This window comes from Eutrigla gurnardus (genome assembly GCF_963514095.1).
Source record: "Eutrigla gurnardus genome assembly, chromosome: 20".
Taxonomy (NCBI): Eukaryota; Metazoa; Chordata; class Actinopteri; order Perciformes; family Triglidae; genus Eutrigla; species Eutrigla gurnardus.
This window is the reverse complement of record NC_139931.1, coordinates 9,390,865-9,462,953: the sequence shown is the minus strand read 5'-3', so window position 1 is coordinate 9,462,953 and position 72,089 is coordinate 9,390,865. Positions and strand designations below refer to the sequence as shown.

At 46.9% G+C, this 72,089-nt stretch overlaps 1 long non-coding RNA gene across 1 annotated transcript; it reads right to left on the bottom strand.

Annotated features, from left to right (window-relative positions):
- Window positions 1-13,992: 13,992 nt before the first annotated feature.
- LOC311030983 lies at window positions 13,993-60,638 on the bottom strand. The gene is made up of 3 exons (XR_014599028.1): window positions 60,008-60,638; window positions 16,951-17,015; window positions 13,993-15,116 (listed from the first exon to the last, which is right to left on the bottom strand). It is a non-coding gene; the product is annotated as an uncharacterized lncRNA (long non-coding RNA).
- Between the last annotated feature and the right edge of the window lie 11,451 nt (window positions 60,639-72,089).

Sequence of the window (72,089 nt, the reverse complement as noted above, 5' to 3'; positions counted from 1 at the left end):
AAAGACTTGTACAAACAATGCATACCCATAAGCCTCTTATCTATCTCTGATCTGTCCAACCGATCACAACACGGGAGGAAGTTAGAGTCGTATTTGTGCCTGTTCATGGGATTTTTGTGTTCCATCGATATTAGTTTTTCAGGGAGCGAGGGTTGCAGCCTTGCACTCGGCATAAAACATCGTCTTCCCCTCGTGTAACCTGTCACACTTTACATAGCTGCATTTTAATCCGCTTTGACATCTATTTGCATGTCACGGTCACACAAATGGGGAGCCTCTGAGAGATTGGTCATAGTGCAGCTATGTGATTTATGAGCAATTTTCCACCAATGTGAAATCATCACCAGTCTGCTTTTACAAGCGGGGTAATATGATAAACGTGTTGGCACCCCCACCCGACTTCTTTCATCTCCCTTTCTCATTCTCTTCCCCACTTCCCATGATTTTCCTCTTAATTTTTGAAGGCGAGCGGTAATAAAGTAGCAAGAATTTGGAGCGGCTGCGATCCGCTGACAGTTTCACGGTGAATTTAAGGAAGAGACTTTCCTCAAGTGACGCACGGTGAAATTGTTACATTAAGAGGCATGAGTGGAGTTTGGAAAGCTTGCCGTGTCCAATCTGTTAACGAGCCACAACTGTCAAAATACTGGATGGGAAGCAGCGCGTGTTTCGCTGCGCCAACAAATAAAGGCAGGGCAACACACATACACACGTGCACGCACATTATTTCTCTCAATGCTCATGCACACACACCATGCGCAGGGCCATCAGATACAGAGCTGCTGACAGTTACTTTGGCTGATACTCTCCAGCTACAGTGACAGGCCAAACAAGTCTGAGCGGTGTGTATTCGTATACTTTTCATTGGCCTGAGGCCTTCAACACAGTAGGCAGTCCGACAGGGTGGGGCTCACGTACCTTTCTTCTACTGTGGCACCAGACCTGGCAAGGCGGCGCAAAACTCTCACTGCTGGGCGGTAAGTAGTGGAGAGTTAGCACACATACAATAAACATTTTAACAGCTTTGTATTTCTTTTTTTGTGTGTGCATGACTTGAATCGCAAATCCTTTGAAAGACATTGCGAGACATTTTGAGGAGCTGCGGCCATTCCCTCGCACTGCCATACATGACATCCCATAATTTGAATTCTGACTCATTCTACAAGTGGTTGCGTATCGCCAAGACAGCATCTAAAAAGGCCTGTCCTCCCGGTGAACCGCGCCTCTGTGCCCTGACGAAGCGAAGGGGAACAACAGCCCTCATGGCTATGGGACAGGTAAATTGCACTGCGAGACAAGGGGCTGTTTGTGTGAGACAGAACATGACACGTTCTGATGCAGGAAGTTCTTTTTTTCTTTTTTCTTTTTACCACTGTAAAATAAAGAATTAAACCATGGGGAGAAGGAGCATTGTAGAAACAATACTGGCACCTTTGTGTCTGTGAAGGTGTTAGAACAAGGTAATATATGACTGACAAGCAAGCTGTGCATGTCCCATCATGCGCTGTATAAAAGTGCAGCACAGTTTGTGGAACAGAGGGATATTACCATTCAACGCTGTACGGGACCAACGAAATTGCCCCTTGGAGCTTGCCCAGGGCGTAATCGAGCTGCGTAAGTGTTGCAGTCCTCCGTGTGCAAGTCGCTGCAGAGCAGACATGGGAGGACATCTAAAGTTCTCCTCTTTCCTATTTACAATTGCTTGGCGTATGTTGTTGCACCGAGACAGATGAACACTAGAAAGCAGGATTCAGCATGCGCCCAATTCCCAGGATTCAGCCATTTTATCGTAACCCCCTTTGCCACTCATCGGCTCCCTCCTGTCCCCAGAGAGAAGTCCCTGTGTCTCCGAACACTTAAACCGACACCCTTCGCCAGCCACAGTAAATCTCTGTGTCTTTATGCCTGTCTCATAAAAAAATACTTCATGTCCAGTTTAACAAGACAGCAATTAAGAAAATGTAAGGAATACGTCGCCTTCTGAGAAAGCTGGGGCGTTTTGGCTCGGGGAGTTGATACCCTTGTGTGGCATGTAACAGTATCTGAATATGAAATCCTGTCTGCCTTACCATGCAGCCCTGTTTTTGGCAGTGCTGCCGCTGTGTTAACATATCACGTCATAGAACCATTTTTTGTAACGCGGAGACGTTAATGATTTGTGCCGTGTGGGAACGCCGGTGCAGCGTTCGTGGATGGGATCTTGAGAGATCCGAAGATGAGTAATATATGGCCATGATATAGATACCATATGTCTGTGTGTTGAAGGATGATGAGGTGCTAGGACGTCAGATCCTTGACGCTCAGAAAAACTGGGGTTGGAGAGGGGCAGGAAAGGGAAAGAGATGGAGGAGAAAATGAGGAGGGGATAGGAGGTTCGGGTGCTGAGAGAGATTCAAAGACAGTTCCCATGCATCATGCCAAGCATTAGGCTGGGGCATACAGTCTATGACCTCACTGCTCTGTGGCTGGGTAGAGCTGCTCAGCAACTCTGCTGCATTACTCCCTCCACTTTTGTGGTTTTGTTTGGGACGGATCAAGAAAGCCCAAATGGAGCACAGAACATGGAGGTGGGCCATCGGCCCAAAAAACGAGCCGGAGCCAGCCAAATGCTTGTGGTCGTCTAGTCGGGTCAACCCCGGCCAGGGGCAGAACATCGCCCCATCCATCCAGTCAAAGAGGCATACCCTGGCCTCTGTAACGACCGCGTCACAAGAGAGAAGCCCCCTCTCTCTGACCCAGGCCCCTTTGGTCTGTGCAACCCTTTTGGACTAGCTGCCACTAGCTGCTGTACTGGTGCAGATGCTGGAGCCGGAACGAAGACCTCAGCCAACTGGCAACGGAGTTGGAACCACTGCTCTAACCCTGCACTAATGTGAAAAGTAAGGCTGCATGTGAGAGCAAGGGGGAAGGACCGTTCTGGGATTAGGGCACAGTACCCTCAGTGGATAAATTGAAACGGTGATCAAATACATCCTGCTGAGAGACGCCTGGAAAAAAAGAAAAAGGTTGAGAGGTAAATGTCAGAGAATTGAGTATATACTCGGCAGCAAATAAGGTGCTTTAACTTTACACATATTATGAATACAAATTTTATCATTAGGGGCAGATATCAGGGACAATCAGTGCAAAGTTGAGCTAAAGCCAAGCAATATGCAAAAAATGACATGAGATTAAGTGGATTAGCATTGTTTGCCTTATTTAAAGACCCTGTCAATTACAGAACAGTGATGTTGTACTTCTCGTTTTCTCTCCCATTTGTTTCATATTATTTGCACACCCTGCACAGCTGTATGCAATGGACCTGCCTTCGCTAAAAATGTGGTTTTGACTGTGATCCACGCCTACTGTATGTGACGTATAGAAACGGAGAGATTAGGCTGTGCAAGTGTGAATTGATTTGTTGGTTTGAGAACGCGCACGGGACGTGTGGACGGGCGTTCATGTCATGCTCGTATGAGAAAGCTCTCGCTCTCTCCCTCCTTTTGTAACTTTTATTCCTCTCCCACAGAGCTGAACTTTGTCCAGCAGCTCTATCTACTTCTAGCCAGGAGGCTAACCAGTCCCAGGTGCTGTCAGAGCTAGGCTAACACAGTAGGCCCACCTAGACTGCGAGGGCCTTGGGTTTCACCTCAAACCACAGGCAGCCCTCGCTCAAAGATCCAAACCATACCATAAAAGTGCTGCGGCTAAATCGGGCTAGCCCCTCCGCTAGCACAATCCATGATTTCAATCACATTTCTAAGCAATAGGGACTAAGGTTGTTTACTCTCGTTAAGACCTCTGTAAACTTTGAACAAAAGGGGATTGCTCAATGCTACCCGCCAACCAAACAGGCTCTTTTATACCTACATGTGTGTTGTCCTTAGTTAATCCTGATCTTGCCGCGCCAGCACAGAGCTAAGGTCTTTGTCTGAACTTCCTGTATTACCCGCAATACATCCTGTTTCTTTTTTAGGTGTGCTGCATGTGTCTGGTTGATAAAAGAAGAAAAAATTAGGAGACAGAAGTTTGTGATTCCCTACCACCATTGTACGTTAACAGGCTGTCAGGTGTGGGTTTTCGGGCCATGCAGGCAAATGTGGTGTGCACATCGCCTCCCTGGCCTTTTGCCAGCAGTGTGTGAGGATAATGCGGTTAGAGACGGGCAGGTGAAGGGCGGGGTGCAGTGGCTACGTGCCTGCAGAATGTTTTACCGAGGACGGGGGGAGGGAAGAGGAGGAGGAGAGGATGCACTAGGATGAATCTATACAGTACACAAGGCTCCGCCACCATGCTCTGCGTACAGATATGCTAAAGTGCATACTGAGAACAAGCTAAATAACACGTAATCCCTTCCATATCTGATCCACCGCAGCCCTCCCCGTGTGCACACTCCTGTAAACTCCCCTCCGTCTCACCTCCATCCTTCATGAGCCCCTTCCAACTCTTATCTCCCCCATTCCGTCTCCTCCTCGAGTTAAAGCTGCCACCTCCCATGCAACCAGTGGTTCAAGATAGTGTCCAACATGGCCGGATGACATCATTTTTTCCACAGCTATCGGCCCCCATCACCCAAAATCCTGTTCGCCAGTGTCATTATCTCACCTGGCATCGGGCCCATGATTTGTCGCTTGTTCTCCCCGTCATCCCCCCCCCCCCCCCCCCCACTAACATACACATGCGCATTGCCACCTCTGCCCTGCATTCTGAGCCAAAGCCTGCAGCAGGCAGCGCCGTGAGAACATGTCCCCACACATCCACTTTCTCGGAGGCCATTTTAGATTGTTCGGTTTGTGTAAGCCTGAGCAGGGGGGGGGGGGGAGGCGGTGCAAAGCCGCAATACGTTTGTCAGCCAATGCACAGGCAACGGCGTGCATCTTGCCGACAGCTGTAACGCAAAAATGATGTCACCGCGCCAAGCAGATCCCGCTCCACAGCTGCAAAGCACATCGATGGTGCACCCCCCCCCTTAAAGAATATAAGTGAGTCATTGCAAGAGACGCATCTCCAACATAATGAGGTAATTCGCTCAATCTTTATGTGCCTCACTCTCAGCCGAATCACTTCATCTTAAATCCGCTGTTTTATTTTATCTCGCCGTGCCTTTTGTTGCAGGGTCAGCCGCGGGCCGGCTGATGTCATCCGATTTCTTCTTTTTTTATTTGTTTCTCCTTGGTTGTTGTTGTTGTAGCGTTTCTATCAGTAGTCATCTCATTCAGCTACTGTTTGCCTTACAACCCACGCGGAGATTCTTGTCGACTCTCGCACATGACATCATGAGCGCGAGGCAGCTCGTTAGGGCGCAAGCTAGTTGTGTCTGTGTGTCGGACAGAAAGAAAGGCAGAGATACGGAGTGAAAGAAGGAGGGGAGAGATAGAGCGCACAGTAGGCTGTGAGTTATGGGGAAATGAAACACAAGATGCCTTTACAGATAGAGCAAGGCAGAGGCCTTCAATGCCTTCTGTCATCTCTTCCATAATAGGGATCCATCCTTATCCCTAAACAAACACAAAGATCTGTCTAGTCATGCAAACCACATTAAAAGGCTGCGCCGCTATTCTCACAACAACTTAATTAAAGTTATTTTAATGCAACCCCAACATGAATTAAGTGTTTCCACATGCAGGTACAGAACTTGTTTGAGGCAATCAATTCAAATGTAGAATATGCCACAGGTTCAGTCCCAGGTTATGGATATAACAAAATAAATACTTAAAAAAAAGCTCTCGACATGTCAATCATACGATATATGCCTCATTGCAAATGCTTTCTCAGTGATGACGGACTGCGTGGGCGAGGAACAGAGGAGGAAGAACATGAAAAACAAGTAGTGTTGCTTGTCAGCCACTGGTGACTTTTACACTGGAAGAACAGTCAATAATTTCCTTCCGTGCACCTTTGGCAAACAGCCATTTTTTTTGCCACGGAAAGTGTTTTGACTACTGAGGCATTCCCGTGATCAGGTGATGCGTGCGTGTCACAAAAGAGGCAGCGAAGAATCAAACGAACAACCAGCAGAAAAGAGAACGAATCAGTCCTGTAGATAGAATGTCTTGCAGGTGCAGGGCAGAAATTAGGGAGGGAGGAGCTTAAGCAGGGTGTTGCGTTGCGTGGGTGGTAGGGGTGGAAGTGCAGTGGAGATAATCCCCAGCTTTTGCCCTAAGTCCTGTGCACGCTGGGCAGATCAGGGACTGAGGGAGGAGTGGTGCTACCCCGTGGCAGTCACCCAGCCCCGAGCCTTCCACCTGACCGGCCTGGCAGCCCTGCAGGCCAGCAGGCCCCGGAGACTCAGCCTTCTACTTCGATCAGCTCCGGCTATCTTGCCTGAACAGACTTTGAGTGCTGGCGTGTCCTAAACTGCCCCATGCACATTCAGCATTTCCTGATCACATTATCATATCTTGCATATTAAGTTTCACACTTGCAGATGAGATATCATAGCTATTGTTGCTACTGAGTGAGGATGAAGGGGGGGGGGGGGGTCCAGAGGGTTAATGCGTTCAGTATGGCTATGTGTTTGGCCCTGGGGAGAGATGAAATCGAGAGGTTAACCCTGGGGTCAAAGGGTCAGGCAACCCGGAGCACTACTCCAGGCCGAGCCCAGATTCAGCTGGACACCCTGAGGAGAGACCCCTTCAACCCACACATCACCCTGCATGCAGTCGGGAGCGCCAGCTGTGGAGAGGAGCGACGAAGGGAAGGAGGGAGGGAGGGAGAGCTCAGCTGACAGGATGTGCTCCAGTCCCGAGACACTCTTTCACCCCCATCCATCCATCCATCCATCCATCCATCCCACACTCTGTATTTTTATCAATCATACTAAGCACTTTCTATGTTCATTTCAAACTATTTCCCCCACGTTTTATATAGTCTTGCAAAACAGCTGTAAATAATGCCATTAAATCCTTTAAATGACACCAATTTCTGGACGCGAAAGCTGATAAAACTCTGCGGTGTCACAGTTAATTGGTCCCACCCCCGGCGGCAATAAAACCACGGCTCTTCCAGCCGGTCATAACCTCTCTGTAACCCCGCGGCCGCCACTGTCATTATGGCCGTCACGAGAGCTCTAATCATGTGATGTGTGAAACTGTGGCTCCAGCTGCGGAGCCACAGCTTCTCACCCACGTCCGTCGGCTCGCCGAGCGACTCCAGCGCCGCCACGGTTGTAAACACATAAAAAAAAGAAGCCGAGGACATTGCTGTGCTGGAGGGATTCTTCAGATAGCTGAGCTGAATATTTCCCTATTCTGCAGCACCACAAAATGCATGTAATTTCCCTCCGTCGAATATGCTCTCTTGCTTTCCCTCACTGTGGGTAGTTCCCAGGTGATTGCAGGGGGATAAACTGAAGGACATCTTGATTTGAGTAAGGTAGCACCGTGTGATCAGATTTTTAGCTACATCTCTTCCTCTGAAATATATAGCTGCTTTCTCACGCACGGAAAAGCAGAAAATGAAAGGGAGTACGTTCATACACTGATTCTGATTTCTAATTAGACCAGAATATAGTTGCATTACATCCCATGAGAAACGGGGCCTGAGAGGTGCCAGATTACACTCACCTGACCATGACATTGTCATCTTTGCAGGTGAGCGAGGCGCTCGAAGCATCGATGGGACTATTTGCTCACGCCTGTTCTCAAGTGGCTCCAACGTGGGAATGCTTTTCATCCACTGGTGAGAACAATGACACATTTGCATGCATGGAAGGAGCCCGGATCATTACATGCAGGCATTTAGTAAGACTTTATATGAGAACACACCTGACAACGGCAGATAAACAAAGCAAAAAATTCACAATAAGATTCCTGCATTTTGCATTGTTTTGGCTTAAGGGTCGCACAACCAGATTATGGGCGTGTCAAACAAAAGTCCATATTCCTGGTGTGAAAAAAAAAAATAGTGCTTCACTTCCTGATCGTGGTCATACAGTATGTTCCCACTGACAGACGCCGCCGCTTCACTCCAGAAACTCTCACTGACTGGATAAAGTTTCTCCATTCCAACGTGATCGGCTTAAAATGAATGAATTCCTGTTTGTTTCTGAGCACACGAGAGTAAACACTAGGGAGCAGCGCCTCGGCTCCATTTCTGTGTTGTTTTAGCAAATGGACTCGCTGAGTCCCGTCCAGACACTTTGAGCTTAAATCCGAGAAACGCTCGACAGAAGTTTTAAAATTGTGTTGACTCACGACTTGATTTGCCTTTGAAATTAGCATCACCGTTTGGAGGACATTAAAGTGTCACTATTGAAGTTTTTTTTCAATTTCACTATATACTGCACTGTACTATGGCCACTATTGCTATAAAGCAATGATTCAACAAGTGGGTCCTTTGCACGCCAACACAGGCAGGGGAGAAGAAGACGGCTCTCACGTAAACGTGGAATGAAAATGAAAATGAATTAACCAAAATAAAAGGAAGGGGATTCATTGTGTTTGTTGAACACAAAGGGCACATTATCATGGGCTCTGATGAGTAACACTGAATGTAAACAGGAACTTTGTTTACAAGAAAACTCCACAGGGCACCTTTAACGATAAAAAGATAGGAAGCCAAGATATACGTATGCTGCTTATCACGTTCACCTACATTGTGCCAGTACGATGAACTCCATGAACTTAAGTCAGTCCTTTTGGTAGCTTTTAATCAGATACAAGTGTATTATCATCTCAGATTTTTATTAAACTAAGAAGCAGAAAATTAAGCTTTCTTTGGGGATTTCAAAATGGATCAATTGTGATCGTTGAAAAACAGACATACGTGAATGTGATAATTACATAACATGCGACTCAAATCAGTGCACCCAAAATGGATAAAAAAAAAAAAAAATGGTATTGTGAATGGTGTTGACCGCAGAGCTTTCAATGAAGTAGGAAGGAGTTTCGAATTTCTGGTGAAAACATTCTGGGACTCGCTGATAAGATCGCACGTCAACTTTCTGGGCTGGGATTCAAGCAGGATGGACAGGAAGACAAAGCTGCCTTTGAAATACAAACACAAGTGGAGAAAAAAACCCAGAGTTTGCAGTATTTTGATCATCCTCCGTTTCAAGATGAAAAGCAGACCCTAATTCTGTCTTGGATTCCTCCGATTTCTGCCTAAAGGATATATATATATAAACTCATTAAAATCGAGAGTCATAGCAGCGGTTTGTGTGGAATTTGGCTCATTCACTTTTCGGCATATTGAATGAACGCCGCTGTGCCGCGGTCCCTGACAGGAGGTGGGAAAGGCGTAGATGGTGTCGATTTTGTCCGTATCTTTGTTATGTCCTTGACTGTGTGCAAATATGGGACGGTTATCCCGGTGGGTGTACATGTGCGACGGGGGGGAAGCAATTGAATCAGAAGTGTGTGTGTGTGTGTGAGTGTGAGTGTTGGGGCTGAGGGCCCCACTGGCTGTGTAAACAGGGCCCGACTACCCTGAGAGCTGATGGCTATCGACCATCCCAGACCCAGGGATGACAGGTCTTATCTAGAACGGGGTTTGGCTATGTGAGATCCATGTCTATGTGTGCGATTGTGTGTGTTTGTGTGTGTGTGTATGCAATACCTTGTGTGTGTTTATTTACGCATTTGCTTCAGACACGGAAGAAATGTCCACGTTTCCCACAATGCCGGCGGGTGAGTGACACGCCGCCACCACCTTTTTCCTCATCGTGATAGATGGCCGTGCGAGTTCTCGTTGTTCCTCACCCGTCTGCCAGCTCCGCGCATCGGGGAACGAAATTCAAGTGCTGCGTGTAAAAAGGAACTTTGTGTGCGCGGGGGTCAAGGGGTCGCTGCTTTCTCTGACCAGAGGATTCCTGCAGTGTGGGAGGCAGGAAACTGCGATGTCAAAACTTGGTGAATTCACAGCGTTATAACTCTCATACAAAAGGCAGATAATAACAAATTCAGCTCAGAATTTAGGCTTAAAATATCAGAAAAGTTTAAATATAAGTGGCGATTAGGTGAATTGGTACTGGAGGGAGCATCGCCAGTAATGTGGCCGACTTATTGTAAGGTTTCTTTTAAACGGCTTCACATGAAGACATCAGCTGACAGGTTGACACCCTCCGTCTAAATTCTCGAAAAGCACAATGTGACATCTCTATCTGAGCGTGTTTCCCGAGGTAAACTCCAGAGTATAACCAGGCTTTCTAACGAAGAAGACAAGTGCTGACCTGACCTCCGACATGACCTTCTCTCTCACACTCTGAAAGTGTTAGTGTTCCATTTAAACGTGAACTTTCCTTTTTGCCAATCACTAAAAGGTCAGACCACAAAAAAAAAACAAAAAAAAACTGCTTTGCTGAATTACCCGCAACTGGAAAATGAAAGTGAAAAAAAAAGAGAAAATAAGAAATCATTTGTCATAATTTCCCCCCGAGTCTGGCTCGGCAGCCAGTCGGCAAAAGTTCAAACGTGGTGCTGGGCGGGCTGGGAGTGACGTTCTCGCCAAGCGGGGACGACCCGAAGCGTTTGAGGTGGTCTCTCGGCTGGAATTCAGAATCCAGGAGTGAAATGACCCGTCAGGGGTGATGTATGATGTAGAGGGGACATCACAGGAAGCACACGCGCACATGAATTATTTTACCGGCGTACACATCTGCATGAAAAATGAGGATTTACTTGCATGATGAACGTGTGATAACATTTAACTATGAATGCTATGAATTGGATGGGGACTTGCTGCTAGTCTGCTCTGACTGTCTTTCATTAGAAAACACCTAGTTACTTAAAACCTGAAAACCAAATGTTCATGACGGCTTGATTTGACATTTGATAATGTAGAGTATAGTCCCTGTGTCTATAAATATTTATTTTCTTGTAATCACTTCTCTAGAAACCAGACAGGAAGAAAACAGAAATGCTGCTCACATCATCTACTGTATGTCTAAAGTGAAAGTAACCCTGCGTCACTCTCCACCTCTCACACTCTCCTTACAACCTCTTGGCTCTTCTGGTGATTGATTTCCATCTTGGACTGACACCCCCTCCCTCCCTTCCCCCTCATCCCGCCCCAACCCCACCCCCAAAACTCTCTCACACTCCCTTGCCCCCGCCCCTCGCCTTGCCACTGCCTCCCTGCATTGATGCTAATAATTACGAGTGAATGGCTCTGCAGATTCCCATGGATGTCAGCGGAGCCTTTGGCCTGTTCCGTTGCTCCCCTCCTCCTCTTCATCCTCTCCTGCTCTCCCCGAGTCGCTCCTTCCCCTTTCTCTCAATGGGGATTAAGAGAAAGCGAGAGAGACGCGGGATGGAGAGGGTGAGAGAGGGTGCTTGCCCAGACCGAAGGGACAGTTTCCCATGCGACCGCCTCATCTGTGTCACCTTGCCAATCAACGGCGTCACCGCCAATAAACCAGAAACCACTGCTGCTTCAGGACTTTAGGGGAAGTGCTTAACCTTAATGTCACTGTCAATTTGCATTTGCTGTATTGATAAAGTTCTTACTTGGGGGAAAATATGCTCATAATAAGGTAAGGTAAATCCCATGACACATTAGAAAGTGAAAACCTGTTGGAAAAATAGGTTAGCGCTATAAAGAACAATTGTGGAAAAAAAGGGGGAAAGAAGTGGATTCCCACCGTTTCTCCTTTGCAAGCGGAGCCGAGTGGATCGACGTCATAGTCGCCGGGAGCCCACGCACCCTCGGCATGCCAGAGGTAACCGATACCCAGTCAGAGCTCATCCAAACTCGAAAAAAAACACTCACCAAAGCGATGCTTTTCTTCCAACGGAGTCCAAGGAGAGGCCAACCCCCGGCACACCACAGTTAATCACATCACACCACAAGTAACGGCAAGAAAAGGGAAATCGTGAAAAACTGTAAAGGGGGTGCACTTTAAAGTGGATAAGAGACTTGGCACGACGGGCGAAACAAAGGCAGGAAGCTGCAAAAAGATGAAATTATCGTTTTTCTTTTGCATTAAAAGCGTCGTGTACCAGCACTACCATGCGTCACACATGACACTTTAAATGCAACATGTAAACGGTCGACATGAAACGTGGATGTCTTCCAAGGCCAAGTAGTAATTGTGTCATTTTTTTTCCCCCTTCGGATGCAGTTCCAATTTGAGGAAATGGTTTGGAGTGCGTTTAAAGGCCCTCTCAGCGGCAGGAGTGTTTGGAACCAATAAGGTTTGGCTCTGGGCCGCACGTCAACCTCACTTCAAATTATCCTCATTAACGACATTTCCAAAAGGGGGGGAAACGGCCATTTGTATGTGCGCGATAGTCCTGGATGCACACCAGCATGAAAGAGTGGCATTTATTAGTCCGGGGTCACAGGTTACACCGAGCTAGGCGGCCAATAGCAGCTCTGATATCGTGGGAGAACCCCGGGATTTGTTACTTGACGTCAGAGACCGACGATGGAGGAACACCCCGATTACTGCATTATGCATACATAGAGGAAGGGGTAGGAAAAAGATCCCACGTCATGCATCGTTCTCATTTTAAAACTTGGAATACAGAAATCAGAGTAGACATAATATACGAAAGAAAAGATGGATGACAATACAACTGAACTCAGGGCAGATTGAGCAGACGTGAACTTCATCAGTTAAAGAAAATTAATCAGGATTTGTGTGCAGTGCAGGAGCCCACATCCCTCTTCAAATACCCCCTCCTCCTCCTCCTCCTCCATCCCACAAACGCACGCCCTCCCTCCTTGAACCTCATGAGAGAGAAAGTGAGATACAATGAAACTCGGCCAAAAACTTGGCGGAGCTTCAAGTGAGAGCTCCGGCGGCCGACACAAAGCTTGCGCTCGGCGTTAAAAAGTTTAACACTTCTTGCTGGAATCGGTTCTTTTTGCAGAGAGCTACATCAGACACGCAAGGAAGAAGGAAGCCGCCATTATATCCAAGACAGTGTTCCTCATCCCCCCCCCCAACCCCCGTCTTCGTCTATCATTTCCCAAGACTGTTTACCTCAAACACAAGAGCAACGCCGCCTGAGCTCATTATGGACAGCCAAGCCGCAATATACTGCCAAGCCCTGCCCCACAGCCTCCGTTGTCTTGGGAACCCAGCATCCAAGAACATGGAGGGGAGGGATGGTGCTGGATGTGATGTGTTGAGAAGGTGTGTGGGAGGGGAGGGGGGGCATGATGTCATCCTGTGGCATGGAGGGGGCCAATCAAACCCTGAGAAAATTATGTCACCTTTTGTTGAGCCGGTCCATTCAGGGCTATAGAAGTGCAGTGAATTGAGAGCTGCGGAGAGGTCATTTTTCCCCCCTGAGCTGCGTATGTGTGTGAGAAAAAGCGGGGGAGAAAAATAAAAAAAAAAGGGGGGGAGGGGGGGCAGGCAAGTAGGGAAATCTATTGTGGACATGCTAATGTTGTTGACCATAAGTAGGGCCATAAAGATGTCATGAAGCTCAACTTCCAAAAAACATCAGCGCCGGGGCCTTCCCACCCCCTTTTTCTTTTACAGACGGTGATGACCTCTTACCCCCCCCCCCCCACACACACACACACACGCACACACACTCACACACACTCACACACACACAGGCAAATTTGATTCTTAATATGATCCCTATGACGCTTTGAACAACTTGTCAGAACATCGTCAAGCGGTAGAATAAAAGCCCCAAGCACACCGCAATGGAGTCCAACCCCGGTCCCCTTTGTTTTATTGCGCGGAGAAAGGCAACAATAAGCAACCCCTCGAGGAATAATTACCCCCTTAGCAACTCTGCACCCCCCCACCCCCCCACATACCCCCCACCCCCCCCGCCCACAAGGCCAAACCTTATTGAATCCCAGCTGAAATTGACAGTGAACGACAGTTGAATGGCGGAAGTCACTGCTGAATTGTTGAACTCACTTCAAGCTAATTACAACCAATAAAAAGCATTTGTAGCAAACACTGGAATGTAGGAGCTGCGGGAATTTTTTATTTTTTTTTTATCCACAAAATGGCAAGAAACTCCCTGCAGTTTCACTCGCGTTGACCTGGACCGTGACATTAAGCACTTCTCCGTCAACATCACACACACACACACACACACACACACACGGTTTACAGAAACTACATTCGGCAACAAACACATTTTCCATGATGTCATCCCTTTCTACAAAAAAAGTAAACGTTCTTTTGTGCAGTAAAATTTCTTTTTTTTTTATATACCACTTGAAAAGTGACCTATTATTCACAAAATAAAACCCTGTGATTTCCAACAGCGATTCAGTGCATAAACCTTTAAATGTCACATTTTCACTGTAAACTTCACCTTCACTCTTGCAGGACAGAAAAAAAAAAGAACAGAGTGTTACAACGACTGATAAACCTCCCCCAGATTGGCACATACTGGCCCAACTGGTAATGAAGCCAGTATGACTAATGACACAAACACACAAACACACACACACACACACACACTCACACACACACACACACTCACACACACACAAAACCAACTTATTGGTTATTAATCTCATAGATCTGCAAACAAGGTAGCATCTTACAGTTTTATTAGTTAGGGTTTCACAAACACACAAAAGTTATGAGGCTGTAAATCATCATCGGAACAAACATCTTGACAGGATTATTAACTTGTAATAACAAGGCTGCTGTTGAAATGTAGCATCGCATTCATGAAGCGCCCGTGATTACAATGGCTTCTTTGTGACCTCAATTAGAAGATGTCAAATGACAAAAGGTACATTTGGAATACATTTCCTGTTCTCTTCACAAGATATACTTTGGTGTAAGTGCTGCTTTCAGTCAGTAAAAAAAAAAAAAAAAAAAAAAAAAACTGATTATATTCCATTTACAGTTCCAGCACACAGTCGATGTCACAACTGCAGCGTGCGAGTAACAGCGCGAATAAACACTGAATATCGAAAGCAGATGTATATAAGGGAAAATATTAATCCGGGGGTTCGATTTAGGAAAAAAGTCGAAAACAATGTTGTGGCAACTACGGCAAACGTACATTCACGGAGATGACGTTCCTATGGAGAAGCCTCTCCAGACGGTGAATGCACTCCGCCGTCCCGCTGAGTTCGAGTCCCGGCTTCTCCGAGTCTGAGCTGCAGGACGCTTGGATCCTGAGAGCGGGACGCCAGGAGCAAAACATCTGCTGCAGGGGATGCTGGTCCGCAGTCCAAACCAGGGATTTAGAATGATCCTAGAAACATAATACAGAAAACTAATGATTGACTTAGGCCAAAAAAACACTTGAGCACTCACACGTGTTTCTCATGCCCACACTGACGAAAAGGAGAGGTTTTAATCGTTCCTGAAAAGCAACTGTTATTCCAAAGAAGCCAGAATTGATCAACGTGCGAGGTTCTCCTCCTCTGATGCCTTAAAAAGATTTGGCTGCTCGCACAAACTTTCCACATGCACACAAAAAAAAAGGGGCTTGTAGAAGAAATTATCACATTAAGAGCGGTGGCAAAGCCTGAGCCCAGCGGTTTTGCTTCCAGCAGCGTGGATCCGATGAATCCCTGAGCCCCTTTTTCACATCACATCATCTCAAGTCAAACGCCACGATTGAGACGGCGAGGCTAGTATCGCCTTAGGCACGGAAAAATATGATTTAAAAGAGTTTCCTCTTTAAAGAAATAAAACAGCACTTTTATCTCAAGTGTAAGTGTGTTGGTGGATGAATGTGTCTTATGAGAGCGGTGTTGATGAGGGTACAACATCTGCTTTTTTTTTTTTTTAAGACGACGTCAGAGCGCTCCGAGGTGAGGTAATGCAGGTAGGTGGCCTCTCCACAACCCTAAAGCAGGCTGCTTTACCTGTGCTTGTGCATACAGCCTCCCACAATATGACATTACGTCGTCGCCTCGTCCCCCCCCCTCACACACACACACACCCCATCCACTCAGCCAAAGTGGCGGGACCGGCCCATCCCGCTTTGCTCGAGGAAAGAACAACGTGTCAGATGAGAAGTAGTCATCCATCAGTGATTCTCATCTTCTTTCTGCACCTCTGAGCTGGTTTACCTGAGAGGAGTCACGTTCCACCGTGCACACAGGAAGTGGCCTCACTCTTCTTCCCCCCGGGTCTCACACATCATCACGTCTCTCCGACTCTCCTCCCTCACCTTTGGTTGTGCGCTCCGCCACTCAACGAGCATCCTCTCGCCTGATTTTTTCCCCTCTATCGCCCCTTTTTTGCCCTCTATTCTGTATTTTCCCTTCCCACGTTTCCCTCCTGTGCCTCGCCTTGGACCCGAGCCAGCGGAGGAGCATCAGCACACAGAACCAGGTCCCAACCTGCCTCCGAGTTTCAGCCTGCCCGTGTACGCCTGTCTGTGCCTGGGGCCTGCGACTGGAGGCCGGCCCCCTATCGCCCTTCCGCATCAGCACATCTACAGTACCTGTCTGCTGGCTCCCTGCCATCCACACACACACACACACACACACACAGTTCCCCTTCATTTACCTGGAGGGAGGAAAAAAAAGATAACCCGAGCCTTAAATCTACAGAAAAAGACGACTCATGTTGAGGTCAAGCATGATTGACCTCCGTGGAGAACACCGACGACGACCCCGAGAGGCGCACGTATACAGTACCACTCATTCAGCCCCGCGCACACAAGCCCATCAACAGGTTTCTTTGAAGGGCCCTGACTCCGTGGTGGGCCATCAAAGCATATCTTCATTCAGTGCCACTGAAAGGATCTGAGGCTCCTGAGAGACGCCGTGTTTGAAGTGATATCTCTGTGCCACTGCATTCTTTACCATGCTGTCATGACTTCAGTTACACAATACTTTTTTTTTTTTTAAAAAGAAAGAACACGGGGCATAAAGCCAGTAGCACCACCCTGATCACGTCTCGCATGTATATGAACCACCGCTAACTTTGTTTGATGGGTGGATGTGCCACACTGTTGTTTATAGCAACTGTCAGCTCATAATAAGGCCGCACTGTGTGCGATCACATATTCCACTTGAATGAAGATCAAATAACAGATAGGCAGCAAAAAAAAAAGACAGAGTCATCCTTACCTGTCGAATCTCTTGGGCTCGTGTTTCCATGACTCAGCCTCCTTTCGGCGCTCACCTCAGACCATCTGAAAGAGATAAAGGACGGGGGAATGAGATGATTCAGAGAGGAGCTCACTCAGAGTAAACATACGAGTCGACAGAGGGACCAGATGTAATTGCTCTGCCCAAACTTGCATTAACACTCTGGCAAATATTTATTTTTCTACTTTGCAGCGAGAGAGCAATCAGTTCCTTCCTCTGCTTTCACAGAAACCAGGAAGGGGTTTTTATTGCCAAGTGTCTTTGCACCTACGAGGGATTTGATGTGGTGATTGATGCATAGCAATAAACACAGTGCAGTACCAACAAGACGTCATTAAACAAATAGAAAGGGTAGAATACAGTAGAATATGAAATACAGGAGCACGTTTAAGTATGTAGGTAATTAAAGTGTGTGTAATTAAAGGATTTAGAATGTGAGAGACCGAGGTATGAGGTGAGTCTTAAAAGTAAATATGAGTGAAAATGCATAAGCGAGCTGGCAATCGTACTATTTGAAAGCGACGTGCTACAAGTTACGTTTTAAAAAGTGGAATCTTCTCTTGATCGAGGACCGAGGACGGAGACCGACGCTGTGCTTTCTGGACCGGCGACAGCTCGCCGGTCCCCTCTTGGTCCATTCGCGGACAAAAGGTGCTCTCTGCTTCTGAGTTTCGCCGTCCCAGACCTGTTACCTTGGCAACAAATGCACTGTTTCCAAGTGACACAAAGCCCCCTGAACTTAAGAACCTCCTTTCAGGTTGAAGGCTCCAAGAGTTGAGGGGGGAAAACAGCAATAACAGGACGGCGGGGAGAGAAACTGAATACCGGCAAATTGCTTCCCAGAGTTTCTGGAGGACATGGTAAAATGATTCTCTCTTTCCTCTCCCCCCCCTTTTAAAAATACCTTTCCCTGGCACCAGGCGCCGTAGGTGGCTGTGTGCCGCGTCGGTCCCCGTTTCTTTTATACCCCTTCTTGTATTTCCCTCTTTTGCGAGCTATCGCAACGAGCTAAGTGAGTTATCATGTAGACCGGGGCAGCATGTGGCTAGGCTAAGCCTCCAGATGAGGTCATGTTTAGAGGGTTGCTCAGGTCTTGATTAGCTCAGGGGTACGGGGCTCTCTCTAATATTGGACACCCCTTTGTGTGGCGAGATTACTACCTTATGAAAAGCCGCCCCTGCTGACACGCCTGATGGGATCAGAGCTTCCTGCCTGCTGCATCGTCCGACTTATGAGCTCTCCTCACACACACACACACACACACACGGCCCAAACACCGAGCTCACACACTTGAACCTCTCAGAAAAAGACCATGTAATGACCACAACCGGTGACCCCCAGATGGGAAACAACCCTGCGTTTATTAACGAGGCCAGATGACACACAAACACACGTCTCCTCCAGCCACTCTCCAATGAAAATCACATGATGGACCACGTCCAGCGGAGAATCTCCACCTCCCCCCTTCGAAAAAACATCAACAAACAACGTTTAAAAAAAAGAGAGAGGATTCAGAGGCAAAGCTTTCAGGGGATTTAATCCCAGCGGTCCTCTAAAGAGGGCTGAGGCTATAGGATGATTTCAATTATTTGATATAAATTCTGATGGTCCATTAGTTCAAAATAAAGCTCTGATTATAAGAGACGTGTAAACAGAAAGTTTGCAAACAAAAACCTGCGTCAGGGTCCAAAGCAGAGTGCTGCTTTTTTCCAGATGTGTAATGGACTGTTAATTAGCAGCTGCCTTACTTTTCACGTAATTCCTTTTTCCTAAATAAATCTGCTTCGAAAAAACGGAGAACAACGGAAGAAACGCAGCGTTCTGCTTCGCTCGAAACTTTAAACACCTAGTAGTTTTTTTTCTAGTTCTACTGTTGAGGAGCCTGCGCTAACAAAACGCTCACATTTCTGCAGTGGAGTTTGTGAAATCAAATAAACACTTGGGATGTGTACACACACACACACACACACACACACACACACACACACACACACACACACACACACACACACACACACACACACACACACACACACAAGTAAGGGACACTGGCACAACCTTGCGCCAGTGGTCCTTTAAACCAGTCATGTGAAACGACCCGTTCATTTCTGCAAATCAGATTAGATCTCCGAGCTGAGGTCCACACACACACATTTAAAGCTCTCTCTCTCTCTCTCTCTCTCTCTCTCTCTCTCTCTCTCTCTCTCTCTCTCTCTCTCTCTCTCTCTCTCTCTCTCTCTCACACACACACACACACACACACAGCTTAATCAGATTCTGTCCCACAAACTTCTTGAACGTTCGCAAACTGCAAGCGTCGGCTAAGGCCCAGAAATACCGGCTCACATTGGTGCATCTAAACTTCGGATACAGACGACGCACTAAAACGAGCGTAGCTGAGGCCGCAACTTCGACAAAACGATTTCTTTGTCGAGGGGAAAAATCATAGAGGGCCGCGCTAAGCCTCCTTTCAGCGGGCGTTCGACTGCCGTTTGGCAGCTCCGCTGTGGAATGAGCGCATGTGGAAACATGTTTATAGTGTTTTTTGGCAGGAATGCAAATGATAGATGATTCGCAAATGATTCAGGTCCCGTTGGGGTTACGGAGCAGCGATGTGTTAAAGCAGGGAAATCACGCTCGCTTCTTCTTCCTCAAATTAGTGTCAACTTTTCCTGGCTCCATGATGTTTTTTGTTGTGATTTTTTTCGTAATTATTCCCATGAGGGATCGAGTCAGCGGATGAACAAGCACTGTGAGGGTGATAAGACATCGTGAGAATGCAGAGATTTCTGCTTCTACGGCGCCACTTGAAACGTCTCGGCACATTTTACTTTCGGTGATCAGATTTGCAACACAAATGTTAAAAGTAGCTGGTTTGGCTGCTGGTGGACCGGTCGTCTTAATCAAACCCAGACAGTTGGAAGAAGTACAAGTCTCTCTGTCCCTACAGGATCTCCTTTAAGTCTCCACTTTGCTAATCAGAAAGCCCTTCAACTACATCAGCATGTCCCTTTGGCCCAACCACCCTCTGTTTGTCTCCGTGTTCGTCATAATCAACATCCTAAACAGCCGTGCAGCTCATCCTCTGTCCTCCGTTTGCCCTTGGTGGCACGGAGGTCAGAGGGTGGGAAGCTGTGGGTGGCAGGAAGCTGAGACCGTCTACAACGGGGTGTCAGGACTCTGTCAGTCAGCCCGACTCAAGTTCAGCTCGATCGGGTTGATCCTCTCCACCCGGTGGACATCTGAGAAGTTTAGCGACGGAGACCGGCAGCGGAGGAGCGGAGGGAGCGGAGAGGCCGCACCCGGGGGTTAGATTGCACTGGATGCTCGGATAAGAGGACAGGAAAGGGCAGAGTGGGGCGGGGCGACATTGGGGGAGCCGGCTGACGGGGCTACTGTTACACAGGAAGAGCTCACTCATCCCTCAGATTGCTTGCCACACCTGGGAAGGCCAGGACCTGGATCAGTCACGCGGTGCCACTGGCCTGGAGTTGGGACTCGGTCACCAGATCCTCCGATCGGACCCACTGTGACGTGCAGGGTCACTTCTACAGCAAGGGTGGACAATTGACGGTTTTACATGTTTTAGCAAAAAAATAAATTAACCTTGATGGAAACCGTTTTGCAAAGTGTAATAAATCAAAGAGAATTTGGAACATTTCAGTTCACCACTGGTTTTCCATTAATCACAGTGCAGAAACAGAACATGAAGCATGCTTGACAAAGTAATTCATCAAAAATAATCTTTCCAACATTTTTGTCAAAGTTACATTGTTAGCTGCAAAGTCCTTTTTGCGGCCTTCAAGGTCCGACCTTGAGGTTTGAAAAATTGAAAAACATCCTTTTTTGTATGTTCTGTATGTTATAAATGGCAGCTTTTACATAAAAAATACTGAGTCTGTATACAGATGCAATACCATGTGACAGCAGCAATAACTAGACAAGCCAGATTCAAGTCTATTGATTTTAAACCTTACTAAAATCATAGCATTTGCAGGTTACAGAATCTAAAAAATAAAGGGTTGTGGTCTGTTGTTAATAATATATCTTATAGGCTGTTAGTCACACACAATATGGGCTCTCATAATGCTGATATTTGCTCATTATGTTTGACATTTGTATGAGCTACAAGCCATAAATTCAATGATGTAAAAAAACTGTAAAAAGTAACCGGATAAGGAAATGCTGTGATGTAACTGGAGAGACATATGGTCAGTCCTACAACACACATTCCTGACAACACACACACACACACACACACACACACACACACTGGTAAAATAAACCACGCTGTAGTATCTTCATCTGGAGTGCATTTCCTGTCCTTTGGCTTCGGCACATGTCCGCTAGTTGCTGTTTAACACCACCGCATCTTTCTGAGCTCTCTGCCTGCACACAAAGCAACCGTCTCACTGGAAACACAACACAACTTTAGGTACAAGGACCACGACCTTACACGTCGGTCCTGGTGTTGAACATTTTAAACAGTGAAATGCACTCGCCACATCTGGAAAGATCCTACGCGGTGGATTACGTTGGTTTGGGGTCTCGTTTTTAGACGTGCAATCATCAGTGTCATGAAATGACCCGAAACTCACACGGGGAGTGGAAACCTAGACTATAATAAAATTATAATCAATGGGCTTTTCTAATAAGACAGATGTTTGACAGCCCCTTGGTGAACATACCGTGGAGAGAAAAAAAAAACTAATTTGAGCGTCAAATTTTACGAGGTGAGAAGTGAGGAGACAGTGATGATGAAACAAACAAAAAATGCCTTGAAATTATCTTCCAACACCTTCTTAACCCAGCAGAGGCAGTAAGCAGGAGTGGTCACAGGAGCTGTGAAATGTTAGTTTTAGAGTGAAAGTAAACAGGCGCTCCCATGGTGGGCCTGTACCCTACACAGTGTAAGCACATGTTTCCCATTGTGGTTAAAAGGGAAGGGGATTAAAGCGTAGTGCAGCCGGAGCCACAGCCACGCACCCCATGGTGGGATCACAGTACTCTCAGGTCTTTCAGTACTGCTGATGCAGCCCAGTTGGAAGTGGTGTGTCGGGAGATGCCGTGGCCAGATCTGTCCGACGGACAAGTCGCGGGGCCCTCTAGAGCCCGAATATGAGGCCTTTTCTTTGGGGGGTGAGGAGGCGGACACGTTCCCGTGTTGACAGAACCGCCTGGCTGAGGCTGGCAGACACTCGCATAAACACGGGCGAAGGTAAGGATTATGAAGAGGTGTTGAAACCAAACAGAATTTACTTTTCAGAGGCCTGATATTGTCTCTGTGAAAAAAAAAGAGATCACCTTCAAAAGTAAGATTAAAAAGACAGAAACGGAGGTAGAATGGAGGAGGGGGGGGGGATTTAGACTGAAAACAAAAAGCAGGTTTTTGGCTGCCAAATATGAGGTTTTTCACCCCCGGGGCCCCCGGGGGTCAAATAGGCCACATTCAGGTACCACAGGGGACAGTAAAAGCAGGAGACTGTGACTGTGCAGCCAATTAAAGGACACTTTAAAAAAAAAAAGGCAAATAGTGGAAGGGACATTGAAGAAGATACGCATAGTGGAGCATAACTGCACTTACCTAAAAAGAAAAAAAAAAACCTGCCAATTAACCAACACCCCATGAAGCTCAGCTGCGACCGCTTCAGCTGGACGGTTTCCATGTGCAGCGAGTTAAAACACTTTCTGTGCGAGGTAACAAAGGATGTGGAGGGAAGGTCAGACGCTGTTTGAGGGTGTGCTGAGCTTGATTCGTAAAGAAAAAAAGAAAGAAGAAAATCGGACAGAAGTCATAAAAGTTATGAGGAGGTGGAGGTGGCTGCTCTAAAAGCCTAAGCCAAAGCATTACGTCTCGGATGAAAACGCACTAAAAATACACAAGACTCTGTTTTCTCAGGTACGTAAACTGTCACAATGGGTTGGAAATGAAAATGTTCAAATGCGGCAGGAGACACAAAGAAAGCAGACAAACACATGGATGTGGTCGTATTAAATCATCATTTGGTTGACTATTGATGTTTTTTCTAAAGCACATTTATAATTGCCAAATGGGCTTTTCAGTGCCTCCTGGAGCTCAAGAGCTCAAACTGGATGCGTCTCGTACACTCCAGTGAAAAGTGAGATGTAACTCTCAGCCAGACGAGCCGAAGCCAAGTATTCAGGAAAAAAAAAAAGTTATCGAGTGTCATTCTTAACCTCTCGGCCTCGACGCCCACACGCATAAACGCAGATAATTGCATGTCTGTGTCACCAACGTGTCTGTCAGTCTAATGTATCGTCTCCCTGTTTGTGGGAGGGACAGGGGGGAGGAGGGGGGAGAGTACAGCGTGGTCGTGTTTTTAAACTTTATGTGGTGTTAGGGATCAGTTCTTTAAAGGTCACACTGGGCAAGTTAGGTAAACGCTGTTCCCTGTCGGGTCCAGGTGACCGTCGGCCAATAGTTTCGCAACACACACGAGCACCGCTCTGACCACTTCATGACATCAGCCGTTTCCCATTTCCAATGACGCCACGCTGACATTCAGCTCTCCTGTAGGACTTTTTGTGTGTTTCTAAAAAAATGAAATAAAAAAATGAACTAAATGTCAAAAAACACTTTCTGAAGATTTTATTCTTTAAGATCCAAGCACGCCTCTCGCCGCAAGCACAGCCACAGAGCAAGATGGCCTGGCATGGGATGAAGCACCATAATAGAGTTTTCCTATTGACACTGATCACAGTGTTACATGAGATGAAGTTAGAGGGGAGATCTGTCAAACTCCCTTGATTGCAAACATCCTCCGACGCGCATTCGTCCATCGACGCACGCGCCCAGAAGGAACGCCGCCTCGCGTGCGCACGTCAACAGAACACGCACAGCTCCTCATGTTAATGCCACGGGACCGCAGCGGTGGAAAAAGGTGGTCCGAGGAGCACATCGAGGCTAATCCGGCCGGGGGATTAGGAGTGGGCAAATATCGCCAATGACAAACAAATAACTAACATTCCTGGTGTGTGTGGTTACAAGCCCCCCGGGGCCTCCGGCTAGAACCCGGCAGGGTCTGGATCCAATCCCTGCTTTTCGAGTCCACGCTCCAATGTGACACAACTTGCTAATAATCCCAACTTGTTTAACAAACCAGGAACACAGACCACCAACATTAGAGACCTGCAAAGTATGGATTGCATGTAGGCATCGCCGTGGAGATTATTGCAGAGGAATGCCGGACAGATAAAGTAACCATAAATTCCTTCACAGGTTCGGTTGATTAGTGGCGTGTGATGAAACTGAGATCAAAGGTAAAGCAGTGAAAGCAGGTTGTCATTTGGTCAGTGCCCGTTTTCTGTCACCAGGAAAAGAGGAGAAACCACTGGAAAATGCAGACACGGCAGGTTTCCCTCCAATCTGTCCCACCAGCTCTTTTGTCACATGTGACATCAGATGAGACGCTCCACTAAGTCTGAACTTGGTTGGATGCTCGGGGGCCTTAATCTCACTCTGTATGTGCGTGTGTTGAGAAGCATGTCTTCCCTTCGCTCTAATCCGCCTATTTTGTTTCGGTCCACTGTTCAGATTCAAGGTGGAAAAGTGCCGGAGACCGCAACGTGCTTTACCTGCTGAGCCCGGAGACTCACCAAGCCTTGGACTTGGACTTTAACCCTCCCCCCAACACGTCCCCGGCCCTGCACAAAAGCTAGCTTGGGGTGCGGCCGAGAGCTTTAGCAACAAAATAACTCTTTCAGTCTTCACTCCGCATGGTTCTGACTGCAGGGCGCTGAGGTTGCCAATACCGAGAAGTCTCTCACTGGACTTCCTCCCCTCCTCCTCCTCCTCCTCCACCCTTCTAATCCTGGCCTACATGACTGACTCCGACTGAAAGCCCCACACGCCAGAGGTGGGAGCCAAAAGCGCTGTGAGACTCTAAAAAAAAAAAAGAGACCACCTGCTCATCAAACTAAATTGCACTCACCGAAGGCAATGGGGAACAGAGAGAATGAAAAGGGGGGGGGGGGGGGAACAAAACAAATAAGTAAGAATAAAAAGACAAGTCATTGCTCTCCCTCTGTGATCTTGGCAGACAAAAGAACAAATTGCGTTTCTGCGTCATGGCGCTCCAGGGTCAAAAAAAGCGGCGAAGGGTCCCTCTCAGTGCTGTTTGTGTGCGAGCATGTTTAGAGCAGCTCCATCGGTTCCCACACGAGAGCCAGAGAGGTGCGCAGGCCTCCGCTCCAGCCTTTCATCTTGGCTTCCCTTTTGTATTCCCGCTCCACTCTGTTGTCTCTCTCTCTCGCCTCTATTGGGTGGAATTGACTGTTATTATTCCAAACAGCATTATCTTTATTAATGCCACAGGTCTCAGGACTGTGTGCTCCCCGGGAGCCGGGTCCGGACGGAGCTGCAAGCAATCTCCCTAGATAAAAGCTCAGCGGAGAGCTGTATGCAAGCCAGAGCGCTCCAGCAGGCCTTCATCCTCCCTCCTCGTCCTCAGAGAGAGAGGGAGAGAGAGAGAGGTGCAGGCTCCTACAAAGAGAGATATGGCTTTAATCTTCGCACTTTCAGTCGGGTAGAAACGTTTGAGCTGAGAGCGGCTCTCTGGACGGCCATCAGAAGGCACAACAAACAAATTGTGTTATTACCGGAAATGATATCGGAAAAATAAAATATCCATAATGACAAAGTTTTTGAGCTGGATTTCGAGGGAAAGGCTTTGGTTACTGTTCGGGTTATAAGTCGTGAAACTTTATCTTCCGGTGCTACAGTTTATGAGTCCATTTCTGTTGCGGTTTATATATCGACGGCGGCTCGCATGAACCCGCAGCCGAGCCCCCCCCCCCACAATGTCAGCCTTGCGTGACGAGTTATTTTAAAGGCGGTGTGGAGAGCTGACGTGTGGCCGGGCCAGGCCGGGGCAGCGGCCGGGGTCTCGGCTTAGTGCCTCAAGCCCCTCGCTCCAGTGGTCACAAAGCATCAGCTCCCGGCCCGAGCCCGGACACTGATTTATGGGACAGGGGGGGATTACCATCAAACCAGCCGTGAGGACCACCCAGATGGTGGCACAGGACAAACAGCCACACAAACACACACACACACACACACACGCTAAAAATCAAATATGCTTCACAAAAGCAAATCCACATCCGTATGAATGCAAAGACATGTAAGATTTGAAATATTAAGGATTACAACTTTCTGGAGATATAAACCAGCGTGAAAAGCTACACACGCCCATTTCGCAATGCCTCCGTTGACCACTCAAGTGCAGTGGGAGGGATTAGTGCGCCAAGGCTTCCTCATTACCGCGAAGCGAGGGAGCCAACTCTGCTCATCAGGGTTCATGTGTATGTACAGGATGTGCCTGGTTAGAGTAATTCCTCTCGATCACGTCATGCCCTTTCCTTTTCTCTCACTTCGGTTTGCATCATGCATAATTGAAGAGTGACGACTTGTGTAATTGTCTATCTAAACTGACCCAGGTCCAAAACAAGAGCGTTGTGTGCGGTTACAGATGGGGAGCAGAAGCACGAAGGCCGCAAAACTCTGGATTTCATCAAAACCTTTTTTTTTTTTTTTGCAAATCCAACAAAAAGTTGGTGACATTCAACTCGATCGCATCACGTTTAATAATTCGCTTACCGCAGGCCTGGACTCTCGCTTTTCATCCCGAAATGCATCCACCACCCTTTAATACTTTCCCACCAAGTCACATTTTCATCCAAGAACATGAGCAAATATACTGAGAAAAAGCAGGAGGAGCAGGGGGGGGGGGGGAGCACATATTTCTCACTTGCCAGGGCACAGCACAGCTCAACCTCAAGGCACCGGTTGGATGAGCTGAACAATAAGAGTCAATGACAAATCGGACGTGGTGCATTCCTTGAGCAAACACTCACCTCATAAAGGGAGACGGGTAGGCAAACACTCACCTGCCCTGAGCTAATAACTTGTGTGTAGGCAAACACGCAAACACACACACACACACACACAAGTACACACTTGAGCTTGTCGATACGTTGGGACAATGATGGGAATTGAACGGCTTAAAGTGGCACATTTCATGACGGAGAGCCACATTTAGCAGCTTTCGTAAGACCCGGAGAGGAAAGCGGGAGATCTGGGTGTCTTTGTGAAACGTGGAAAACGCCTGGTTACTAAACTATAATGTATACGACGGGCCCACCATGTTTAGGGTTTCTCTTAATCGGCGCGCTGCATAAATAAACAGAAATTGATTGATTCTAACCAAGGCCATCACAATGGCTCCGGGAGGAGGATTTCAGCGGCTTACACGTAATGTATTTGATAATAAGCTGCACATTATAAACCACATGTCTATACGTAGTGTAACGTGTGCGTTTAAAAACTGTCCGCATGCTTGTGTGGCAGGAAAATCCTCAATGTCTACTTTTCTACCAAACAAATCACACACAGTTTCCCCTAAGGCCTTACTTCCCAGCAGAGCAGAGGAAAGCAGTGACAGTCCCTGATCATGTGACTCCCTCCAGCAGCCTTCCGATTGGACGCTCAGTCGTGGGGGGCGGAGAGAAGGGGGGGACGGTGACGGGGAGCTAGTTGGCAGCGGACACACGAGAGAAAACAAATTCCTGCCCCATCGCCATGGTGATGAGTCAACAGCAGGTCGGGGGGGCAGTGAGGGGCGGGGGGGCACAGGCTGACCTGCTGTAGTTAACAATTCATCCCCGTATCCGGCTCCCAAATGATTAGGCAAACACGGAGTGCTGCGGAGTCAAAAGGGCCCCGAGGGGCTCAGAGAGGGGGCATCACCCTGGGGTGACATGCTGACAGGCACACACTGGTTGGTAGAGGGTGGACCAGCTGAATGAGGGCCATAAAGGGATAGGGGGCACCAGTGGGGAGGAGGGGGGGGGGTCGGCCTTGCCTTTAAAAAGGAGCGTCATTAAATGACATGTTCAGGATCAGAACAACCTCTTAAGTAAAACCACAACAAATATCACCCCGTAAATTATGTGTAAATTCTTCACGTTAAGCTGAATAATTAACGTTCGGCTGTGCCAACGCTTAAAGTAGGAGTTGCGTCAGTTTTATAAGCTCAAACCACAGTAACGCTAAAGAGGTCTCTGGCTTTACGTCCGCCGCGTTGCAGAAAAGTGAAAACATGCAGCATACCTGGGCGAGCCACAAGAGCTGCAAAACATACTGGACCAAAATTTAAAAAAAAACATCCCCTTTATGACATCTACGAGCACACAGACCATTTCTTTAGAAATGTTATGCTCACCAGAAAAAAAAATCCCTGGTAGACAATTAAAGGTCAACATCTGATGAGAAGAATTCCCTTCACTGTGAAATCAAAAGAGGAAACTTTCACACATCATGCAGTGTATAGCATCCCACTGCTATATCTGCTTAACTCTCCGTTTGCCCCAGCTGGGTTCATTTAGGTAGAACAGTGTCGGAGCGTGTAATATGAGGTACCGATGGAAAATGGTTCAAAGCCTCAACCCGCAGGACCAGCTTCCAAAACACTGAGAACTTTACAGCGGAGCGGAGAAGTAATAGGGCTGGGGGGGGGGGAATAACAGCCGGGCGATGGCCGGATCCTATCAGTGTCACATCATACAAAAGGAAGAACCCATACGGATTCAAAACTGTACTTATAATGGGCTGGACTTTATGCAGTGTAATGTTTTGTCTCAGTCAGCAGAAGCTGTCACTTCCAGCACTGTCACGCCTCGGTTTGTGCTCCCCAAATCCCATTATCCGAAGGGTTGAAACGCCACCGTTTCACCACAACGGGGGTGTGAGGAGGGTGTGTCAGCAGAGAGGGCCCGCTACTGGTTCTCCAGCACTCGTCACGTCAGAGGGCCCTTTCATAAACAACGCCAGGGCACGTCCGCCCTTTAGCGGGGGGATTTAGGATCCTCGCTATAATAATCCACCCGGCGAATCTTAGAAATGAAAAACAGGACTGCATCATTTATAGTGTGCCGAAAAAAGAGGGGAGAGGAAGGAACAAAAAAGGAAGGGGGAGTAAGATCGTGATAAAAATAGCAGATGTTGGGAGTCACTTCTCGAAAGGTGTGTCATTCAGGGAGCTTGGGACGAACTTTTGGCCCAAAAGACTGAGCTCTATATTTAGCCTATTTACTAAAATAAAAAAGTGTGTTCAGCCACTGGCACTGGAACATTCCCCCTCCCCGTTTATGACCTCAGTGGTGCAGCCCGCGTCACTCATGACGAAATACAAACCATATAAAACAACAACACAAAAAAACACACACACACAAAAAAAGACCTCCTCAAATACTCATAACGAAAAACGACCGCATTTTAATGTTCCCTGTAAATGATCTTATTAAAGCAAATCCAGGTCCAGATCGACAGAAAAATATGGGTTTGGGGGATTCTAAATTTAGAACAGAGTTTGAGCCTTTCTCAGAAAGTCTCCAGTTTGCAGAAGTTGAGAGGTACTAGTTTCTGTGACTGTGTGGTCATGAAGGGAACGGGGAAGGATGTTTGACACATGTCCACGCTGCCGTGTTTGTTTACCGTACGTGCCGACCCGGGGATGAGGCTGTGTGTGGCGGGCCGGTGGGGGTGGGGGTGGGGGGATGCCCCTCGGCCAGGCTGAGGAGCAAGTGAAGCAGAAGTCCCATCTAAGCTCTAAAGCATGCGAGTTTCAGGCCCTGTAACTAAAACACAAGCGTAAACACAGGCGATTGTCAGGGATTACACCCTCTGCCATACCGCCGTAGGAGAAGCACAGACAGCGCAGGTGGAAGCGTCGCCGCGGACGCATTCTTCGCCCGTCTCCGCTCTGCCAGCGGAGCTCTGACTGACAACTCGTCATCTGCCCCTCGTTGGCTGCTTGGAAACTTGTGTAAACATCTGCGGGGCGTTTGCATGTGTGTGTGTGTGTGTGTTTGTGTGTGGGTGGGTGGGAGCCACAGGTGAGGAGGACACACACACACACACACACACACAGAAGGATTACAATGGCCTTATGTCACGTCAAAGAAGCCTTGCAGCACAATACCACACACTCTTTCAGAGACTGTCAAATCTCAGGCATATTGTATATATATACATATATATATTATATTATTATTATTATTATTATGTTCCTCACTTTCCCATGAGAGATCAATCTCGCCCGGCACATGAATAACTACAGGATGTTTTTGAAGGTTTTTCAGAGAATAAGAATAAGAAGATTTAGAGAGAGCAGCAGGGAGGAAGAGGGAGGAAGAGGGAGGAAGAGGGAGGGAGGATTATTTCCCCAGTAAACAGCACCCTCTAGAGCAACACCCTTCATTCAAAATCCTGCACTTCACTCTCACTGCTGCTGCACGGCAGACTCATCCATAACAATTACTTCATGTAAAAGTGCAACTCGATTGTTGAAACGATAAAACACAAGACAAGTTTATGGTTATTCCGGAGCGGGTTGTCTCGTTCTCTGGCTTATTTCTGAGCCACACGTACGATTACGGGGTGGGGGGTGGGTGAGGTCAAGCCACTCATTTTCCCAGCGCAAGTTGATAATGAGGCAGGCTGTTATTAAGATGTTTGCTTTAATCGTGTGCAGGGTTATTAGGGGGGAAGGTTTACAGTACACAAGAGAGATTAACACAGGCTACGCATGACGGAGAGAGCCGAGGAGGCCGACGATAAGCCGGCTACCCGCAACTGTGGAGCGGGCGGAGAAATATGAGCGCACAGTAGGACGCGAAACCAGGCAAGACAAACCTCTCCCTCCCTCTCTCTCTCTGCCTCATTCGCCCTCTTTCTCTCTCTCTCTGTTTGCCTCAAATCATGTTACACAACCACAAAGGAATGCCTCGTATACGGGAGACAGATTTTAAACAAGCGGAAAAGGAAAAAGAACAGCAAAGAGCGGATGGCGGCGGGGGGATCCATCGGAGCAGTAGGTGTTTGTTCGGTGCCTTTTTCTTGTTTGTATAAAAAGGACAAGATGGCAGGGGAGGCTTCTGGCAGTACTGTAAAGACACACCGCAGTGACACACAAGTCCAGACACATATGCACACCAAACTACTTCACACATGCTTACATAAACTCCCAAAAAAATCGGCCCCTGAGACTCACGGTTGTGTGCAACGACCAGGGGAGAGAACTACACGTTTGCCTCCATATTTTTCCATGCCATTAATAAAAATAGACATTGTACTGTTTCAATGCATTTTGTTGGAATTCGGGGAGCACTTAGAAATCCATCATTTTATGAGCTTTTTGAAACTTTCCCACAGAATTCCTGTTTCTTTTTTCCGTGCGTTTGACCCAAACGCATTAAAGTAGCACTCAATTAGGACGGCACACGGAGCCCTGAAATGTGGCGCTCGTACGCTACTTAAACGTAACGTATAGCACCCACCGCCCGTATTTATGAGACCCGTGGTGCATTAAGGAAAAAGGCTATTTCATTAAAAGTAGACAAAGGAACGTCATTCATGTTACACAACTAAAAATGGGGGGGGAAAGTGTGTGGATCAGGTGGATCCACACTTTGATCGGAAGACAAAAGTCTGATTCAGGTGCACAAATAATAACGTGCTTTTTGCACGACGCGGTTCGACTGTATTCGTAAAAAGGTGTGTGTATGTATGTGTGTGTGTGTGTGTCTGTTTGTCTTTGTGTGTATCAAGTTAGCAGAAGGTCAGAGTGGTGAAGCATTCGAACACTGTTTGTTCTCTCCCATGTTCTCTCGGGGACCAGCCTGTTTGCGAGTTTGAACAGTGACGTGTGAAACCCGTAAAAAACAGGACGCAGCGCCGCTCTGTTTGCTCAACAGCACCCAAAAGAATGAACTGCCATTACAAAACAAATCCTTCGGCCCGCATTCCTCCTGTCCGTCAAACCCTACCTGTCGAACGAGATGTGACACAGAGCGGAAAGGAGGCGGTGACAGCAGGAAGATCCACATCGCGGCGGGGTGACTTGCAATTTGTGCAAAAGGTGTCGGCTCTCTGGCCTTCATATCTGACCCGAGGAAAGAGGCATCATTCATTCATCCCTAAAAACCATAACGTAAATAATGTAAATATTGCTATGCTACATCATGATCCTTTAAAATTCTTATGTAAAGCTTTGAGTTCCTTGAAAGGCGCTATATAAATACCAGTTATTATTGTTATAATTATTATTATTATTATTACATGAAACCACAGAATTACAGTAAGACTTAATTACACTTTGGAAAATGCTTTTACATACATCATATCATGTTTTGGCTGCAAAACAATATGACGGTTTAAATATTTATTTGTTCCATGCTTGAGAGGCCATCCAAACCTTCCCTCCACAACAGATCAATAGACGAGACATGGAATATTATAAGTAACCATCTGAAAAGCTCATACAGCTTGCAAAAATTCAAACTCAATACAATAAAAATGTAAACATCTGTTTAATAATGGATTAAGTCATTGACAGCTTCTACATGGTGCTTTTCTCAGATTGATATCTTCGAGGAGACTTTTTCAAATATCTGCATGTGTTCGTCTAACAGTCCAGTGCCTGAAAATGGATTCAAATTATCAAGAAATTATTAAAATAGCAGCCAATTATTTGATCGTGAAAATGCTTACTGCAACCCAGATTTACGCAGATTGCAATTTCCCCACCAATTAATTGTATTTTATATTTTGAAACACTAAAAGGCAACAAACCAATTCTTAATGGCCGCTTTATTCTGCCTTCTGTCCAGCATCTGTTATATGAAACATTTCAGCGCTGCGATGCCCCACTCGTATGTGACACGTGATTCAGCCCAGGAAAACAAACCGATGGATCCTCTAGAAAAGCCGGGGTTGGAAATCCATCAACTGAAACATATGAAAAGCGAGAGAGGCACCGGGAGATCCCCCCCCGCCCTGCCATCATGCTCGTATCAGAGGAGCCATTGGGAGAACTGGATGTGATTTGTATGTGTGTTTTTGAAGAGGGGTGCTCATAAACAGCCATGAAAGGGGCCCCTCTATTCAGCCCGTCAGCCAAAGATGCGCTTCATTGGGCCCGGCCTTTTGTTTTCCCCTGTTCACAAAACCTTAAGCATAGAAAAAAATATAAAAAAAGACCCGATGGGTGCAGGCCCAAATGATGCCATTAGATTGGTGCCCGCTTTGGATGAAAAAAAAAAGAGGCTTCAGTGGTGCTTGAAGTGATTTAAAAGGTGCAGGAGAGAGCGGGCCCTGCAAATCCTGTTTGGGAATAACACTGGGGAGGAGAATGGGGAGGCAAAATGCCAAGCGAGTGATCGCTCTATAGTATGCAAAATTGCTCTCAAGTCCGTGAGTGCCGTGGATGTTAAAACAAAAGACGCGGAACATTCCTTTGTCACGTGACGAGGGTCAATGTGCCGCGGTGGTGCGTGGGGTCAGGAAGTTCACCAAACTTCCCACGCTGCCTCGCACCGAGAGCACGGTTGAAGCACTCTTTATGATTGGCCCCGGGGAATTTCGATTCCAAAAAAAAAAAAGGAGCCAGTGCCCAAATGCTTACAGAGAGATGAGCCATCGGGGGGAGGGAGCACAAATATACTGTGTCTGTATATAAATGTATATAAATACATATCACAAGACACTTTATCAGGTATGTTACTGATAAAAAACACAGGTATTTCATCTATTGGTCCTCTAATACAATGTAGAAAAAGCAATGGGCATGTCGTCAGGATGCCCGCTCACTGACAGCAACCTAATAGGCATGAGAACCTCAGTGTCAACAAAAGGGACGGTGCCAAACAAAACCACTTGTTGTGAGTGAGAGGGCTCTTGAACAGGCTGGGTCCAGTTCCATTCTGCTCAGCCTTCACTTGCAGTTACATCATGTCTCCCGGGCAACGATCAGCTATCAGGAACGACTGCGTTATTTTTCCCAAGCCACCCACGTTTACTCTGAGGCCGTTTTCAGAGCGATCATTTCAACATTTAGGAATTATATGGAGGTAAAATGGCAAATGTATTAGTTCCATTATCATTGACATGTAATTAGTAATGTAATTACTTGAGGTTCCTCATTCCACGGGGCGTGAAAGAAGCAATCGTCTTCATGGTTGTGCAAGTTTATGGGAGGTTCATGGGGAACTTGATTGAAAAGGGCCTAACTTGTAGAAAAAAAGTACCGAAATAGGTGAAAGGTGAATTAAAAAGTAAGGGGACATTCTAATCTGTAGCCACATCATTAGAAGTGATAAGTTTTACACACCAAGTGAGCTAACAGTGAGTTGGTCGGAGGGTTTCGGTGACTCAAGCGGGCTCCAACCCCCCTTTATTTGGCATATATGTCAGCTAACTGGGCTGCCAAGCAATATCACCTCTGATTGCACACAACAGTTAAATGCCCTGAATACCTCACTTATCAGCGCTGGTTAGTAAACACCATTTGAGAAGTTGGACACTAAGTTTCTGCTGTGAAGTGCAGTCACCTCTGGGATGTATGGACAGTAACTTCATGGGTTTAATGACACATTTATAGCATTCCAATCATAAATGATGCAAGACATTATCTGCACCAGGCGTAAGCCAGGGAGGAGATTATGTTCAAGTGTGTGTGTGAATGCATCTGTGTGTCTGTCTTTCCAAGGGTAATCTCACATACTAATGGACCCATCGGGCTAATATTTATTGTGCTGATTTATGACTGCGTGCTCAAGGGCCTCTCTTGTTTGCGGTGATTCAGACTTTTTTAAAAAAACAACATTTTATTAGCTGTTTTTAATACTGTCATCGACTGCTGACTCCTCACTCTTCCTGCCGCAAGTGATCAACAATTACTTTGGTTTGGAATCTCGTTTCTGCCGGGGATTAGGCAGCGTTCCAGTGCAGATTAGCATGCAACGCTTGCAAAACCTCAGTCCAGTAGTATCCCTGATGTATTTTTCCCATCAACGCCGATCCAGATGATCGTGCCTCAACGCTGAGTGTGTCTGCGTTTGTTTGGCAGCTGTCGGCGATTTGGAGTGGAGGCGAAAGTTTAGCAGTGACGTTGTCTAGAGACAGCCAATGTAAAGGGTGGGTTACAGTTTGCATGAATAAACACTGCAAAAACACTCCTCAATTCACTCCTGCTCCCGCCGTCTCGCTTCCACGCTGCTGGGCAAAAGTGACGGGAGAGAAGCCGTGGACACTTTTCTAGCATTGTTCATGCTTCCATGTGAAACTGTAGCCGGGGTTGGAACCGAGAGGCCATGATGTCAGTGGAAGTCTTTACCAGGATGCTTGATACGGCTCCTGTGGGCTCCTGCTGATAAGATTGAGAAGCAGGTCATTAGGAGACCCTCAGCTAACTGCTAGTGTGCTAACAATGCCGCCTCAGTCTCAGCTATCGGGCACATCTCCCCAAAGACCACATGTGGGCCAGCCGGACACAGGTAATCAGGGCTGTCAGAGAGCGACCAGCTCCTCTTGCAGAAACCATAAACCGCCATCTACACCCTATGGAGCTATTTCTACTGAACATACAGGATGGAACGCATTTTGCGATTTCCGTTAGCGGGTAAATGTAATTCTTTGCGCTTTCCGTCAAGCAAACATTTCCCCTCTCGAGTGACCCTCCTTGCACAAGCGTCGCCGAAAAGACTCTCTGTCGAACCGGTTGGTGGCGAAATCACTGTTCATTGTTGGGGGCCTGTCGCCATGGCTACGCCCAGGTGTTGCTCACGAGCCAACGCAGAAGAATCAGAAAAGCCGAGGCGCTCGCTAATCCTCCTCCATACCAAAGTGTGTCAATAATCAGGAATGCACGGCCTAAACTGAACCATTGTTCCCGTGCCAAGAAAATCACAAATATAAGCACTGACACTGCCTCTGGGCACAGCCGTCGCTGGGACTGGAAAATAAAATGAACTGAGGAGAAAACAACAAGAGTCAGAGATGGAGGAGCGAGGCTTTGATACCTCTCCAGACAGCTTAATACTGTGTAAATTATAAAGCTTTTCTACTACGGTGCACGGGGGGATGTATAGTGTTGTCCTGTCGGGGATTGACTAAAGCTGGAGGGGGGTTTCATACAGTCGGACAAAGTCAGAGCTCCCGAGTAGACCAGCTGCTGTCAACAGTTGGAAGGCTTTGAACTGGCACTAAGTCCCGAGACAGCAGGAAATATCCTCTTCACTTCTTTGAACTCGGCCCCATTAGAATTCAATTCGGAATGTAAAAAAAAAAAAAAAATGTCATAGAAAAATAATCGCACCTTACAATGGCGTTTGATCTTTGTGGACAAAAGCTACCAAACAGAACTGCCGGTTGCCTACCGCTCATCCGTCACGGAGAACATTTTTATGACTTTGCTCCTCGGGACTCTCTCTAAAAAAAAAAATAATGTCTCTGTCATTACACTCGCACATCTTACTTAAGAGGTTGACGGCTGGCTGACATGTTAAAGAGTCACCTTGACATAAAGCAACCGTCTTAAACGTAAACCACAGCTCACTTTAACATCAGACGTGCAGACGTGAGTAGTTCTGATTCCTTCCTAAGACAAGACAATAGCCTGCCTGTTGTCTCTCCTTTGTGTGTGTGTGTTTTTTTTTAATGTTTGCGGTGTCACAGCACAGAGAAGCGCCGAACGGATGCGGCCGGAGCGGTGAGCCCATTGTGGAATGCCCCCTGGCACTGAAGAAGGTCCTCCTGAGATCTTTATTGTGTGGGGCGGCTAGCCGCAGTTACTTCTTTCCCCCCCCCCCCCCCCCCCCAAGATGCAAAGCCCCAACAATGAGCATCTTTGTCGACCGATGCCATTATCTTCTTTGCACATTACTGTAAATGACAGGTATGCAGTGTGTCGAGGATCCCATTTAACGAGCTCCAGGTATGTGCTCGTCATAAAACGAGAAGCTAATTTAAACATCTGCAGAGCTGAGCCTTTCGGTATCTGAAAACCGCCTCTATGGAAAGTCATCCAAGCGGAGGAGGAAATTAAGTCAATAAAATCCAATAACTTATCTTAAACACGGCCTACAAAAACACCTCGGGGTACGAAACTGAACTCTTCGGAGAGACAAACGTCAATTTGAAAACTGTTTATCTTAGGGTGCGCGCTCGCACTGTTTTTCATTGGCCCGAAAACTATATGAATTGTTCACTTTGCAGCAATGTTCTGACTTTTGCTTTTGTTTCAGGGGGTGGCAATTACAACTCAGGCAGGGCTTGAAACTAAAGGTTATATGGACGCATGAGTAACGTATTTATGAGCAGGAATTTTTTGACGTACCTTTGACTTAAATTTTTGATTTGTTTTTTCCCCACAGTTGGTACGTTTTAAGCATCAATCCGACTGTGCACACCATAAAGAGAACAGTCATAAATCAAAGGAATCCTTTCTTATCTGCACAAATAAAACAAAAACGCACATTTCCCAGAGACCGATTGGTGCAAAGGCATCCTGAAGGGCTAAAAAAAAAAAAAAAAAAAAAAAAGACAGATCATGTCGTCAAGTCAAAAGGTCAAAGGCAGCCAGACAGGCAGAAGCACTTGACCCACTCTGCTAGATTACAGCTCAACCTGAACTTGACCCCCAGACTTGTGGAACTCGGCCCTCCTCACTTGGCAAGTGCCCACTCGTCCTGATGTCATGTGTCTAATTGCTCACGCTGCGTGGGATGTGAAGTCTGGTACGTTGATGATGGTGTGCACGCGCTTGTGTGTGTGTGTGTGTGTGTGTGTTGCTGCAGGCGAGTGTAAGCTTGGCTCCTGACACAAACACACACATACACACATATGTCTTCACCCGCCACAACCTATCATTACCGCTGTCACGTAGCCACCTCCGCAGCGGGCCTCGCAAGCCCCGACAACCACGGGCACACACACCTGGAGGGCTAAACACTTAGTTCCCAGCCCTGTGCTTCGTAAACACAGCCTTTTAACACACACACACACACACACACACACACACACACACACACACACACACACACACACACACACACACACACACACACACACACACACACACACACACACACACACACACACACACACACCTATTCATATCCTGCAGCCTCAGCTTCTCCCTCGCCCCTCCCATTCGCTGTTCAGGTATGTCTCACTTTTTCTATCTCCCGACCACAAAACCTTTAGTGCTGTTTAATTTATTTCCTTTGTTATCATTTTCCACAACGGCTGAGTGGAACGGCACACAGGCTACGGGGCCTGGTTTGGCAGCCGCGTCCAGGCGGCTCCGGTGACTACACAAACAACAGGCTGCGGTACGTATGCGAGAGCAAACACTCGACGGGGGGAACGGATTCTCAGAAGTCCAATGGTGCAATTTGACGAGAGAAAAGCTTTCTAATCCGGTTCAAGGCCGAGCAGATTATAATTCTACGAGCCTCAAATCTAACCACAACGTCTTCCCCGCCCGCCCCCCTTTGCCTGTTTCTTCACCTATGTTTGCTCGAAGGGCAACTCGAGCGTGCGCGGTGTTGAGAGAACACATGAGGCCACTGAGCAAACACGGCGGCTGACGTCGCACACCTGAGCCCGGCCCGCCCGCCACACATGCGTGACCTTTACAGAAGCCGTCGCCGTGACAAATCAGACACAAGAATAACTTCGGATGATCCACGGCTGCTGGTTTAGAGTCGCTCTGAACAAACAGAACACTTCTGTCAGAGTCAATCGAGGGAACAATACGCGGGGGGGGGGACCACTGGAACGTGCTAACCCCCCCACCCACCCCCCCACAACAGAAGCCTTTGAAAAAAGACAAGACTCACTGTGGTGTTTGCCCTCCTTTGTCATGTTACAAGGTTGGCTTGGGCCCGTGCTTGCTCTGCACCCTGTTCTATTCAGAGAGGGCTTAGCGTGTAGCAGGTTTCTCCGATAGGTGTGTGAAACATGAAACCCACAGGCTTTACAGTGCAAATGCTGGAAAAGAGTACGTCGCATCCTACAGGCAGAAACTCAGAGCAGAAATCTGGCAGATTTTCTTTCAAGGCACTCGAGAAAATGTTCTCGAAAATGTGCAATCGCAGCATGCCGTCTAATGGCGTGTGCATGTAAAGAATAAAATATCACGTGCACAAGACTTCTTCTTGTCTGCCTGATTTCTGTGCCTACAACTGTGTGTGCGTGAGCCGCTTGTGTGCGTTTGTGTGCTTCGTATGACCTCATCAAACCCCAGAATATACAGCAGAGGGGTCTGGGAAATATCAGGTTCGCGCTACGCCGCGGAGCCCCGACGGTGTCTCCCCGCTTCATTTACATACAACAATATACAAGGCCACAGCCCACTCCCAAACACAAACACACAAGCCATTCACGGCACGCTAAACTCAATCTCACTCACAGTGTGTGTGTTTGTTTGCGAGCGGGCTGAAGAAAGGGAACAGTTCGCGAAAAACATGTCATCTTCATTCAGTGTGGCGTGGAGGCCGTTTTAGAGGCGAGATGCTACGATGATCTTGTTGCTCAAAATCAGTTGAGTACGCCTATATTTCACATTTTTGTTCTGTTGCTTTATGGAACGGTTATGCACAGTGCAAGGACGAACTATGGTGCAAACATATTCACAGTGATTGGCATACTTGCCAAGCTTGAGACCTCAAAAATGGGAAGGATTTTGAAATCGGAGTAAGGGGTCTGGGGTCCTCCCCCCTAGAAAACTCAGTTTCAGAGACTTTTAAAGAATTAAACAATAACAAAATAAAAAAGTCCTTAAAAAGGTCAAATGCATAACAAACGCAAACCCGGGAGAAGGCAATGTAAAACAGGAGTCTCCCGGGAAAATGTGGTGATTGCTGTGAGAAATATGCAGAGTTGTCTCCTGTGAGAGGACGTGGGGAAAGATAAAGCCTTAGGATATATGTGTGTGTTGTGTGTGTGTACATGCTGAGGTTTGAGGCATGATCAAACAAAGCACATCCAGGTACAGTATGCCATCTGTACTCCCCCCCCCCAAAAAAAATGCACTCTCCCCCCGCCCTCTCCATCTCCATGCAGAGTCTTCATGCTACCTTGAGTGTCAGAATGAAAGAGGCCTTGTCTAAGAGGCTAATCCTTGGGCGATTAGTCAACGCGTCTCGATTAAAAGCCGGCAATGCCGACACGCCCACCATCCCTCAACCACCCCACCACCACCACCACCCCCCAGTGGAAATGGCAGCCCGCAGGTGTCCATACAATGTGTCTCATTAGAGGGGAAAAAATTTTCACATGAGACGGAGGAGAGCAGCGAGGCGGGAGCGGGGGCTCGAACAATCCTTCAACAGAATGCTCGACAGCGGATGCAGGAATGCCGACACCGCGGCGTGCTGGGGTTCAACCAGATGTAAGAACCAAGAAAAGTCGGGGAAGAGGCGGAGAGAGAGAACGACTATGAGGTGGAAAGAAGTGGCACATATACTTCTGACAGATTATCCCCGTCATCAGTTGCTGTTGTCTGTAAACAGCCGTTTTTGAAGTGGAAGGATTGAGGACACAGACAAGGCAACCTAATCAGCCTCATACACCCTTCGGCTTTCCATCAACACACAATACTTCATCTTAGGACAATTCCCCATACTATGACTGCGATCATGTATGTATCGCCATATTCGGAGCAAAAATTGGTCACCGACTGGCAAAGATCGTAAATATGGATCAGTCTATGCAATCTTACTGTGTAACTACGGAAATACCAGCAGCTTAATTCCTCCATTGTCACTGTGAGTTGAAGCTATTTTTCTTAATCTGCTCCTAGTTAACCCGTGGCAGCTTGAGTATCAGGAAGTGACCTTTGGCTCTGGGGACAGACTACTGTACTTCCCCAATCACATCCATCGTGTGCCTAACCTGGAATGAAAGCTAGAAGCGGGAGGGAGGGGGGCGTCTTTGGAGACCGGACACAGAGAGGAATCGCTTACCGCTTTCCCCCAAGAGACCCCGATGGAGTTATACATAGGGGGGGGGATTCAAATAACAATGGCAAAAGGGAGGGGCCGAATGTTTCCTGAGATCATATGCTGTTAAGAAGACCGCGGCACTCGCCAACCGAGCCAGCCAGGCCGGCAGCGTGCGGAGGTCCACGGGGGTGAGAACACATGGTTTGAGTTTGGCTCCGTGTAGGACCGGGAGGAAAGCAGGGGCCTGGTAAGAGGAACCCTCCAATTCTCACTTCCTGCTTCTGCTGGAAAGGCGATCCGCGTGCCCGTCGTCCCCATCAACACAGAGCGCAGTGTTCGCCCGGCAGCCGAGGGGATGGCATGTTCGTCCACGGGGCATCCCATCACAGCGAGCCCGCCTGTCAGCACCCTGAAACCCAGGCTGGCGTTTCCCTAATGAGCTGTGGGGGGGGGGGGGGGCAAAGACAATCCCATTCAATCGTGCCGCCAATCCTCCTGTGCGCCTCGACGGCAGGTCAGGTGACTTTCTGCACTTAAGCGCTTCTCAAACAGAAGGGTGGATAATTCAATCTGTCGAGGTTGAACGACAGGAAGCATTACTTTGTCAACAGTCACACTCGAATACAACAACTACATCCTGAGCACCATTATTAAGAGCACTAAACTGGTTCTCAACAACGTACAGTACATATGTATTTACAGCTGATAATGGAGAAAGAGGCGATACACACGGGTGACGCACGGAGGGAGAGGCCGTAATTATAGGCTTGTGCAAGAGTCTTAATTACCTTTACTACCTGAAAGCTAAATCAGTGTCACTTAACTGCTCCCGCAGGAAAGAACTCCGGCTGACCCCGCCGTCTCCTCCTTGACGGCGGGAGATGACTCAACTCAGAAAACCTTAGGTTACAATTGGTCAGGTAAACACGCCACGCTCATAAAAAGCACTCGGAGCAGGCCCCGCATGTCAGCGCCGATGACCCCGGTTTGAACTAATAACTAGAAAACAGGACGAGGGAGCGAAGCAGCAACGCAAAGTTGCGTCGGGGCAAAGCGTGGGTCCATGTGCGCCGTGTGCGTTGCCAAAAAGGGCCCTGCGCTCCATTGTTTATGCTCTGCTGTGTCTGGGTCAGCGGGGCTCTCTGACTGAATTCTTGCCCCAGCGTGCAGAAGGTTTTAACGGTGTTGTTGCAGGGGAAGGAATGATTACATTATAAAAATACACCGCACCATATGTCCTAGTGAGAGCCCAAAACCACACGATGACATACGGGGGCAGGAACCAGCCCTTTCGCCCCCTGCACCTCGCCAGTTGACGCAGATGAAACCGCGGCTCTGGGCGATCCACTCACCTGAAGTCATTTCAGAGAACAGGACGGGGCGACTTCCAAGACAGAACATGCTTATTCAGCGAGTTCCTCGACACCACAAAGGTGAATTTGTGCCGTCGGTTAGCTTATCGTCCGCTTTTTTCAATCACCCTCGTAAAAAAAAAAAACAGAAATTGGCGAGTTTCAAGTCTGACCAAACACATAAGCAGATTTTAATGATGACTACACTCCGCTGCACTTCACCTTCCTGTTCTTGAAGATGTGCCAGTCGGTGCAATTAGCCAGCGTGGTTTGGTCGGGGGGGTGAAACCAGCCTTTCTCGGTCTCGATGCCACTATTCAGGCTACAGAGCGAAGCACTGTGCCGGCAGGGAGAAGGGGGTAAACGCAAATGTGGCTTTGGCAGAAAAAAAAAAAAGGTCATCAGCGATTCACACATACACAAACAGAGATGGCTGCACGGCTTGTGCATAAGTCGCTCCTGTGTGTGAACCTTTCTCCCCACACGAGTTTGCCAGTCAGTTACCTCGATCAGAACCTCGCCCTCTTTCTTCTCCATCTCCATTTCACCCTCTCTGTGCTCCCCTTGCGTCTCACAACAAGACCGAGCATGCTCACTGTAAACCTCTTGGGGGGTGAAAGGGATTGGGAGATTACATTTATTTTGAATTCCTTCCCCTTAATGTGGCAATTACCCCCCCCCCCCCCACCCTCCTCTCTCCCTCACCTCTTCTCTGCTCTCCAGCAGCAACAGCACAGAGTCTGTTCCGAAGCACATCTCGTCTATGTTTTGTACACAGAAAGCATTTCTTTCACCACCAGACCAATCTCAAACTTCACGGCAGGAAAAGGGGCCTGCAGCTCATTTAAGGTGGATTAGATATACCTCTACTGCTGAAAAAATGGGTGCATTTTAAATGGGATGCAATAAAAGTATATAATGACATGTATGTGTGTATCTTATCTTGGACTACTGCTTCAACGAGTTAAACAAGACTTGTGGAATGTGTTTTCCTTAATGAGACAAAAGTAGATGGCTAAAACCGTCTTAATCACACATTTTTTGCTGCGTCATAAGCCAGGTGATTTGTGTCTAATCTTAGTAAGCAGATCAAGAAACCATGTGTGTGTGTGTGTGTGTGTGTGTGTGTGTGCGCAGTGTACAAGATGCTGCTTTGCCATGTTTTTCCTCCATCCGAGACAAAAGGTCAGAAATGCTTATGTCAGCATTGCTATGGTTACAAAAGCATACGATTGTGACATCGGAAAACCCCCTCTGATCCAAACCACTTGTGCAACAAAAACCAGCCGGGGACGTGAGATTTCCTCGACTCGATTTTTTTTTGTTTCCACTTTGGTGAATGAATCCCACCAAAACCATTTTGGCTCTTTTGTTTGGCTGGAGGGCCAGTCACAACCCAGCCCTTTTCACCGCATTTTCACACATACAATGCATCCAAAATGGTCTCGTTCCCTATCGGCTAAGCTTCTTAATTGACCGCTCTATGTGGAAAGGGATTAGCTCATACGAGGGGGTAAAGAGAGAGAGAGAGAGGGAAACCAAAACAAAAAAGAGGAAGTAGACGGTCAGTTTGAGGGGTGGCGGCAGGACACCAAAGCGTTGTCATCTGTTCTGTGATTTTTAAAAAAAGGCATCTTCAGATGTGTGGGAAAGACTTTGTGAGGCATCCAAGAAAAACGTTCGCTATCAGGCACTTTGGGGGCCGCCCTCTCTCCAGGAGAGCACAGAGGAAGGATCCTGCAGTGAGGATTCGGTATTTCCTCCACCAGTAGCAACACTTAAGACACTCTGAGGACCTGGACCTCTTTCCAGAGGCCTTCACAACATTTTGGACCCACATCTCTCCTGCTTTACGTTACTTTACACAAACTTCCCCGGGGCCCCACGTCATGCTGCAATGTTCTGATGTGTTCTGCGATTTTTCAGTCCAAAAAACGAAAAAATCGGGTTGTAAAAGGAGGCTCCTTGCTGTTGTGAGATCTCTGAACTCTTTAGAGCAAAGCTGCAGAACAACTAAGTGCAACAGGGACTGGTATAGTCTATAACCTCAGAGTACACACACACACACACACACACTGCCAGCTGTGCCACTGACGTAGGTGGAGTCCAGGTATCAAGCCAACACAGGCCTTTATAATGGTGCTAGATTTATAGGTGTGGTGCCTTGTGTTCTATATCTAATTACAGATTTTTTACAATGATAGCATGTTAAGTGAAACACAATACGAGAGTGTTCGAACCAGCGCTCTGACCTAGACACAGCAGCCGTGCAGCCCTACCTTTTAATTTCACCATATAGTGTTTCAGCAAGAAAAAAGGGCTGATATACTTCCTCGTCGGGGGGGCAGAGGTAATGTCACTGGCAGAAAAGCAGACAGGAAGGGGTTTTTTCTGTCCTCTCGTTTTCAGGCTTATCACTCCATTCCGCCCTAAGCTCGCTCTCTCCTCCCCCGTTCCCTCGCTCCCTTCCCCTTTCTCTCGAAAGGTGCACTTTTATCTTGTGTTTGACAAACAATAAGGTGCCATTAAAGCGGCATGCCTCCCAACAATGTTTCATTGGGTTTAAACAAGTCCGACTCCAGGGGAAATTCCAGCTGGGGATGACAGGAGGCTCCGGCGGGAGTGGGAGGGGTTTCGCTTGGGGGGGGGGGTTTAGCAGTGCTGGAGGATGAAAGGCGAGCTCCATCTCGTTTTTTGACGGATTTGTGCTTGACACGTTGTGTATTTCCTCATGCACGTATCATATTAAAAACCACAAGTGTCGGCGGAGGAGTCAGAAGAAGGAGCGCTCTCCTTCCCTCAACAATACCCATTTATTCAGTGCACAGGGCTCAGGTACACTCTGCGAAAACAGAAATACACGTGGACATATGTGCACACACACACACACACCTAGAGCAGTCAGTGCATCTGTCAGTTGTCGCTATAATCTGACACCTGGCGATCAGCAAACAATTATAAAGCCATCAAGCGAGCAAATCCTGGTGTTGTCGAAGCCGCGATAAAAAAGGCGACAAGTTGAAACTGGTGGCAGATTGTACATCTTAAACTAGGAGCACCGAACGTCTTCTAACATACAAACGTGTCCGAGTGAGCGTTGTTTATATCGGCAATGAAATTCTCAGAAACAATTACATGCTGTGATTTCTATCAACACTGTTCAACATCACAATAATGAAATACGAACTTTAGGACAAAATTAAAAGCTGAAATTATTGTCGAGGAAACATGACATTTTAGGTGGCAGGTTATGATATTTTTTTATTATTATAAAACTATAATAAAACCACCATTTAGGTACAAGCACTTCTTGTTTTAACTGTTCAGCCCCGTTTTCTTTGTGGTCACGACAGAAACTATATCAAAAAAGAAATGCTGGACATGAATAAATCGTTTTGACGATACATTTCATCTTATCAGCCCTACAATAACATAATGTGCTTCCATGTGCTCACACATTTGCAAAGCAGATGTCTTGATTTGACATACCAAAATAATCTGGACACACGAAAATGCATGCAGACGTTTAGATTTGCAAAAACTTGCAACGCGTTAACACGAAATCAGAATTGCTCCATAATAACGGTGTAGTATCCCGACATCAGATTGCACATTAAATCAAATAACATGATTAGTGAAGGAAAAGCGGAGACCACCCGTGTTTCTCATATAAAAAAAAAACAAAAAAACGTGGCTCTCATGTCCAATCACGTATCACGGATCAGACTGTTTATGGGACGACCTGTAAAGACCAGCGGCAACGGCTCCGCCACATGTTTTACTGCTCTGTTTGAATAATCAGGTACAAGTAAAACAAACACGCTACAGAAGGGATGTTTAGCAAGGAGCTCAGGATCCAACTCAGGGTAATAAGTGTTCATTAGTTTTAATAGCCTGGCTCCTGGACCAAATGAAATGAAGACCAGGAGACCACATCCAGCTAATGCAAATAAACCAAAAAACCTCCTCCACTGTCTGTCATGACAAATTTTCTCTCACTCTCTTTTTTTTTTTTAAAGATTACGTAGATTAAGCAGGAACAGGAAGATTATGCTATTCTGACCAAAAAGTAAAGTTTGTATTCTGGAGACATGGAAAGAAAATAGATATAATAACTATAAAACGACACCGCCTCTAAAAACACGTTTAGATCTGGATCTGAAGTGCTCTGCTGAGACTGCAAAGTGTTAAAACGAAAATATATATATATACACACACACATCCAGTGACCCAATGGTACTGTTATGAGGCTATGTTAGTCCATTAAGCAGATGCTGGTGTTTGGTGGCACATCTTGATTCCACCTGAGCCCGGAGAGAGGCGGTGAGGCAGGCCCAGTGGTCCAGATGCCCCCCCAACACAGGCCCAAACATAAACATGGCTTGGGTCTGGTTGAGGAGAGGGAGACCCCGTTTATTTATGGACATGTCTGGGTCTGGGACACAATTATAGATAGAGGAGGCGACGGACAGAGGGAAAAGGGCAGGAGGCGTCCAAACTTACACATGTGGACTGCTTCCAGTACGGTCAGACCAGTATGTGCGATCTGGCCCACCTACACAGTAGTGGCTGAATATTATTATTATGTGTGTGTGTGTCAGGTTAAATGTCCCTATGCTTGCATTCTCTTTCTTATCTACAGATTCAGTCCAACGTGCAAGTTATAAAGTAAAATATATATATATTTTTTAACTGGAGTGGGGAGAGCAACAACCGGCTCATTTGAGGGAGCTAATTGATCTCTCCGTGACGTCAAACACGGCGCAAACAAGCCCCGTGTAGCCAAAAGGCGCTGGCTGCTGGGCGGCGAAAGTAGAGCGAGGGTGTGAGGCCGGGGGAATTCAAAGAATTTTCCCGTGTGCTTACCGGTAACAAAAAAATAGAACCAAGCCCACTGCAGGTTTTATGAAAGTACGGCTGAGCGAGGGCCCTTTTCATCTTCGCTGCACTCTCCTCAACTATATCGGCTCAATCTCGATTTTTACAATAGGGCTTTACAGCTTAATGGCCTGGCTACAGAAACCCAGACATCATAAGGTGTTTTTATGGCTCTTTATGAATGGGCCAAATGTCATTGCTTTACTGTACAGCACATGGGCAGGTAGCTCTACGGAACCGGGAGCGAGGCAGTTATTTCATTTTCATCCCCGACATAAATCTGAGAAATTGCCGTCGGGACGAGGAAGCCTCGATGAAGCCTTGCACTTCTTTCTCACTCCTGACGTCTTTTTGGTGAGACTTATAGGTACAGATGCATTTACACTGGTGGCATTAACAGTTATCAGTCACCGGTGTCACCGCGGCGGGGTCTGTCTAACCTCAGCATCGTTACGCCATCGCATAGGGCAATAAAACTCAGGCTAGGTGATTAGCACAGTGGCCTGACCCAGCATGTACACACACACACACACACACACACACACACACACACACTGTAGTATAAACATGACACAATCGCACCAAACATACGAGCCGCTCCAGCTAATTAAGACCACGCTGCCTTTTAATGCCTGTTTATATCGGACTCTTAAATGAATACTGCCCCTGGAGCTCCTTCCAAAACAGTTCAACAGGAGGGGGGGGGGCTGATAGGTGAGGTGAGCTGAGAATTACAGTAGGAAGGGGACTGGCAAATCCGTTTTTTGCCCTGCAGTGCCCCACAGTAAAGGTTTAGCAAAAACAAGGGGAAAAATTGTTGAATAAAAAAAGAAAAAGAAGCAGTTCAGCCCTAGGATGGTGTTTATATTATTTCAGCAAACCTGTTCATTAGATGATTAAAAGGAAAGCTGCATCGGGGCAATTTGAAGGAGACATCCGATGCGTGGAGATTATCAAACGTGCCGGGCCGTTCCCCCGTTCTTTGATCTTCATGAATCAGCGAATGGGTGAAGTCGTGCGAGGGAGAAAGGGAACTTTAATACCCTCAATCAGTACCATGTGGGGCTTTATTGGTGCACTGCTGCCATTCTCGCTGCCTTGGCGGGCATGAAGGACACGGAGACCCAGGGGGCAGAGGGACTGGCCATCGCTCGCTCATGTCGTTAAAGTCGATAAGCTGGCAGCTGGCAGGGTGGGGAGGGGGGGGGGGACTTGCCATCAGTAACCACCAGGTCCCTGACCACTTCGCTCACATTTTCCAAAAACCCTTTTTCTCAATCTGCTCTCCGCCTCTTCCCCCCGGCACGTCTGGACTCGGCCAGAGCAAAGTCGGCCCGGTGCGTGGCGCCGCACTTCTGCAGGAGGACGGAAAAAGCCCCGACCTCACCTGAGCGACCTTTGCCCCCGTCCTCCAGGCCACCGGGCTTCTCCATCGAAACCTCTGAGTAACAGTAAAAACGGTTACTTCGACATACCTCCCCGGCTTTACCAGCCACGCGGCGCACATGACGCACAATTAATACACTTTCCCCCTGATTTCACAAATGCCACAGCTGTAATTATATCTGGAGGTGGATTACCCGCTTTTTTTTTTTTTCCTTTCTTTTCTTTTTAATATGTGCAGATTTTTTTTTTTTAAAGCATGGGTTTGGATTTCAAGTTGCAGCTAGTGTGGAATGAACTTGGGGATTCGTGTGTGTGTGTGTGTGTGTGTGTGTGTGTGTGTGTGTGTGTGTTTGTGTATATCGGAGAGAGAGAGAGAGACAGATGTCTGAGAGCGGCTCGCCTGGCAAAGTTTACAGTGGAGGAGTGCAGGCTTCGTAAACAAATGGGGGAACACACACAAACATGCGTACCCACCTCACCCACACCGCCCTCTCTTACACCACCCTGAAACCCAAGCTCGCTACAGCCGCCGCTAATGTCCTCCCTGTGTTTACGCGTCTGCTCCAGCTACGCTACGAGAAGCTTGTGTTAGCCAGTGTTACAGTGGAGGTTCACGGTGGAAGGGTGGAAGGGCGTTGAGCGGAGAGAGGTGGGGCTACGTACATTAAGAAGGCCCGTTAAGGAGCCGCCGCCACTAACGACGCCCCGTTAACGTCGACCGCAGAGAGCATAAGAAATAGTTTGCCATGTATTATTTTATTGCACCGCGGCAAAAATGTGGTTGCATTCTGAGGTTGGAAATGTGAAAAATGCAGCTAATGAAGGAATGGTTTCCTAAAGCCTCGCTTGCCTGCAAAGTACGGAAAGCCAGAGTCCAGAGTGGATGATTAACTAGGATCTGTAGACAGGTTTACCCGAGCCATCGACTAGACAGATTAAACACTTCCTCCTCCGTATCTCCATCGAAGCCCCACCTCGGCTGCACCTCGACTGCTCACCTTTCCCGCTCCGCCGTGCCTCAACATATTGTCTGAAATAAACATGAACTTGGGGGAAAAAAAACATCATCTGGCCTCAAAGGCAAGCGAGCTCCTGCAGTCCCCGCCCACCTCGGACGCGTCTGGTCAGGTCCTCGACTCGGTGAGCCCCGAGGTGGCAGCTATCAAAACCCGTTGAAAGGATCATCGATCATGGAGGGATCCGAGGGATGAGTATTTTTTTGTAGAGCTTGGAAGAGTTGGGGAAGGTTAGCAGCTGGAAGCGGTGTCGCAACAACCGACTCCTGTTGGTGGGGCTACGCTGGAAACGGACGCGATTTCGATGCAGGTGCTAATGTCAACACGCCCTCCACAAAAGGCGAGCATGCACTTTCACTGAAATTAAAAAGAAAAGAGGAGCAAACAGTGGCCAGCAGCTCTGATAAGCTCACAGTTTGGTATTTGGTTCAGGTTTTTTTTTCGGAAGAAAGGAAGGTTGATAAGAGAGATCCGGAAGGAACGGCACACAAGTGTAGGTTATGCAGGAGGCTGTTGCCTTTGTGTGTGTGTGTGTGTGTGTGTGTGTGTGTGTGTGTGTGTGTGTGCACTTGGTAGCACAGCTCTTCAAGGTGGCTAAAGTCCCCTTAGATACAAACCCAAAAGGGGAGAAAACTGATTAGCTGCAGATTAGGGACAAGTTGACATACTCGTACCAGTGCGAGAGGTGTGGCTGTAAAGTACACACACACACACACACACACACACACACACACACACACACACACACACACAGTACCGATACACAAATGCACTGAACCTGCATCTGAAGACGCTTTGCTGCTCATGTGCACACGTGTAACGTGGAGGTGATGCATGATAAATATCCAACATTTGCACAACACACACAGGATAACAGCTTCTTCCCATGACACCCTTTCCCATAATCTCCAACAGACGGGAACCTGAATAACCACATACTCTGAAATGCAACTCGCCGATTGGTCAACAGCGTTCCAACGAATGCGAACGCGAGTGCAAGCGCCGACAGGAAGCGGGAAGGCCAGGCCTTGCTGAGAGCTCTTCAATATTCAAAAGGAAAGTTGTTGGAATGAGCCGAGAGAGAACTTTTTCATTTTCTAAAGTTCAACCACATGCATGAAACAATAAACAACAACAACAATTATAAACTGCCAGCACTCCTGTAAATCACCCTGCCTGACACATACCTGAAACTAGGAAGCACAAGCTGAATACCTGTGGGAACAGCAAGTGGCATTATACTTGTACCATTACTGTCACCCAAGCAGAAAGCTGCCCCACCTGTTCCTTAACGATGCCACCGGTAATCTTTCTTCCAGTCATTCTGGCGTTTCAGCCGCACCACCTTGTCTTATGTCGCCAACTTTGCCCAAATGACTGAAATCTCTTACTTTGAGGTTTTCAGCCCTCGCTCCAAAAGGAACAGTTGGCTTTATTGAAGTTCACTCGGGGTTTATCAGCGTCGGCGCGCACAGAGACACGCCGCGGCCACTTTGATCTTCAAAGGGAGATGAGCCACAATGAGGGGCAATAAGAAGATAATAATGCCAATCTGCATCCATTACTCCAGAGATCACAGGGTTACCCCGACATGCAAAGTAGCTTTTACTTTCCAGAGGGGGGGTGGGGACATATTTCATGTTACCACATTGCCATCTAGTGATTGAATTTGATACTAAGCTTTAGGAGACGTGCAGTCGTGTACTGAGTGCACTATACCTACAGTTGCAGCTTAACTTTTTATTAACATAAGAATGTAAAAATCAATATTCAAAATCTCCACCTATAGATTTTAAACCATACCAAGTTAAAGACATGGACATGTGTTCATCAAAACGAGGAAACTTTAACAAAAAGAAGAAAACTGCTCATTGTATAGTTGAGGACGGCGTCTACTCATTCGTAACGTGATGCAAGAGCGACACCGTGTGGCTGATGTGGAACCTAGCAAGATACTACCTGAATATCACCTGATCCACATCATCTACCTACAGACAATAATCTGGTCCACCTCACCCAGTTTCAAACCATCACCGTCTCTTGAATTAGTTTCACACATGAAATCATCTGCCTTTGTTTAAGATAGCAGCCCAACAAACACGCATTCCCCACGGCTGCTCCTTTTATTTCATTGATTATGAACAGTTCTCCAACTCGTGACCAACCTCATTCAGTAATCACAGACCGGTTTGTAAATAAGAATGTTTATCCAAGGTGTCAGAGGAAATACATTTCAGCCCATTTGATCTGTTTTATGGATAACAAGAATATTTTGAACATTTTCAGGTTTTAGAGCTTGCAGTAGAAGAGATAGTTATGGAGGTTTCCTAACTTACTTTTAACAGCTGAGGTGACTGTAATGCTTGTGCCTTCAAGCTTATAGTCTTATAATGAAACAGTGGAGGGACACCCTAAAACATATCGTATAAAATTGTGTAGCTTATTAAACCTGGCAAACAATAATGTGTAGTACAGCCTTTATACCTGTAGTGCCAGGTATAAAGTACTTTGTAATGATGTATGTAATGCTAAGCCGTTAAAATAATAATTGTTGACAGATTCATGTATTTATATAACATTTTAATTCTATATTGACATTTCTGCATCACAATTTCACAACATAACATTTAACAAATAGGAAGATTTACATTTGCTTATAATAGTTTGTATTCATGTTAATGTGTATTTTGGGAAGTTTTTGGAAGAAAAAAGGTTTGGGATCAAATACTTTGGGAGACCCCCTGCAGTAACTCTGCTGAAGATCTCTGGCCTGAAGGGAACAGCTCTTAAACCTGCTAAGGTTGAGAACTTTCTCTGTTATTATAACAAAATGATTAATTATGTAGTTCCACAGGTGTCCATTATTGAGCCTCTGTTATTTTAGAGCTATTTACATGCTTTTGATGGGTTTTTTTTGTTTGTTTGTTTGTTTTTTTGTCTGGACTACAGAAATACACCAACTTCAACTGGTGCAGAATGCCACCGCCTGCATTTAACAAACACCAACAAATATGAAAACCCCGCTGCTCTTCTCCCTCTACACTAATGACTGCACCTCAAAGAGCCCATCTGTAAAACTCCTGAAGTTTGCGGATGACACCACCGTCATTGGTTTGATCCAGGATGGTGATGAGTCTGCTCACAGACAGGAAGTGGAGAAGCTGGTCCAGTGGTGCAGTCAGAACCACCTGGAGCTTAACCCCAAGAAGACTGTGGAGATGACAGTGGACTTTAGGAAAAGACCCCCACCACTCCTCCCCCTTGCCATTCAGAATGACACTGTGTCCAATGTGGATTCCTTCAGGTTCCTGGGATCAACCATCTCACAGGACCTAAAATGGTCTCCCCACATTGACACTATCCAGAAGAAGGCCCAGCAGAGGTTATACTTCCTGAGACAGCTTAGGAAGTTGAATCTGCCTAAGGAGCTGCTGACCACTTTCTACTCAGCGATCATTCAGTCTGTCATCTGCACCTCCATCACTGTCTGGTTTGGGTCAGCCACCAAACGAGCCAGGGCCAGACTGCAACAGACAATAAGGGCTGCAGAGAGGATTATTGGAGCTGACCTCCCTTCCATCCAGGATCTGTACTGTCTCTACAGACCCCTCACATCCTGGTCACAAACTGTTCAACCTCCTTCCCTCTGGTATACGATACAGGGCACTGTTTGCCAAAACCAGCCGACACAAAGACAGCTTCTTCCCCCAAGCTGTCACTCTGTTGAACACTCAGAAATACCACCCTTCTGCTCATCTACCTCATGTCATGTGCACTTCAATCTTACAGTTACAATATTGTTATTAATACATCAAAAAACTCGGCCGATACTGATACTGCACTATTCCCACCCTCTTTTCAATTGTATATTGCATCCTGCGTCTTGTCTGTGCCTGTTGGGGTGTCCACGACCATGGCAACCTTGACAGGGACAACAAGGCCGCACTCCCCCTCCGGACAATTGTATTATCCCACCCATAGCATCTATTTATCTGTAAATACTGTATTTATTCTTGTACATAGCTTACTGCCCTTATTCTATTTCTATTTTTTCTATTTCTATTTTTACTGTTTTTTTTTTAGTGTGTGTTGTACTTGAGAGCAAAGGTTAACCGGAGTCAAATTCCTTGTTTGTTATGCAAACCTGGCCAATAAAGTTGATTCTGATTCTGATTCTGAAACATGACTTCTGTACTAGCCAACTCACACTGGCTGCTTGTAATGTACCATCTTGATTTTGAAATTGTCAATTTTAAAACAAATAGTCTCGCTCCATATGATATCATGATGTTTTTTATCATTATAGTTGTTATTCTTATCTCTGTTATTGTCGTCATAATTACACATCAAGAAAAGACTGACGCTCTGCTCTTATATTCAGACCATATACAATCAGTATTGCACAAAGACATAGTTTGACCTCTAACTTTGTATTGACCATGACATTGAAAATAGAAAAACAACTGAGGAAACACCAGAATATGTGACATCCATACCCTTATATGTATAGAGGGTACATTACAGTGGAGTCCTCCTGTATGTCTCCAAACAAGGAGCAAACACTGACCTCTAGTGGCGATTTGAGAATATGGCAGTATTATGTTGCTTAAAGTTCGGAAATCATCACTGAATGTTTTACATTAATACAGTAACATTCACCCAAAGTGATAAGTTATAATATATCTATACATCTATCTTGTGTCTTTTTTTTTTTTTTTTTGTATTTCTTGTTAGTCATTGATCACTCTAGTATGTCACTGGGCAGCACAATGCTAAATTAGTTAAATATAGTTTTAATATAGATTTTATTTTGAATGAAGCATACAAATTTATTACTTTAAGTTGTATTTTCTATATTCCTATGGGTGATGGAATGTAAGCACAACAGACATGTATTAGCATCATTAGTGGCCAGCAGAGGGAATGCAGCCCAGTGCACTGTTATTCTGTCTTTGCCTATGTTGTCCACAAGGGTGCAGCAGAGTCTAACAAATGCACAAAGGCCAACTCAAACAGACAACAGGACTGCACTACAACAGCCAATGTTCTCAATGAAAGATGTAACAGAGACTAAATGTACCTCATTGTTATCAAACCCATTCTATGCAGCCCATTAGCCAGTCCCGACATTTAAACCCTCTACCCGCTGAAGGGCCGTCTCTTTTCCACACCCTGTTGAACCAGCGTTGCCATGTGATAACAGCCTGACCGTCTGGGCAACCTCCAGTCATTTAAGCTGTCACTACAGCACTTTGGCTCTGCACGCTTATCTGTGTCTCTGGTCAGGGACACTGACAGCCACTTCCACAGCATGTCAGAGGCTCAGGGCCTCACTGTGGCAGCACGACCAGCGTAGCATCCGGGTCTGCCTACTGGGAGAGCCTCAAACGTGGGAGCATCTCAGCCGGCCCATGCTTTTATGTGACAAAGCATCATTTGTGTGCACCGTATGAATGTCAAAACACTTAATCCGACTAAAGAACACTTAATCCAACTTAATTACACTTTTTTTTTATGTGGCAACACTGTAACGCCACCTCATTAAATCACCTTTAAACAGAGAAAATAAAAACACGCACTAAATTCCGTCAGCGAGCCTCGCGCGGGATCTCCCACGCAAGGATTTCTCTCTCTCTCTCTCTCTCTCTCTCTCTCTCTCTCTCTCTCTCACACACACACACACACACACACACACACACACACACACACACACACACACACACACACACACACACACACACACACACACACACACACACACACACACACACACACACACACACACACACACTCGTCTGAGGAGCCTGGTGGTCTGCTGTGTCCCGGGGAGGTCACAGAGGAAATTTCACGCCCCTCTTCACACTGAAAATGTCTCCTTTATCCTCCCCGCTGAGAACGAAAGAAAACGGAGGAGGAGGAGGAGGAGGAGGAGTGAAAGAGTGCATCGGTTTAAAAAAAAACAACAACTCCTGAATGAGGATGGCTTACTCGCGAAGGTGTGACTCGTCGGCAGTTGCCGTGGCGACCCGCACCCAGCAAAAGCAGAGGCCGAATGTGGTCACAGGTTCGGTGGAATGTGACGTCTGCGAGAGGGGAAGACAATGGGAGAGGGGAGCACGGAAAAGAACAAGTGAGGTCACAAGTGAGAGAAAAAGGGAGAAGGAATGTTTGGTATTTAAAGCGCCGCGAAACCAAGATCGTTATTTCAGATTTTTCTTTTGCATTAGGCCAGGGCAAGACGACACCTGGAGATCCACCAATATACACCTGGGAGCTCCATAGGGACACACATAAAACACACACACATATATATATATAAAATAACACTTGCTAGGGATTGAAATCACGGTTTCGGGTAGGGGGAAAGAATATGTAACTCAATTTCATGGACTTCCACTCTATTGTGAAAGTGAAGGCAAACCCGTGCCACACTTCTACACCGAAAACACCCGCTGGCATCCCCAGCGTCCGTTATTCACGACTCTTCTGCAGCTCCATCCTGTCCTCGTAGTGAGGTGGGTGGTGCCAGCAGCCTTCCTGCGGCTGAGTGGGGTTTGAATAAGGTGCCGTCTGTCTGCATCCGGGCCTGACAGAGATGCCCCTGTGTTTTTACACTGTTTGGGACGCGGAGGAAAAAAAAGAGCCCATCCTCCACCCATCTTCCTTTCACTTTTCTTCTGTATTCCCGCAGGAGGTCAAGGACAGAAGGGATGGCAGGGTTTCAATGGCAGTCGGAGGGAGTGTGTCAGACTTTATCACCCAATGGGGAACAGCAGGTCATACGAGGAGGGAGAAATAAAAAAAAGGTCTGAACACCAGGTGCAGAGGGTGGTTTTTAAAGAGAGAACGCGCTTTAAGTGCCAGACCCAGAGGCATCATTCCCCCCTAACACACACACACTCATGTTCACCACTTCCTCTAAAGCTCTCTTACTCGAGCTGTCTGTCTCTCTAAGCCTACCACTTCCTGATGCCTCCCAAAAGCAGGATAAACACGCCCTCCTGTACACACGTTAAGTTGCGGTTTCCCCCTGTAGGAAATCGGCAATCTGCTGCCACCAGCACGTACCCCCACCCCCCACCCCCATCTCCCCCCTTTCTGCTTCTTTACCCCTCCTGTTTAAACAAAGCAGCTCTCCCTCATGAGCATCATTAGAGGGAGGATGGACAAATGCTGGTTTTCGTCAGCGGGGATAAAAAAGCAGCACACTGTGGCAACGGGCCAGAGGCAAAACACAAAACAGCTAATTAGTTTGAGGAGGTGGTCTGGTGTCATCGTGTCACAGAGGTCTGGAGCTTTGTGGAGCATGACAGAGGAGAGTGCATGTCCTCAGAGCTGATATTCAAAACACTGGGTTTCATCTTCATTTCCAATTTTTTTTTTGGGGGGGGGGGGGGGGGGGGAATCCTCTGGCATGTTAGAATGCAGCACCCCCCATTTCTTACACGTGTTCCTTCCTCGCAGCGCAGAGAAAATTACAAATGGAGGGAAAAGCAACCGAGGAGAAAAAAAAAACACTTTACACAGTGCTCCCGGCTTTTCAAAAAGCCTCCCTCTCTCCTTCTCCCTCTCGCACACATAAACACATAGGCACAAACACATACACCTCGAAACAAAGGTGCCATTTTACTCAGGAAGGGTCAGCAGTTCTCTCCATCAGACAGGGGCTTGTTCTTGGTCAGAGGCTGCTGCCCAATCTCAGGCCACCCTCCCCTGGCTCCACCGGCCCCCCTCTGGCCCCCCCGCTGGCCCCCACCACCCCGGAGACAAGCTCCCCATTGTTCCCGCACTACTAATAAATGACAGTTCTCCTGTTCAGACAAACTTTAGAGCCCATTCTAAACGCACACACACACACACACACACACACACACACACACACACACACACACACACACACACACACACACACACAGTGTGTGAACGGTGCTCTATATGAAAGGATACACACCAGCTTTCATTTTTTTTTTTTTTTTTGCAACAGCCTGATATTTCTCATGGAGCTCATTAAAAGGTTATCTGACACTAATGATGGAAGGATATTTTCCAGGGGATTTCAACCTCCTGCACCGCAGACCTGATGAGGTAATGCTGAGGGCACGTTTGCTGCAAAAATAGGGTGTAATTAATCTATAATAACCGCTTCTATTGCTTTCCATTTCCCCTTTCAGCGGTCGAAAGTTGGTCACGACACGGAGACTCGGTTCAACGGGAGGTCACGCCGCTCCGTCGGTGTTGTCACCTGTGTGCAATGTCACACACACACACACACACACACACACACACACACCAGATACAGGGCTCGCTCAAGGCCAAGGACCTGAGGTGAGCCTTGAGTTTAGACTTGATAAATCACCACTCGACTTAAGCTCATAAACACGCCATTAACGCGCCTCGACCACAGCAACTTGATCTGTTTACCTTAACCACCGTGCCGGGGACTATCGCTCTCTGGCAGGCCTGTATTAGCACGCCTGAGGGGACCTGATGCACACGTCTATCACTGGGGGGGGGGGGGGGCCAGCTCCAGCTCCGGGGGCCCACGACTCTGGTGGTGCAGCTTCGGCGTCGTCTCAAACGCTGCATGAGGTCATTTTCCAGCCCTTTGGGCCTGCTTCCACACAGACTAGGTTTTTAACCTCAAGGCTGCGGAGCTCTATAGAATCACTGCATAAAAGCTGGCCTGTTTAGTCTGAAGCACATGCACTTCCTGATTCGTCCAGGTCACACTTTCAGGTAAGGGAAATAATAATCTAACTCGTGGGAAACTGTCCAAACGTGGAGCGCGAGGAGATCTGTTCATGTAACTGACGTATAAAACGGCTGAATCTGAACTCGAGTAATTGCAAGTGATGAGAAAGTTCCTTGGAAATGTTGAGTGGTGTAAATACGGGGCTTGTTAAGTGACTGTGACCCTGGTGTGTGTGTATATGGCTCTCTACTGCGGTTCGCCACAAGCATATCATATGACGGCTCAGCCAGCACACTCAGCCCTGTGAGAAAGCAAATTCCTGCTTCGCTTTTTGCTCAACTCCGGACCAAAGACATAAACAAAAGTATCTACGTCTGTCGGAATATCCTGGCTGCTTTGATGTCCAACAGTTGGAGGGGGGGGGGGGGGGGGGGGGGGGTTGTGCGTGAGAGCGGGTGCATCTGCGTTCGCATGGTGGCCGTGTGCGGGACAGATGCCGGGGGTCACGTCAACAGACGTGCTTCCCGCTCCGCCGTTCAAACGACAAAAGGAGGAGGAGGAAGACGAGGCAGAAGTTGGGAGAAGAGGAGTAAGAAGAGGAAAAAAAAAAAAAAAAGCCCCAGTGTTTAGTCAAGGCCTGCTCACTGACACAAAGTCTGTCTTTGTCCGCCTCCCAGGGTGCCAGATAAAGGAATTCTTGTGTGTCGGGGGCTCTGACCGAGTTTATTTGACACTTCAGCTCCTTTTGTGAGGCAAGTGTCCCACCGTCAATGCTGGCCATGAGAGTCACTTGGCATTAGACAGAGGGTCCCTCTTCAGTGGAGAAAGGGGGTCTTGTTTGGAGAAGATTTTTAATGGAGGGGGTGTGTGGGAGGGGGGGGGGGGGGGGGGGGGGGTTGCCGGGTCCATGCACTGCGCTGTATACAGACATATAGTGGGGCTCTGTCCCCTAGCCCCGACAATAGGCAGAACTCTCCTTCGCTGAGGAAGTGGACGGAGGAGGAAGAGGAAGGTGGAAGCTTCATCAGATAAGAACCAAACACACATCTGCTGTGCACCAAAACCCTGCAGGAACCCTGAATGCTGACCCCCACATGGCTCACCGTCACAATGCACCTGCGGGGTTCCCACCCATCTTACGCATCATCCAACCTGTGCCATGTGCATTAGACCTCTGCATACGTGCGGTGCGTCAGGTAGCTCCACTGACAGCCGCTTCACATGGCGGGCATGTGGGCAAAAAAAAAAAAGAAAAACGCTCTGGAGACGGATCTACCGCCACCTGAATGGAGTCACTGTGGGAGAGGTGGGCGGACTGCACACTTGCTCTCTATGGTCACTGTATCCACACTGTTCATTGACTTTACTGCACCTGGGTCGCTCGCAGCTTATGACAGGCTCTGCCGACACCTGGCACTGCAGGTGTATGGCGATGTCCGGGTGAACAGAGGTTATGTAACGCAACTGCACCGATTTGAGGGGGGAGATGAGCGTGTTATGACCCCAGAGGTGAACATGGAGCAGATCAGGGGGGGGTTTTGACAAGGCTTACATATCAAACACGCCCCCCAGCCCCCCCTCCACAGACAGGATTAGACCCTGACTTGATAAGAGTTGACCAGATGTGAGAGGAGTTCCATTGTTGAGTGCAATTTGGTAGTGAAGGTGTAGGCCAAATGGGTGTGTAGGGAGATAACGACAGAACCTTTGGTCAAAACAGACTTTATTGTTGAACTTTTCTGTTTGTGGTGTAACAAACCCCCCACTTTGGAGCACCAGACCCCCCCTTTTGGAGCACCACTCACATGTGGTGGGAGTTATTTACAACTCCATGCAAATGCAATGACAGCATGCATTTCTGACAGCCATACCATAGAAGTGCCTGTAAGGGTGGAAGTCTCACATACCTGTTCGGATGAGGAGACGCGTCCTGTCATTATCCAAAATCGCTGGACATCTGCTGAGCATCGCATCCAAAATATATTCCAGGATATTCCTTTTTTTTATTTTATTTCTCGTGTCAAAATCCACCGCAACGGATCATCACGTCGTGGCCGCCGATGACGCTGCGGCCACACGCGAGAAGTTCCCCAGGAGACCCGGCTGTCCGACAGACGGCTCGTCCGGCAGCAGGGGAGACGGACACCGCTCATCCAGAGGACGGATTTCCTCATATCCCACAGCCGGAGTGTTAAATCCATCAGCGGTGGCCATCATAAAGTTTGACCTATAATAATAATAATAATAATAACTCCACGTGTGTCAGCGCTGTAACGGCAACATTTAATCCTTTAGTGCGTCCAAAGAATCCGTTTGCGTGACGTGATGGTTGCTTTGAAAAACAAACAACAACAAAACAAATAAATCAAGCATATCGATCAGTGTGGTTATTTCCAATAAGCAATAAAAAAAAGTAGCTGGTTCCTCGTTGTGGTCCGAGTGCAAGTGATGGTCTGTGCCGGAGCTCCAAGCAGCGTCGCTGTGGCTGACGCGATGCGCCCCCGCGAAGAGCCTGAGCCGCACTGAGCCATAGTTGGAGCGGAGCAGCGCAGCACATGCTGCCCCGAGCCAACGTAGGCGCGCAAGGCATGCCGGGACGTGGAGTCTTTATCGTCGCGGCTGCCAAACCCGTCGTGAACTGCAGTGACGCCTCATAAAACCCTGAACATTATATGGAATAATAATTTCAATTAAAAAAAATAATAAAAAATGAGGACCATAATTTAAAATAACAGTCAGCAAAGTGTAGTGTAATTGTTTTGTTGTTGTTTGTTACTGGAAAACATTAACATTAAGTCAACCTTTGATAATATTTACAAGCCCTACTGACACTATCAATTATCTGAGTTTTGATTACATGTTGATGATATTTCAATAATGTATTATAATTATAATAATAATGATTATTATTATTAGTAGTATTATTATTCACAACAGCAACAGTCCAGTGAGTTATTATCTCCTCAATACAGGCTGCTAGAATCTTGTTGGAATCGCTCCTCATCTGTCAGTTTGATCTCAGGCTTGCGTGTGAGCTCCGGCTGAGCAATGTGAGTGAGTAATAATGATCTGTCGCTGTGCAGAGATACAGGGATGTCGGTGCCTTGAATCACCTTCCCATGAATGAATCTCTTGTCTTTCTTACCTCACTTTCATGTCCTAACCACCTCCAGGCTTGCTTGTATTTCTGGGATCATAGCTTCGCCTCGAACCTCAAAACGAGGAGTGGATTCCTCGGAGCGGAGCGGAGCCCTCAAAAGGCTAAAATTAGAACAGATGTGAACTTACAGTATAATTGAGATCTAAGTTGAATTAAAGTTATCATCTGCCATCATTAAGGGTTTGCCATGTGTTGGACTGTAAGGAGGTTATTTGACTTCCCTGCTAATAAAATCATTTGGGGGGAAAAAGAACACGGATCATGTCAATTTAATGCCCTTATAAAAAAAAAATTGTGAACATATTGCATCCCTGAATTGTGCACTCACTGATATAGTGTAGCTGAAAGTGATCAGATAGAAGACTAAACTTTGACTTTAGTAATTAATGAATCTATTTAAACTTATTGCTCATAACATAATCAGTATAGCATGGAATCATTTCTATGCATTCTTAAATAAATAAAGTTAAAGTGTCTTCCCCCTTCACAACACCACTCTTCCCCTATCTCCAAATCACAAGAAAATAAGTGTGCATTACACTTTAAGCAGGTGAAGCTCCACTCCGCCTTTTGCTTTACTCCCCGTTTGGCCGCGCTCCAGTGCAATCCTGGAGTACCTGAATTGCACGCGATTCTGTCAATTGCAGGTACTTGATGGCTTTCTTGTGTGCCGGGGTTGAAAAGTTGCTGGAGGTTTGCGCACACAGCATTGCGTGACTAGAGCCGGGGATGAAAACACAAAGACATTGTTAGCGGTGATCAAACCCCCTTTATAGTAACTCAACAGCATTCCTGTCTCGCATTCCTAAGCCACCGCTGCTGTGTGAAGGTTTTCTTTTTCTTTTTTTTTTCCTTTTGAGAAAAAAAGAAAGTAAGAAAGGGAAGGTTACACTTTTTTTTTTTTATCTGGTTCACTGTGTTGACCTCGCTTGCACAAAAGACATAGTGCACCCTTAGCTCATTAATCATTAATCAAGCCTGAATTAAAGTATTAGCAATGATCTTGTAGAGGAAATTAAAAGGTAATGATCTTGTATCTAAAACTTTGTGATGAATGTCACCAATAAAGGCTCAGCAATCCTTCCTCCTCACAGTCAAATTAAATGAAAATGCATGTGTATATGTGCATAATGCATGTGTGTGTATGTGTGCTCCCAGCATCCTCCTCCTCCCGTGTCCCTACTCACGCCAGCGTGTTCCTAGCTATGTGCTAATGTGCACACAAATGTTTTCCAGATTGGTGTGACAAGAATAATCATATCCAGAGAGCGAAAAAAAAAAACACACACACACGGGAGGAAAAGGAGGAATGCATCACAGAATCCAAGGGGAAACGAGGCCGACGGAGCGGGAGGGACGATGCAGGCATTCTCAAGCAGCACGAGCAACTTGCTCAGCGCACATGTGTCACGATGCACAACTGTATGTGATGAAGCCGGAATATATATATATATATATATATATATATATATATATATATATATATATATATATAAAGCCCATACAAGCTGGGGATCATCTGGTGGTGGCAAAATACATCTAATATTTACTGGTAGTGATGACCTCTACGACTTCTGCTTCCAACATACAAAACATAGAGGAGGACAATGGAGTCAGTCATATCTCCAGTGTGTGTGTGTGTGTGTGTGTGTGTGTGTGTGTGTGTGTGTTTGCGCCGAGAGTGATTAAGACTAGAGGACATTCATTACTGGCCCGGCTCAGACAGAGAGGGGCTTCAGAGCAGAGCCCTTGTGTTGGACCGTTTGGATGTCCTATCCCCTTGTATCTCTTTGACTACCTCTAACACAAGGCTCTATTCAACCAGACTGGGAACAAATGTTTCCTTATGTGGCTCTGAGTGCCCGAGCTCCAGCGACAGGATAGAGAGCAAGAGCCTATGAGGCCGAAACGACTGAGGAGGTTACTAATGCAGGCCATACCATTGCTATTTAACTCCTCAGCCTCTCTTAAAGTATGATGGGAGCTGCGTTATTAGGTGTGCGAGGAGGAGGGAGGGGGGCGACGTCATGGAAACCAAGATGAGAAATGACAAGTATTTCCCAATAACAGCGTGCCCTTTCACTGGCACGGCCCCCACCGCAGGCTCACTGGCCTGCCACACTTGGTTTCCCCTCCTTATTTACCCCCCCCACCTCTCCCGCTTTTCATGGGTGTTATTATTTCTACATCCGCCTGGGAATTAAATCACCAAACATCAGCCAGGAGGTTGGATTCCACGTTGGCAGCTCCATGTAACTCCACGTACTTCCGTCGGGTGTTTTTTTTATTCGGCCTCTCCGTGGGAACGGGCAGAGTAAAAATAGGGGTCACGGCGAGGATTTTTTAGAGTGACGTGGGTGAAGATTACTCATGTGAAAAAGTGGGTAAAAAATGGCTTGTGCCTGCCCTGTATAATAAGATATAATGCAGCGTGTACCTCTTTTCTATAGAATCACCAAGGATAAAAGGCTAATCCTCTTGTGCTATGAGACTGATAGGGTTGGACTACTTCCAGCACCTCAGGGAGTCAGATCTCTGGAGGGGAGACTCTTTCAAAAGGGGAACCATGTAATCAATGACCTCCCCGCCCCCCCGCCCCCACCTATGTTATTCCTAACTTTCAACTGTAATGTAAATATCACTTCCTTTATTCTGAGCGCTCGTCATCTACCTCCATCGCCCCTCTCTCCCTGCATTCAGATGTCAAACCCCCTAACAGGGCTCCTCATGTTTACTCAAACATGTTTTCCCACTTAAGCAGAAATGAAATGAACTTTTGGCTCGGACATGGCAGCACCACTGACATGTGTGTGAGTCATTCCTCCTTCCTCCTGAAACACACGCTCTTACACCGGCCAGAGAGGGAATTTCTTTAGACAAACACACCCTTTCCTGCAACCTTACCATAGTGTGGCCATGGGATTTTTTTTTTTTCTTCTTCAACCTGCAGGTGCCTTCGGTTTATTAGGTTTCTGTGTCAAAGAGCACACGTCGTAAAAACTTCAAATCTAAAGCACTGGTTATCAACAGAATGCACCTCAACTTTCTGCCAGAAATACCGTGCAAGTGTGTAGCCCTTCGACATTTATGTCTTTTTACATTTTTTTTTAAAAGATACGTGTTTTATGTGAGGTATAAAAGGCGTGTCACGTAGGTAAATGTGAGCTTTTGTCTGTAGATGCTCTCCTAGGTGTGTGTGTGTGTGTGAGTGTGTGTGTGAGTGATCTCTGTGTGTAGGCAGCTGGGAGTGTGGCAGGGCTATGCGTGACTAGGAGAAATACACCTGTCTCCGTGCTCAGGTACGGAGGGGGAGCCGGCACGCAGGGGCCTGCCAGCTGAACAATGCTCCCTATTGTACCTGCGCTCTGACTGCAGACGCTCACAGGAGAGGAAGCCCTGAGCCCAGTGTGTGTGTGTGTGTGTGTGTGTGTGTGTAGCTCTCTCACTCTCTCGCTCTCTCCCTGCACACACAATCACACGACACACAGAGTGGAATTATTTATAGTACACACATTGCGCTGACCGCAGACGCCCCAGGCTAAATCCCAAAAAACTCTTGCCTTTTACACGCAAGCTGCCAATCAGTGCCGTGACTGACAGATTGGAGGTCCAATCGAAAGGGAAGAAACAAAAAAAAAAAAACGGGTGCCGGGGAATGGGCGAGAGGTTTGTGTTACGTGTGCGATTGTCTTGAGAAACCGTGGCACGCACGTCGTCGCTTGGTTAAACGTGATATTTCCTTGTTAAATGGCCGTTAAAATGAAGGCTCAAAAAAAGAAAATCACGATGAATAACTGCACACCTAGAGAGAGATAAGAGGTGTATAATAATAGACATTTTCAAATATAAACTGGTGTTGTGACTATTGTTCAGTCAATCTGTTATCAGTCTAACGCCGGCCCAGGTTTTTCCAGGCTTTTGCTTCTCTGTACAGATAAGGCGACCTCGAGATGGAGAGCTGAGATACTGCAGATGTAGAGACACTCAGACAGACAGGGACCCCGAGAGAGAGAAAGGCCGTCTGTAAATCACGGGGGGTTCTCTGCGGTTTCCACAACAAAAGGCGGACTCTCGTTTTGTCTTGATTTGTTGGCCAATTATGATAAAAAAAAATAAAAAAATACATTTAATGAACAGGGCGAGAGGGAATGCCGAACATCTGCTTTCAGAAGTTTTTTTTTTTTTCTCTGTTCTGGGGGTTGAGCTCGGATAGACACAAGCGCCCCTTCTGTCAAACAGCAACTCCAGCTGTTCCACAGATGGGCTCGGGTTATTTGGACCCATTTGGGGGATAATGTGTGGCCGCAAAAGCCCCTTTGATCCCATTATCTGGAAGTCACGAAAGCGCTCTACACCTCTTTTACAGGGTTTCGTTTACTGTGTGTGTGTGTGTGTGTGTGTAACTCCACCGGTATCATACGTGAATAAGTGTGTGTGTGTGTGTGTGTGTGTGTGTGCTCACTGACTAACGCAATACAGTCTTCATAAAGGTAGTATTGTTAAGTTGCGTGCGAAGCTCATGCTTTAGGCTTTGGGTCCCCGCCCACCCCTGTAAACCACGGCCTTTTTTTCCTCTCCTTTTTTTCCCTTCTACACCTTCCCCTTTCTTTTTGTTACAGGTAAACATTTGATGTCCGCACGCAATCCCCAGAGAGTCTCCTCCCCTTGTTCTCTCCTCGGCTCCCTGGCTTCCACTCAGCGTTACTCACTCTCTCTCTCACCCACACACACACACACACCTCTCTCTCTCTTGCGTGTGCACACACAGACACGCTACCCTTCCCTCCCCATTCTTCTGACATTCCTCTCCTCACTGACTCAGCACCTGTTTCCTTTAGAGGTTACGGAGTTGCTCTCTTGGTTGCCGAACTTTTTTTGATTGATTGGTCTATACTTCTCTGCCATCACCTTCGACATTTTTCTTTTTTTTTTCTTAGTGAACTCAAACATGATTTGGTTGGAAAGATAGGTAATTTTTGCAGCAATGGGGAAGGGAAATAAATAAATGCCTTTATCATGTCGTGATATGGGACTGAAAATAATGTGACTAGGAAAATGAAAACCTCATAGTGAGAATGGAGCATTCATAAAAGAGTCAATATGTTTACAAAATATAAACAGCAGGGCATATCTAAGATGTTGAGTAAAAAACAAACAAACTGCCGGTTTGAATCACTTCTGCGAAAAATATTTATTGGTGCGTGTGAACGACCGCGATCACAACACATGTTGAACACTGAGGGAAGGGTACTAAAACAAGCCCAAATCTGGTCTGAGAACTCCCAGCTCCGTTGCCTGATGCCAATCTCAGTCACGCACATCCCTGGCGGTAAGGAGACGGTAGGCCTGAGGGAAGGCCTGACGCTCCGTAGGTGAGCATCACGACATAAACCGCTCCGCCATTGTTCCCAGCAGCGCATATGACTCCAATCAGCCTCTAACGAGCGTGTGGGCAGAGCAGGATCTCTTTTTGAGCTCGTTAGCGATATCAAACACCAACACACGTCTGCACAAACACATGAGGGTTCAGTTAGTTTCAGGCAAATTCAGATTGCATGGTTACCAAACATATTGCACCGTCGCCGTATGCCATTCATTACGATTTAGTCGATTACTTCCTAAGCTTGGAGTCTTTCCCGTTGTCCATATTTGGGGAAAAGACTGTCCGAGGGGAGAAGGGAGTCCCATGCAGGACATAAAAGAAATTATTTCAATCCCTACATTGTTGTGTCTCCTCGTGATGACCGCGGCGGCCGCTCTCTTTCATCGGGGGGGGGGGGGCTTCTGGCTCCCTCCGAGCAGCCCAATTAGCAGCCCTGCTGAGGTGGAGTGTATTATGCAAATACAAGCAGTTACTGTACCAGCGTGGGCAGCCCCCACGGGTAAGGCTATGTTAAATGAATATTAGATTTGTTGTGCCTACAACAAGTTACCTATTGTTGTGCCGGCCTTCTGCTGCTCTGGAAAAAGCCATTCAAACAAGATAATCTGTCTGCGCCTCGTCGCTGCGGCGCACCGTTCCCCTGTGAGCGCGGCGGAAAACGCCGGAGACAAAGGGGCCGTTTGATTGGGAGTGTGGAGCTGCTCTAAAGGGATACTCCGATTTCTTCCAATTTCTATAATCCCCCACATTTTGTGTATTTTCAAAAATTGCCATATTCTTCCTTTTTTCTAAATTCTAAGCCTTCAACTCAATCTTGTGTGTGTCTATTGTTTCACGCTCAGTTAATCTCGCTCTCTGCTCTCATTGGGAACAATTGCTTTTTGTCCATTTGGAAGCCAATGATTGTCCTGGATATAAGGTGGTGACAGCTGGGTCCGGGCCCTGAAAGATCTGCATTGTCCTCCCTCGCACCACAAGGTGTGCTTGGAGGCAACACAATGATGAAATATTATACTTATATCATATATAATAAACAATTCAGTATGTATTTGAAATATCATAAATATATATATATATATATATAGCAGCAGATGTTGCAGGTTCGCTCCGATGCTCTTACACAACAGCTTTGTTTTGACACTTTAACCACGGAGGGTTATCGGCGGCATAATGTCATCTAGTCACGCAGGCAGAGACAGACAAGTCCGGGGCGTGTTGCAGTGCATAGCATGCGTGTGTCACTTTCTCTCTGGTCACGCCAGGTAGCTGTTTGTAAACAGTACACCCAACACCCCGGCCCGGCTAATGACAGGGTAGAGGGCTGAATATAATGGTGGCTTCCTGGCACGCTCTAACGGAGGAAAGAACAGCGGCGGCGAGGCAGCTTTGAAATGAATAGCATCAGCGCCTCTGTGACGTTTGTTGAATTCCGTCTGATTTATATTTTTAATCGTTTAAAGAATCGCTGAAATATCGTGGACTTACACACAGAGAAGAAGAGCAATTTGTACAACAATGTGGTATTAATTCACTTAATTAATTTAATGTTTTATTAAATTCAATGCGAATGATTACAATATCTATAGGTATGGCTCTTTTATTTATTTATTTATAGTAGCTGTAAAAGTCGTAAAATCAAATGAATCAGTGACATTTCCGGAGGAACAAGTGCGCCCGGAATAAAAAAAGAGTTCAGCCACAGAAGCCATTGTTCAGATTTATCAACAATTAAAAACCTGCCACACCCGACAGGCCGGAGCGTTTGCGGTCTGTGCGTATGCAACACATGCTATACCGCCATCCATCACTCCATGCATCAAACGCCAAGGCCGGTTATTACCCTCAGCTAACACATCCAGCAACCACTTCAAAAGGCACATCAGACAGATTACCTGACTGGCAAATCCAGTATGATTGGATTGTACCTAGCAACCGATCGAGGTCACGCTTCACAACACGGCGTTTGTCCCCTCTGGGGCAGCTCTATAAGAACTGGTCAGGGAGCGCCGTTGAATGTGTGAGCGCCAACGCCATGGAGGCTCAGCGTACACGGAGCCTCTCTTTGATGTGCGACAACGGTATGCTGAGGTCCGACTCCTCTTGCTGACTCACCTGCCTTGGAGTTAGCGTGACAGCCGAGGCAGATTAATGTGTTTCCCCCCTCCAGACAAATGCAATGAAATACGACTGACTGACTGACTGACTGCTTTACGGCTGAGGACACGAAGCGCAGAGGAAAGGCACGCCTCTGTAACATTTGAGTTTTTTTTATTATTATTATAGTGTGAGAACACAATCTGTGAGCAGAAGAAGGATTTTGAAAGATGAAGCTACATTGCACAAGCGATACGGTATAATTGACGATTGATCGTAAAAACAACAGTGGAGCAGTGTGTGACACTTCAGACAAAAAGCAGCTGTCTAAATCAATCTGTCATGGATCTGTACACGCACACACACACACACACACCTCTAACCTGTCTCAGATGGCTGTCAGAGCTATGGAAAGTAACGCACTTTTACGAGAAATATTGTGTCAAGCCGACAGCCGTGCAAAAAGTGTTGCACTTCCAGCCGGTATTTGATCTAGATTTTTTTTGGAAGATAAACATACAGCTGAAAGAAACGTACTGCGCATCATGTGCAATAAACCCGCGGCACTTTACGGCGCACCCGTATAGGAAGGCGATGAGGGTTTGAGCAAAAAGCAAACCCATAAAGTAAAAGGAAGCCTTTCACAATCGTATCGGCATTATAATCACTGTGTTTATTTGGTCGTAGGTGTAAACCGTGCATAGTTCCTGTGGTTTGGATCACCGAATAGGTGGGGGGGGGGGGGGGGGGCTGCAAAGCATGGTGGTCCGGCTAGATTGAAGCAGAGGAGCTATAAGGATGTGAGGGCAAAGGGAAGTGGGTACGTTAAGTAGTATGTGGTGGTTTGTAGCGGCTGGATGACGTGTTTCTAAAAAGGGCCAAAGTGTGTGTGTGTGTGTTTTGCTGTGGTTGATGGGGGCTGAATGGGGCCACTTGTTTTTCCTTTTTAAAACTGAGATGTTGCTGCCGGTGGCCCCTTCTTTTTATTGTGCAGCTCACAGTATCTCTTCTCACAGGAAAGAAACCCAGGGACCATGTTTAGAAAAAGGGTTGTGATAAAAATAAAAGAGCTCCAGTCCCCCTCCCTCCCCCCCAAAAAAGTGTTGCTACACAGCTGAATTTGAACCCTCTTCCCCATCTCATTCCCCTGACTGATATTTACAGCACCAACAATAGACTGTTAACCTCACAGTAGCTCTTTATGATGGCGATCTGCGGCGTTTTTATGATCATTATCACCCATTCTTCTCCACCAGCGCTGCAACGTGTGACTCCTGCCTGCGACACAAAGTCCAGAGTCTGCTGCCAACGCACTGAGGATGACGCGGGGCAGCAGTTCACCTCCGGAACAGAGCTGATTGTCGAGACAGTCAGGTGACCCGCGGTTCCCTCCGAGTCAAAGGGTCATCCACGTGCAGAAGTGTTGATTTTAACCTTAAATATGAGTGTGATCTGTTTAATATAGACCATGCATTTGCTGTTCCTTCTTGTAAACAGCAATAGGACGATACATAGGTGTGTATGGTTTGATAATATCACACTCACATCAGCAGCCGACTGATGTACTTGTAGTCACTTTAATCATTTTTTTCTCTCTACTGTAGGTGCTGTTGTACTGCGATGATTGTATGCTAATTAACCTCAAAACATTAAAACGATAGGATTTGCAAAAAAAGAAAATGCAAGCCCCGACATCGCCTTGTCTTTATGCAGCACGCACCCAAACAAAACCTGACGTGTGAGTGGTTTTTTTTTAAGAAGGAAAGACTGAGTCAGCCTGCATGCCTGCGTGTGCGTGCGTATCCAAAAAGGTATGGATATTAGCCGAGGTGTGATGTGTGAAGCCGCATCCAGAGTCATTCCATTGTTGTGTGCAGCAGCGATGCCCCGAGGGCGGCAGCAGCAGCGGCAGCGGCAGCAGCAGCAGCAGCAGCAGCGCAACGCGAGCTACGTGGTGCTCTGGAAACAAGAAAAGCGGCTCTGTTTTTTTGGATGGCTGTCTTGGCTTTGTGCGAGCGCTTTTGCTGGCACGCAGTCAAGATCCTGCCCCTAGAGAGGGAAGATTAATGACAGCTAGTCACGGAAAGGCTTTACAGCAGCAGAGAGCAAAAAAGAAAAGAGGAATGGGAATGGGAAGATTGAGAGGGAGGGAGGGAAGGGGAGAAAACAAAAAAAAAGGTGAGAAACTGCTGCGTTGATATTATGTGAAAGGTGTGTATGTGGAATTAAAAAGAGCCCAAACACAATTAAATAAACAGATTAATTCAATCCTCATAAATACTACTTGTGAAAACACGGTGAATACAATGACTGGATGCCTTCTCCCTTGGATTTCATCACACTAATCCAGCTAATGTCCACACGACAGCCTTGACAAAAACCTCCACGTATGATCGTGCTCTAGATGATCACACCTCGTGGCTGTGTGTGAGGTGGCTAATTACACAGCTTATGTTTGGTTATAGTCTAGACACTACACGTAGTCCCTGTCTTTAATGGCACCAGAACACACAGTGCTGTGAATCCTCATTGAAAAGGTTTCTTGGAGATGGAGAGATAAAGCAAAGAGAATAAAAAGTTCCTGAAGGTGAGTAACCTGGACCAGGATTACTATACTATGGTGGGCCAAGGGTTGAGGGCTGACCTCTCTCCATGTCTCCCAGCCCAAACCCCAAACCAGAGTCCCGGCCCGAGGGCAGACCTGGGTCACGGTAAACTCTCCTCGTCTCCTCTTTCATTCCCCCGACCACACAGCTGATGACTTCACTCCTTTCGGAAGTCCTTCAAAAAACCTTCATTCTTTGTATCGCCGATGAAAAACCCAGAGTATTTGTGTGTCTGCTTTTCCTAACTGTTTACTTAATTCTGGACAGATACTGGATTCCTCCGATCATAATGTATGGTGATTTGCTCCATTTCATGGTGCCAGGCTTTTTTTTTTTTTCACCACAAGAATGAAGGGAAAGTTATTTTGTAAAGAAAAAAAAATTTTCATCCAAAGAATATTCCCCTGAGCAAAGAAAATGACTTCACAAGACAGTATGTTGAAAACTCAAACTGAGGGATGCGCTTTCTGGAAATAACATTTGTATTGGAAAATGCTGCAGTGATCGGTTTACCTCCACCCTAAAGCAAAGTTTAGGAGATGGTGGTAGATGCAATGTGGTCGACTTTGATGCTGGGTTTACGTTGAAGACCAGTAAATATTGTAGGCTTACTGAAATATTTATAATTTTCTAATTTAATGCCAAGAGGGAGCTAGGTTATTAAAGTTATTAAAACTGCCTCAAAAGGCATCAGTTGGGGCTCAATTTTGAAAAGAATCCAAAATGAAAAAATGATCAGCCACTCA